Raw genomic sequence first — 61557 nt, forward strand, 5'->3', positions numbered from 1 at the left:
ACCCTTGCCTCCATGAGCTCTTTCCTCCATGAAAAATCATAAAAATTGTATTCTGACGGCATTGGTATAAAGATGAGTATTAGTCTGTTCATTATCCACTCCCCAATTGTGCCTCTGTCCATCTCTCTCACCTACCCACCTCTCTGCTGACCCGTCCGCCCACCCACCCATGAACGCCACCCCATCCGCCCAGCCAGCCAGCCAGCCAGCCCCCCAATCCACCTGCTCCCGACTGACCGCCAGTCTTCTGTCCATCCGCCCATATGCCGATCTGTTTTCTTTCTCATCACTTACTGCATCAGTCTCTGCGTTCATCTCGTCTCCAGAGACTTTTCTAGCATCTGACTCCAATTCCCAGCACAAACGACAGATCCAAACCAAACTTCAAACTCAGCGGGGCTTCAAGGCTCTGCCAACCTATTTTGTCTCTCCACTCATGGCTTCCTCCATTGATCCTGGAAGCTTGGGGACTCTAGGAATGTGCCTACCATGCCCAGTGGGTGCCTTGTGTCCAGCCGTCTCTCTCTCTGCCTTGGGTTGGGAGCTATTTCTAACGGTCTGTGACAGGGGTTCTGTAGCCTGGAGGAGAGAGGCAAGCCGTGATCAGGGGCTGATCATGGGGGCGTGAATGGGAACAGATTCGAGTTCTGAGCCTCAGTCTGCCCACCTGTGACGCCCTTCCCCCATATTCGCATCCAGTTTCTAGGCTCCCTAAGCTTCCCCAGTGCCAGGGTGGAGGAGGGGGGCTTGCTTTGACCTTTCCTCCCTGCCTCTTAGACACTTAACAGCCATGATGACCTTGGACCAGGAGGGGAGGTCTGCTGCGGGAGGGAGTCCCTCAGCCCCATTACCACTATGATAGCCCTTAGGGGACCAGGGGTCACCAGGTCCCAGCTGTAAGGCCCATTAGCAGCCCATTAGCTCCATCTCCCCCCACCCAAACCCCCTCCACCGCTGGCCTCAGTACCTTCCTGGTGCTTCCTGGCAGAGCTTCTGGGACCTCAGAGACCTTGAATGGGTCTCAGAGGTCCCATTCAAGGTGAAGGCCTGGTCAGCCTGTGCAAGGTTGTGGCTGACCCTTGCTGAGCTGTGGGGGTCAACGGCAAGGGAGACCCTGGCAGGGGTGAGCTGGCGGCTGGACACATGGAGCAGGTGGTGATGGCCAGCGGGAGGTGTGGGTCATGGGCCCGACCCTTGGCTGGAAATCCCCTCTGCCCCTTGCCCAATAGGAGCTGTGTGCCATGTTCTGCTTTCTCCCTCCCGGCGTATGTGAAGCGACTTTTACCGAGGAGATGTGTCCGGTCAGTCAGTCGATCAACAAACATCGACTGAGCTTACAAAACATCAGACCTTGGCCGGGAGGGCAAAGATTTAGCCTCTCCTAATTACAGAATTCATTCAGTCCCCAACATATATTGATTGAGCATTCACTGTACGCCAGGCCCTGAGACAGTAGCGAGAGAGACCAACATTCCAGTGGAAGAGATGGAAAAGGAACACGTGAAGGAACAAATGGGACAAGTTCCCAGAAGGAAAGGGCCTCGGGGGAGACAGAACATGATGTCACATGAAACAAGGTTGGAGTAGCTGCTGTAGCCGGAGGATTTGGGGGGCCTCCTTGAGGAAGGGGCTTTGGGGCTGGGGCCTGGTTGACGAGAAGTAGCCTGGGAAGCGGAGAGGAAGGGGAAGAATGTTCTGGGCAGCAGGAGCAGCACATGCAAAGTTCCTGTGGGGAGGAAGAAGAAGCCAGAGGTGCTGGAGGAAAGAGGTAGGATCCCAAGGGGAGGCCGTAAGGGGAGCCCAGCAGTTTGGATTCCTCTTGTTGTGCAAAGGACAGCTGTTGGAGGATCCAGGGCACGGAGGGACGTGATCCGGCCCCAGCTTCTGAGGGTCCCATGGCTGTGGTGAGCTGTGACGGCGCTCCAGCCGGCACAGGCATGGGGCGGGCGGGGACACTGAGCGGAGGGATGGACGCGGATCTGCTTGCAGTCTGAGTCACCAGGAATTAGAAGCCTCATGAATCTTAGAATTAGACTCTCCTAATTAGAACTAGAATTAGGAGCCTCAGAGAATCTTGGCATTCGAAGCTGGCAGGAAGCTCACGGGGACCTGATCCCTCTTGGGCAGCCTCAGCCCCCAGGGCCCCCCCCTGCAGCCCCCCACCCCACCCCTCACCCCAGTCTCCCTGTGCTCCAGCTTCAACAGTCTGAGCTGAGCTGTCCCCCAAGCGATCCTGCTCCTGCCACCCATCCCCTGCCCCAGATGTCTTGGTGGCCATACAAACAGCCAGCTGCTAAAAGACAGGATCACCCAGTGTCCCTCGAAGCAGGGGGGGACCCTGTGACGCAGAGTGTCCTGTGGGAAGGACTTCATGGTATTACTCTGCTTCTGACGAGGACCTGAGGAGATGCATGCCATTGTTCTTCCCATTTTGTGGATGAAGAAACTGAGGCTTAGGGAGGCAACCTGCATCCCCTCAGGGTCCAAGTCTGGGCCGGCAGGGCGGGAGAGGAGGGGTGGGAAGGCAGAGAGAGCAGCGCCTGGCGCAGTATTTTTAGCCGCTGCCTGCCTGGCCTGCGAGGGGAGGGGAGCCGAAGACGGTCTTCAAGGGAGGAAGAGCGTAAAGTGATGTCTTAATTGGGATCCTCGAGGAGAAAAACTGTTACAAGTGCTCAATTATTTTATAATGAGCCCGCCAGTGTGAGGAGAGAGCCACAAACATTTGCAAAGCTGCAAGATGTGTGGGGTGCTGCTGCGGGGGGCGGGAGGGACCGAGGTCCTCTCTCCTGGCTGTGAGGAGCTGGCTGCGTGCCAGGTCCCCCTGCCCCCCACTCACTCCTGTGATGGGCCACCGAAGAGGAATACAGGCCCCAGGGGACGTTTCGGTGAGCCTCCAGGAGCTGACAGGCCCTCCCACCATGGCCCTAATAGGGGGAAAAGGGGGTTGGACTCCAGGGATTTGGGGAGCTGAGGCCAGGGAAAGACAGACGCCCTGGGAAGCACAGGGCCACGTCTGTGTCTGTCTGGGCCTCCCTCCATGGCTCCCCATCACTATCTCCGAGAAAGTCCCAGCTCCGCGGGCCTCGGTGGTCCTCTGAGACTTGCCCTGCTGACCCTTCACGGGCCCTCCCGGTGCACCCATCAGCGCCTCTCACCTAACTGGGCCTGGGAGGTTTCTGCCTCGAGGCCTTGGCCTTTGTCATTTCTGCGGCCTGGATCCTCACCCTCCTTTTGTTTATAGCTGAAAAACTTCTGTCCTCTTTTGAGGTGTGCCTCAGCTGTTTTCTCCTAGGTGACCATCCTGTGTGTTTTGTCTGCCTGGCTGGCAGGCAGTGCCTAGTGAATCCTTGTGTAAATCAGCCCCAACCAGGGCCTCAGGTAACTCATGTGGCCAGTGGGGGGGGGGGGGGGGGGACTGAAGCGTGGGGATTCTAAAAGGCTTAAGCTCTGCGGGCCAGGGTCTGCCGTGCCCAGAGACGAGCCACAGGCCCAGAGAAGGTTTCCAAGCAGTTGGCCAGAGATTAGATAACCTGCCGGGGCTCCACCTCCAGCAAGGCCTGGCCGGGGCAGGTGGTCAGGGCGAGTGACAGAAAGCAGATACTGTTGCTTCCATTTTACAGTAAAACTTTAAAATTTCAAGTACTTTAAAAAACACAGTTTGCCTTCACAAGTATGTCTGGGGATAGAACAGGGGCTGGGAAATGGAAACCTGAGGCCAAATCATTGCTCAGAGCTCTCGAGAGCAGGCCCCAGGGGCCTCCACTTCCCCATCTCTGAAATGGACATGTTAATTGCCTCCATGGTCCTGGAGCCAAGGTGAGGCCCCCAGGGAGCTGAGTTCCCATTACTGAGAATGGCTGGACGGGCCAATGGAGATGTGTGTGTGTGTGTGTGTGTGTGTACAGCACAGTTTCTCAGAGGCAGGGGTGGGCTCCCTGGAGTTCTTCCCAGCATCCCCCCGTGGTCTAGGATCAGGATTCTGGAGGCAGCTGCTGCTGCAGCAGGAAAGGAGCAGGAACAGGACTCGGCAGAGGAAGGGTGTACTGTCCTCAGAGGCCCATGAAAGCCAAGGGCTACAGCTTGAGGCAGTGAAACACCCCATGACCTGCAGCCCCGGGTTGATGGCACCTCCAATTGTATGGGTGGGCAGTGGGTGCCTGAGAGGTCAGGGGCCCCCCTGGTCAAAACCTTCCCATGGTTCCCCCTCTCTAGGAGAAAAAGACAAAGTCTTCCAAAGGCCTCAAGTCTCCCCATGATCCCCTGACACAACCCTCCATGGCTCTTGCCTTTGCTCTCTCTGCTCAACTAAATGGGCTTCTCCTGGAACTCACTAGATATATCCTACCTCAGGGCCTTTGCACATGCTGTTGTTGCTGCTTGGACCACTTTTTCTCTAGATATCCTCATGGCTCCTTCTTTATCTGCCTCAGGTCTTTTCTTAGTAAAATTTTTGTGGCCCAACCAAAAGTTGCACCCCCACCAGTCCACCCCCCGACCCTGGTTTATTTTTCTCCATAATACCTAATATTCTAATCCCTCACTTAGCTTGTTTATTCTGTCTCCTGCATTAGGGTCCCAGCTGCCCAAGGGCAAAGATTCTGTCTGTTTTGTTGACTACTCTGTCCCGGCAGCTGGCGCAGTGACTGGCACACAGCGGGACCCAACGCATCCTACCTGAATGAATGAGTGATTGACTCGGTGCCCGTGGTGCTGCTCCAGTGTTGCCAGGCTAGGTTTGGCTGGAGAGGAGTGGGAAGGGGTGAGCGTGGGCAGCTGTCCTCCTCTTCCAGCACACGAGCCCCAAGGACTCTGCTGGGTCCAGTGTTGAGGGTAAAGACCCAGGTAAGTTTGAGGTGGGTGTCTGTGGATGAACGGACAGATGGGTCCCTTCAGTCAGCGGGGGGGCGGACGGCTAGCATGATGGAGCTGCTGCTGCTGCCGAGGAACAAGAAGCATGTCCTGTGTGTTTCTGGAGTGCTCCTCCCACACATCCCATAATCCATCTCATTTCATTCCCATCACCACCATATGAAGGGAGAATTTATGTCCCCATTTCACAGATGGAAAAACTGAGTTTAAGGGATGTGAAATGACTCGCTATGGCTTCTCTGCTGAGGAGAGGTTGAAACCAGATTTGTCCCCAGATCAGCTTGGCATTCAGGGCACCCTTACTGTTCAGGACAAGGTTCCTACCACATAAGTGGGTACCGTTGGGGAGCGGGCAACCCACCTGGGGCTCTCTGAGATCCCACCAGTTGGCCTCTGGAGAAGGAGGTCTGTGCAGACCTGTTGGGTCCCACCTGATGTTGAGAGATATATTGGTCCCCAGAGAAGTGAGGACAAGAGCAACTCACCCCCAGTCTTCCACACGCTGCTGGCACCCGGCAGCCCCGCTATGGGGCAGGGGGTGTGGGTGGGAGGAGGGCTGGCATGACTCATCGTAGACGAAGAGAGCCCATTCCAGCCAGCAGCACGAACCCCAGGCCTAAGGCCCAGCCAGCCCTGCGGACTCAGGCCCTGCTGCTCTGGGTCTTGGTGCCTGATAAGGGAAATTGGGTGTCCTCATCCCCAGTGAGATGATGAATGTGAAGACCTTGGCACATGGGACGGTAGGGAGCTTCTTTTGACAATGATTCCAACCAGCGCTGCCCTGTCCCTCCAGGGGACCATGGGCAGGTCACTGCTCTGAGCCTCAGTTCCCTTCTATTTAAGTAGGCTTCACGCCCCGTGCAGAGCCCAACCTGGGGTGTGAACTCACAATGCTGAGATCAAGATCTGAGCTGAGATTGAGAGTCAGACACCTAACGGGCTTAGCCACCCAGGCGCGCCAGTTCCCTTCTCTTTGAAACAGGGAAGCAGATACCTACCTCGCAGCTTTGCTAGAAAGATTCTGTTTTTCAAACAAAGATTTATTTTCCAGGCCAGCGTTCTGCGCGCTGTTTCAGCAGTGCATGAAACAGACAAACATTCCTGTCTTCAGGGAGAGACAATTAACATAACAAATAAATAAATTACAGACCCTATTGAGAGAGAATAAGTGTTAGAAAAGTAAATTGGGGGAAGGATAGACTGGAGAGGGGGTATAATTTAAAATAAGTGTACAGAAAAGTGTAACCCTGAGAAGAGCTCTTGGAACAAAGACCCGAGGTTAGTGAAAAAGTGAGACTTGCCGAGATCTGGGAAGAGCATTCCGGCAAAGGGAGAGGGAAGGAAGGGGAAGCAGCCTGGGGTGGACAGGCCCTGGTGTGTGTGTGGAACAACGAGGAGGCTGAGGAGAGGAATGGGAGGTAAAATGAAGGGTCATGGGGGGCCTTGAGGCTGTGGCTCAGCGGGAAGGCCCGGGAAGGTTTAGAGCAGAGGGTTTTAACTGCTTCCAAAACTGCTGTGTGAAGAAGGGCACATTTGTGTTTCTCCCCAGGGGAGCAGCCCCTCTCCTATGCCCTTTAGTGGCTGAGTCCTACTCCCCCCCTCCCCCCACCCCACTCCATATCAGCCCCGGTGGCCCCTGGGGAGACTGCAGGGATCCGGTGACTTCCCTGCACCAGGCCCCAGGCCAGAGCTGGCCTTAGGAGCCCAGGGGCACGTGGGGGGCAAGCTGGCAGACAGCTCCCCCGTCAGCACCCAGCTTGGGACCTGACACCCCAAACCTGGGCTTCCAGTTCCAAAGCCAGAGGGCCACTGAGGATGCGTACAAAGGCACGTGCCCGGAAACGGCTACACAGCCGCACCGAGCCCACTGCATGGCCAACGTCATGTATAGAAATTTCATCATTTCCACTCGGAAGCGGGGTGCGGTCCAAGTTGTTCCCAAGGCAGAAAGCCCTAAGGATGTGCACTGTATACCCTGGGATCAACTGGAATCGTTTCATAAGCAAAATGATAAAAATCCTTTCTCAACCTCCCACTGCCCTCCCCACTAATGCTGGGGGGTAGCAGTGTGTCTAACCTTCTGAGATGGGAGAGGCTGAGAGGGGCCAGCCCTGGGATGGGGGGCCTGAGCAGGAGGGGCGGCGACTGCCTCACCCAGCAAGAGCTATGTGCTGACACGAAGTCCTGAATTCCCCATCTTGCTTCCCTCACTGCACCCATTTTGCGCCTAAGCCCTGGCTAGGCCGAAGGCCCGGGAGGGATCCCGGGACAATGGTGCCCCAGCTCCGGGCTCTGACCTCGGGGCAATGGCTGGATGGGCCTGATCTCTGGCAACCCCCTGCCCCCCAGGCATCTCACACACGCAGGACAAACTGACCAGAGCCCCTGCCCTGTCATCCAGGCCTGTTACCCAGAGACAGAGGCCCTCTGGTACTTGGACACCTCTTGTGATGTGGTGCTCTCTACCTCTCAGGGCAGCTGTGATTGGCTTCCTCCCACGAGCCCTTTGTCCTCATGGCTCCCCCCTGCCCTACACACCCTCCATGTCCCCATGCTTATTGTACTATGGGCTGTCAGGCACCAGAGATCTAGGCAGAACTTGAAACCATAAACTACTGTCCCCCAGAAGGGAGCACAGCACGGCAGTTATGACCATTTAACCCGGAGTCAACCACTTCATGGCTGTTCATGGCTGCATGACATTGAGTTCTGTGACTCAGTTTCCTTCATCCATTAAATGCCAAAAATGCTCTACCTTGCAGCTTTACTAGAAAGATTCTGTTTTTCAAACAGAATCTAATGGGTATGGAGACATAGGTAGAGAAGATGCCTGGAGATGTCAGTGTATCGGTCCTGGGGATGAGCTGAAACACACTGATGTCTTTGGTCCTCCCCAAGATCCTGGGGATTCCTGCCACCATGTTCAGCTGAGCAACCAGCTTCGGAGATGTGAGGAATGGCCGCTTTCTCCACAAGACCTACGTTGCCAGTGTGAGAGCCTGTGCTGTGCACAACCTCGCCCTGCCCAGCCCTGCCCTTCCAGCCTCCTCCTGGCCAGCTTTTCTGGTCACCTCCTCCCTGTCTTCTTAGTGACAGTTTCAGAGATCAGAGGTGGCCGGCCTGCAAGGGCCTCCGGACCAGAGGCAGTGGAAGGCTGAGCCAGGATTCTGGGCAGGGACTGAGGCCTGCAGATGGCAAGGACAGGACCCTCCGGAGAGATGAGGAAATCAAGGCTCCAGGGGTGAATGTTCGCGGCCTCTCAGGGCACAGCGAGGTGAATCCCCCCTCAACTACAACACCCTTTTTCAGACCCCTGGCCCAGAGCTGACATGTCCCCTTCTTGGTCTGAACCCCCAAAGTGTTGTAAGACACCGGACCTTGTGCAGACGGATGTGGAAAGCCCAAATGAGGAGGGGCAAGGGTGCGGACCCACAGCAGGCTGAGAGGTCCAGGCCTGGGGTCCTGCAGTGTCTGTAGGAAGGGGCCTTGCACCACGATGGGGTCATTCCTCTGGGGGCCTCTGGCCCTTTTCTGTGTCTTGGACCCTTCCTCCGTATTCTGGTCTTCCATGCATCCAATATCACACGGGACCCCAAAGGAGTAAGTCGTCACAATAGTTAAAATGCACTTCTGCGCTTTGGTTAATATGTCCTTCTTCAGGAACGCACTGATGGTAAAGTTGAATGGCTCCTTTAATCCCAACCATACGTTCAGGCCAGAGATGAGCATTAGTGATGTTCAGAAAGCGAACATTAGTGATGTCCTACAAACCCAGGAGAGGGATTTGACCACATCTGTGACCTTCCTCGGGGGGGCAAAATTCTCGACCACCGCAGATACCAAGGTTTGCTGCCTCACTGTAGTTGAAGGAAACACCACATTTCACCTGGAGGTTGGTAAAAATAGTGATATTTCCCCCGTTCCCATACATGGACAGGGAGTTCCTCCTCATCTCATCTGCTCCTGCGCTCGGGGAGTGTCACAGTGGCCACCCAATAATGCCGCATTCAGTGAATGGGGGAACACGTGACCATCAGGGCTCTTCACGAGGCCCGGTGCTGTGCTCGATACTGGGTGAGAACTTGCCCCACAACTGATCCTTCCCACAGCCCCGTAAGGCAGCCACTCATGTGGTCCCCATGCGGCAGGGAATAAACTGAGGTACAGGGAAGTTAAGTCGTTTGCTCAAAGTCATACAGCGAGTGAGTGCTGGCATCAGGATTTGAACCCAAGTCAGTCTGACCCCAGAGCTTGGGCTACCCACCTCCTAACCCCGCAGGAGGCCTGGCATACTCTTGGGGGTTCATAGATGTTTGGCTCATTTGAAGGGTCATTGTTGAATCCTCTGATCAGGAGGGAAGTTCCCTGGGGCCAGGCTGGGCTCTCTGGATTTACAATTGGCTCTATATTTATCATCCCCGTGCCTGCTGGGCAGGTTAATGGATTTTAAATGGAGTCGATGCTAATTGCCCCGTGCTGTGGATATGCCTGCCCAGGGGGAGAGTTTCCTCCAGCTCTAGAACTAAATTCCTTGACACAGAACAGCACCAGACCCATGGTGAAGGTTTAAATGGGCCAGAATGGGAGGAAGGAGGGTGCTCAGGACCAAGGAAAAGGTGTGGGCAAAAGCGCGGTGGCAGGACCTGCTACGCCTCCTGGGGAGGAGTCAGGCAGGCCTCTCATTCCAGCAAGTCCTCCTGGTGCATGGGCACAAGGCGAGGCTGTCTCTGAGGAGTTGCTGTGAGATTCAGGTCATCACGGATTGCTCATTAATCACTACAGACAGGACGGGGTCGGGCAGCTCCACGGGGAGTCCGGAGCAAGAAGGAACTGGTCAGCATGGAAAAATGAAAGGGAGTCATTTGGGACAGCTTTCTGGACCAGCCTCCCAGGGCCATGGGGAGCCCCAGGAGAAGGAAGTCTCCCTTTACCCTCAGCTTTGGGCTATTTTAAAAATTAATGACTCTAGGGAGGCACATTGGAATCCTTGAACATGGTATAAAGATACAACAGACTTACAGAGAACAGTTTGCCTCCTTCCTGCTCCCCCAACCCTGAGGTCTCCTCCTAATAGCCAGTTTCTGATGTCCCTTTCCAAAACATTCTACCAAACACGTGTGTGTGTGTGTGTGTGTGTATCAACCAAAAAAAAAAAAAAAATCCTGGTGATAACCTCCATCCCCTCTTCCACATCATGCTTTCCCACTCCATCTTACAGAACTTCCCCCATTAGATTCATTCAACAAATATTTCGGGAGCTAATTGCTGCCTTGTGGTCAACCAGGCCAGACCTCTGTTCTCATAGGGTCTGGGTCCTTGCTCTCCCATAGACGTGCACTGCCCTGCTACACTCGTGCTGTGTTGGGTTTTCCTTCCCTGGTGATGCCATGCAGCCTGTCCCTACTGCAATTGGCGAACTGGATGTCCTTCTTGGTACCCTGTGTAAGCAGATCAGTGGGATAAATTCCATGATGTGGAATTCCTGGGATAAAGGGATGTATCTTCTTAACTAGGCCAGCTGTCACTGGATTGTGGATGAAACATCAGGGTCTTTCTTGCCGACAAGGCAGTGGTGCTGATGCAGATAGAGAGGGAGACTTGGGAGCCAGAAGTGGGACATGCATGGGGAGGGAGAGGAGAGAAGCCCCCTGTGCCCTCAAGGACCCCCAGATTGAGGGAGAGGCCAGATTGGTAAGGCACAAGGGTTCAGGAGAGGTGAGATGGGGAAGCCAGGGAGGCTGTGGGTGCCTAGAGGAGGCGTGGGACCCGGCTGCAGAGCATGGGGCACCTGGGGAGAGGTCTTTTCACTGAGCACCTGCTGTGTGTCTGTTGCTGTGTTGGGCTCTTTCCAGGAGACATACCCCCAGAGATCTACAATATCCATCACTCATCCAATGAATAACCGGGAGACCTCCTAGGTGCTGCAAGGAACTAGGGGAGTGTCATGCCCTTTCTACAGCTGAGGAAACTGAGGCTCGGGGTGGGGGGAGGAGGCAAGAGCTAAGGATCCAGGAATGCGGTCTCACCACCCTTCCCCCCTCGCCCATCCCTGAGAATGGCCCAGGCTGTGGGTGCTCTTTAAATAGGAGAATGCCAGCTCCCCTGATTCCGGGGAAAGGACCTCAAGACACCGGGAAGGTTGTCCACCCTGTGGCTGGGTTGTCAGACTTATTACATTGATGAGATAATTTAACTAAAAAAAAAAATTGTTGAAGCAATAAATGCTTTCTGCACAGTCTGAATGAAACAGACCCGATGCTGTCTAAGGGTCCCACGTGTCACACACGTGCCAGTGAGTCTCTCGCCTCAGAATGGAGGCTGAGGGCCTGCTGAGGAGCAGGGACCCCGCCAGGTGGGCCTGAGTCTGGAGTGCTCAGGAAGCAGGTATGGACATTTGCCTCTACACGGAAGTGAATGAGGAACAAGGCCCCCCTCCCCGGAGGGCACCCCACCAGCAGTTTCACCAGATTTTTGCTTTGCAAATCCAAAAGTATCTGTAGATTTTCTTGACATACCTAGGATCACGTAGCAAACCCTCTTCTGCCTCTCGATTCCTTCTGCAGCAGGGTGGCAAGGGGGACAGGGTGTCATGGCCAGTGAGCGCTCCCCTGCCAGGCCTACAGATATCTTTCAGTTTCCAAGGCAGGCCCAAATCGGAGAAGACGGAGAAGACGAAACTGAGTCCCAGGGCTCAAGCTCTGCTCCCTTGCTGGGGGCAAAGGGGCTGGTCATAGGGGCAGGGAGTGACGGCCCCACATGGGGACTGCAATGAGGGGGGCACAGGGAAGAGGCAGGCGGTGCCCATCAGGGTGGATGAGGCTGGGTAATTGGCCGGATTATCCCAGCAGGGAGGCCTCCTTGGGGGAAGCTATTTTTAACTCTGAGAGGCTAAAGTGACTTTCCTCCCTCCTTTTATTGCCCTTTATTCTTGTCATACTGGGGCCTGTAGGCCTTGCCCGGCTTCCTGTGCCTTTCGGGGAGGGGAGAAAGTGACCGGGAAGGGAGGGAGAAAATACTCTGCCTGCACCTGCGTGCTTGTCCCCGATGTGGTTCTGCCGGGTGGCTCTCAAGCACCCCACGTTAGAGAGAAGGAAAGAGGATCGGAAGGTTTGAGAGACACTTTGGAGACCTTGCTGGTCTTTCAAGCCACCACCTCCACCAGCAACCCCTTGAGGCCACGGAGCAGAGTATCAGATTCCATCTCACAAATCTCTCAAGTTGGAAAGGGATTATTTCAGGAACAACAGAGAACTCAGAAGTCCAGGGGTGGATCTAAAGGCCCCAAAGAAGCATGTCTGGAATCTTTTCTCTTGATGTCTTGGCTCTGCCTTCCTCCGGTGGGTCTCCTCTCCTGGGAACTAGAGCTCCTTCTCCAGCCGATCCAGCCAAAGTCCTAGGGCCAGTTCTCATTGGTTGACTTCGATCACATGTCTGTCCTCAACCAATCACAGTAAAGCTCCCAGCCAGGGCTGGGTCACTGGCTCACCTTGGGCTGTGGGGATGGTCTCAGCTTCCAAGAAGCACGTGGCAGAGAGTATGGGCCATGGGTGGGTGCATGGGTGGGTGCGTGGGTGGGTGCATGGGTGGGTGGGTGCATGGGTGGGTGGGTAGGTCCCCGAAGGGAACGGTTCCCAGAAGAGGGGCCCAAGCTGTGGGAGGACGTGGACCGCTGATGTCTCTAGAGTCTCGTCTCCAGAACGCAAAGTGCCCGATGCCCGGAAGTTGCGGGATGAGCGTGGCCCAGAGTCCCAGGCGCTCCCCCCTGGCCTTCATTAGCTCGTCCTCCTGACAGCCGCAGCTCCGTGGGAGGCCCGGAGGAGGGACCCGGTGGCCAGGGTGAGTGTCAGAGCCTGTGCAGGCAGGAGGGGAATAAGTCAGGCCGAGTGGATCGATGCCTGCTTCCTGATGGCCGGGAGGGACTCAGTGTCCTGTTTCCAGGGCCGCCATCCGTTCCTGAAGTTCTGCTTTCCTCCAATCAATGCTGCAGGGTCAGCCTGGGGCCTGCGGATGCCTGGGGACTGCGAGGGCGCAGGGGAGTCACTTCCTTGACCTCTCCGGCAGGCAGCATCACCCCTCCCCAGGCCCTGACAAAGGGCCACCAGCCTTGGCCAGCAGGCCTCCACCTAGCAGCTCACAACCACCCCACGCAGTCCCTTCCTGGGACCTGTCTGGGCGTCATCTCTACATCTATCAGCTGGGAGTGGGGGCATCTAACTGCCCACTGATGGGGTAATAACGACATGGTCCTTCATAGTAAGTCCATGCATGTGGGCATTTAACCCACAGCATGGCTCAGGCCAAGAGTATAAACGGGGGCAGCCACTGTCACCATTATTGTTATTATCACGGTGATGTCTTAGGGGGAAATGGCACTGCGGGAAGAGCCTAGGCTGAAGGCAGGACTCCCAGGTCCTGGCTCTGCTCTGCTGTTACTGCCTGAGTGGTGGTGGAGGGGGGATGAGTGGGGGAAGGAGAGGCGGGCTTGTGCATCCCACAGGAAATGCAAATCCTGGATGTGCTAGGCTCTATTCTCTCTCCCTTTTCAGGGGTTGCAGTGAGAGGTCCCAGGACCCTGGCCACCTGCCTGGAGGAGGAGGCAAGCCTTCTGCTGAAAGCCATCCTGTGTTCATCTGGGTCTCTCCATGCTGTGTCCATTCGTTCTTATTTTGCCGACATTTGCTGCACACCCACTCTGTGCCAGGCCCTGGGCTGTGAACAACCAGGCAGACATTGTCCCTGTCCTCATGAACCGATAAACCCCGGAGGAGACCAGCAGTAAATAAGATGTCTCAGAGAGCGGCCAGACAGGAAGAAGGTAAAATGAAGGGTGGTGGTAAAGAGGAGGTGAGGAACTCTGGTGGACCTCTCCAGGAGGTGCTGCCTGAGCTGCTCCCAAAGGAAGAGCAGTTTGGGGAGGGAGCCCAGCGCCAGAATCAAGCTGGTGGCATCCCAGAGCTTGGATGGCTGGCAGGTGTGTCGGGAACAGGGAGGCTGAGGGGTGTGGGTGAGGCGTGGTGCCAGGTCCTGGGCCGCTGGGACTTTGGTCCTCACATCTGCTCTGCTGGGGGAGGTTCAGTTGGGCATGTAGTGAGTTCTGTTATGTTTCAAGGGTCTCCTGATTTGGAGAGTGGGGCTGGGCCAAGGTCTAGGTGGGGCAGAAGGAAGCCAGCAGGCTTCTGGGGAGAGGCAACCCTCAGGAGGCAGAGATGCTAGGAGGATTCTGGGGAGCACTGGTGCAGCTGCACTGGTGAGGGACAGTCTGGTTTTCACATCTCAGTCAATGACCAATTTATGCCTGACACAAATGCATTGGCATTGTTAGATTGGGACGTGACTATTACAAGAGCTGGCAGCTCTGAGCCTGCTGCCCCCTCGGACCAGTAAACCCCAGCTGGTGGGCTGCTTCCTGTTCCCACCACCCCCTCCTGTGGCTTTGTGGCATTGGATTCAACCTTGCCTCTGTGGGCCTCGCTTTTCTCAAATGAGGGAGTGACTCCAGGTGGGCCAAGGGGCTCTTTTGGTCTCTCCCTTTTCAGGGACTGCAGTGAGAGGTCCCAGGACCCACTGGCCTGTGGCTCCTAGGATGCCCAGATGAGCAAATATTTCTGGAACGATTACTATGTGGCACGTCCAGGGCTGGGAGGGACTGCTCCACCCGCCAGGAAGAGAGAATTTCAGATCAGGGCAAAGCGGGGCGTGGTCAAAGGGTGTTACCCATGTTCCTGGAACTCCTACTGTGTGCAGGCTGCCCAGCTCCCATTCACCTCATTGGCTTCTCTCACGGTCACATGAAAGGGGGTTATTTTACAGAGACCTCAGCAAGGGAGGTGTCCATGGTGCCTGTGCACAGCCCTGCTGGGCCCCCTTTAATGCCAGAGGGAGGCACAGTGTGATCCGCACCGCCCCCCGCCCCAAACACACTGCCCTAGCTACGGGCAGTGCACTAGTGGGGCCAGGAACTGCTCTGCTCACAGCCAAGGAAGCTCTGGGGCAGGTGTGTGAGCTGGCCTGAGAGACACCCCCCATGTGCCCCTGTTCCTCTGTGGCTCAGTCCCTCCTTCTGGTCATGGTCGTGTGCACGGTAGGGAGGCTGGGGCCCCACGTGGCCCAGGAAAAGCCTGAGTGTTGGGGTGTGTACCAGCTGCTTCTAGAATATGATTTAGAACTGACTTGAATTCCGACAGGTAGGGGGGTTGGGATATGGACCCTAAAAGCAATGGCCTGGGGAGTCAGGCTTTCGCCTTTGCCGGACATTCTGTCCTAGATGAGCCTGGGCAAAAGACACTTGCTGTATCTGTGCAATGGGTCTAATAATGGCTCTGGGGGAGGCTTGGGGTCCAGGGGCAAGCCCCCGCTTGGTGACTCAGTGGTGACTCTGCCTAGGGGTGCTCTGGTGGTAACCCTTGTCTCAGGAACTGTCAGAATCCTATACACGGAGGAGCCCCAAGGTGTTTCTGTCCATTCCCTAGCCAAGACCTTTTGCTGGAACTTTCTCCCAGCTGAGGGGCATCCCGGCTCCTCTGTGGGCCCCACGGCAGAGTCTCATGGGAGCAGTGCCTTCGGGCCTGTTCTTCCTGGGGTGGAACTGTGGCCTCTCTCCTCTAAGAAACTCAACAGGGGACAGTGCGGGAGCTGAATCACTTCCCTCCTGGGTCATTTCAAGGGAGAAGGAGAAGTTTCCTGAGTGATTTTGGTCCTCTGGGAGGCTGGTCTCTGAGGAGGACGCGAGAACCAGGACACTGTGTCCAAGGGAAGGCCGAGTGGGGCGCTGGGCTGGGATCTCCTGGATGGCCCTTCTCTCCGCTGCAGCCCAGAGCAGCTGTCTAGGCGAGGGGACAACGGCTCTCGTTCTGGGGATAAGTGTGGCTCTGAGTCCTGGCTCCACCTTCAACAGCTCTGTGACAGACAAGGGACCTCTCTGTGCCTCAGCTCCTTCACCTGCAAAATAGGGCCATTGGGTGTCTGCACTCCCTCTTGTAGTGACAGTGAAATCATTCAAGCTGGATCCTCAGCATGGAGCCTCATGCAGCTCGACTTCGCAGGGTATGTCAGCTGTCGAACCCAGCCGGGAGCCGCACTGAGTGAGTGTAACCCTCACTGTAGCTCCGTAAGGTAAGGCATTGCCACTACCCGTAGTTGTCGACATGACCCAGGGAGGAAGGCCTGGTGTGGGGGGGGGGGGGCAGTGATCTGCTTCCACAGCTTCTCAGTACAAGCCTGGACAGCCTAAGGTCGGTGGGTTCTCTGGGTGGCTTAGGCCAGGTGGCACCTACAAGCTGCCAGGTACTGGGAGCTTGGGGCTGTACGCCTGGGGCTATGCGCCTGGGGCTGGTAGGGCCTGTGGACCGCCCTGTCTGAGCAGCCAGCAATCTGGGCGGTGGCCAGAGAGCCATCCTCCTCGGTTAGAACCCTGCAGCCAGTCTCCCTGCTGTGCAGACACATAATTATATTTCACATTAAAGGGGAAGCTGGAAGCCAAGGGGGCCAGGGAGCCCTTTGAGGCCTGTGCTCCGGGCACAGACCTGCCTCCTTGGCCCAATTCTGTGGCCCCAAGGCTGAGCAAAGGGTCAGACTGGTGATAAAATGGGGTCTTCCTGGGCCAAGGCCCAACCGGGCAGGTCTGTCTGCCAGGATGAAAGGCCCGGGCCTGGCGGGAGGTTGAGAGATCTGAGGCCCAGACAATAGGCCCCAGGAGGCTGGGAGGGTAGGGCGAGTGGGGACAGGCTAGGAAGAAAGCCTGAGCCTTGCAGGGGTGGCAAGAGAAGAGGGTCACACGGGGGTCAAGTCAGCAGAGAGAAAGAGAGAGAGAGGGAGAGAGAGGGAGAGAGAGTAGGGGGGAGGAGCACTGAGGAGAAAGCAGGAGATGGGAGAAGCCAAACAGAGCACAAGATGGGGAGGAGAGAGATGCTATTAAAGAGGGGGAAAGGATGTATGTATACGAGTGTGCATGCCTGGTGTACAGAGAGAAAGGATGCCATGGGAATGATGTACAAGCCAGGATCTGTGTGCACATAGGCACACGTGCAAATACCACCCTGTGCGCACACGTATGAGTTGTGTGCACCTGTGCACCTGCAGCCGTCATACCTGTCCGGGCGTGCATCTTGCCTGCTTGTATGCCGACGCCTGAGCGTGTGTACCCGGCTGTGTGCACGCGTGTGTGCAAGATTCCCTTGCCTGTGTGTGCGCTGGCCATGCACCTGTGTGTGCGCGTGTCCCTGGAGGACATGCCTCTGTGTGTGTGTCTGTGTGTGCGCGCGCGCGCCCCATTGCGCAAGTGGCTGGCGGTGTGTGTGCGGGGGGCGGCCCGGGGCTGGGGGCGCTCTGGGCCAGGCTCGGGCCGGGGTGGGCGGGGGCAGCGGCGGCGCGGCGCGGGGCGGGCGTGCTCTCGGCGGAGAGTTAGAGGAGTTGCCGAGCTGGGTTCTGGTGGCAGCGGGGCGCGGAGCTGGGTGCGCGCCGAGCCTCTGCCTCCAGCCGCCTCCTCGCCCTCCATTCCTCTCTCCCCGCCTTCCCCGGGCCTTGCCGCTGCCGCCGCCTCCCTGGGAACGGTAGCCGGGGGCGAGGGGCTGGCGCGGCCGGAGCGGGCGGGGAGGCGCGGGGCGCCGGGGCGTAGAGGGGAGCGCGCCCGGCCCTGCCCGGGATCAGATAACAGCCGGCGGGGGAGGGGGTGGGCCGGCGGCGCTCACAGCCGGACTGAGGGACCGACGCCAGCCGCGCCGGCCAGAGCGAGCGCCCCGCGGCCGGGGGCGCCGTCCAGGCGCGCGCCCCCGACCCGTGGCTGAACTGGGCAGATCGGCGCCCCAGACCCACGCGCCCCTCGGGATGGAGCGCCCCCGGGGGCTGCCCTGAGGCGGCGGCGGCGATGCAGCCAGCGCGGTGGCGGCCGGGGCCAGGAACGGCCGCCCGGAGCTCGGAGGACGCTGAGCGCGCCGCGCCCGGGGCACTGACCGAGGTAAGTGCGCGGCCGCCCTGCACCCGACCCCCGGGGGCCCGACTCCAGCTCCCCGAAGGCCTCTCCCAGGCCCCGGAGCGAGCACGAGGTGGTGCTGCAACAGGGAAGGTGGGGCGGGAGGGATTTTTTCTTCCTCTCGTTTTCTGTTTTTTTTTTTTTTTTTCCTCCTCCCTTGGTGAGCCATCGGAGGAAATGCTGACTGCGAGCTTTTCTTCCCCTGCCATGTCTCCGGCTACTGCCACCAGGGAACTTTGCTCCTTGCTAACCTTCGTCCTGGGGGCGCTCCGGGAAACTTTGAGGCACCCTCGGTACCCCTCTGGCTGTCTAGCACATGGGGGCTCGGGAGGGAGCGTGGGGAGGCACTTTCGCGCGCGGCATCAGTCCTATGCGTGACCTTCCCCGAGACCCCGGGATTGGAGGGGGGGGCATAGAGGGGGACTCAGTCTACCAGTGGCCCCGAAAATGCCCCCAGACCCCAGATCTCCGGGTCCTTGGAGTCATTTCTCTTTCCCACCTCCTGTGCTCTAATGGAGTAAAAATATTCTGGAAATGGTGTTTTCCGCTAGCCAGCGAGACGGCAACTCAAGCCGCACCTTTTTGCTTTTAGAAGTCAGCCTCCATTGCAGAGGGGATGACCCTTTAGCTGAGAAGCCCCCAGGGTTTCAGGGCAGGAGTCCCCCCTACATGCTCACCTCTGCTGTGGATGCCCAATGGGGAAGCGGGATAGGAAAAGTGGGGACTCAGTGGAGCGACCCCTGGGGCAGGGAGCTGCTGGGAAGGGGGTGGTGAAGCTTCACATGGGAGTTGAGGCCCCAGTGCATGTCTGTGCTGCCTGTTCTGAGCAAGTGTGCCCTGGTCATATGAATATTTTAAAACCTGTGTTTGGAATGGGAGGTCACAGAAAAAGTGTTTCTTTGGAGGTGGTTTTCTGTTCTGGGAGGTTCTTGCCTCCTCACAGTCTGGAGTTGCTGGGACTCGGGGCCACCATGTTACTCATTTCCTAGGGGTTGTGCCCATCTAGGAGTGCTGCACTGCCTGTGACCGTTTCTACTTTATCCTTTGCTCCCAGTGCTCAGACTGGAGCCCTGGGATAAAGTGCTGGGGACCTCCTGCCCCCCATATCCACCTCCCGGAACCCGGGTTCACAGGCTCTGTCTCCCAGGATCGTGGAGGCACCCACACGCCGCCGCTGAAATCAGCAGCCGCCTCCTCGAAGGTAGAACCCAGAAGGCGTTAGCCTCCAGTCTACCCCTTACTCCTCCCTTAGATGCCAAAGAAAAGTCCATCCTGCTACCTCCCCGGGAGCCCAGGCTCACTTTGTGCTAGGTTGCTCCTTTGTGGTCCCTCATGGGGCCTCCTCCCTGGGCAGCTGCCAGAGGGCCGGAGATGGCCAGGGAGGAGGTCCCAGCCCTAGGCCCACTGGAGGCTTATGGTCTTTCTTATGTGGAATGCACTGTCCTCTGTTCAGAGAAAATCACCTCCCTCCTTGCACTGGGACCCCAAGGAGAATCCTCAGGGAAGTCTGCCCTCAGCTGTCTGGTGGTCCCTTTCATCCAGCCGGGGGACTGGATGTTGGCAGCTCTGAGAAGGGGACCTTGGAAGGGCTCCCTTCAGTGGGGTCAAGACTCATTAGAGAGAGTGGGGTGCTAAGGGGAGGTACTTGCGTGAGCACTGCCGGAGGCCAGCACAGGTGCTCCGGTGGCCCAGACAAGAGGAAAGACCCCTGTTCTCTGTGGGTGCACTGCTAAAGAGGGGGTACTCTGTAAATTCTAGGGGTTGGCACTACTCTGACTTGATTGGCCTGTCCCTGGAGCCCCTTGCCATCAAGCCCACCTGCCACATCAGACTGCCCTAGGGCTTCCAGATTGCTCAGGAGGGAGATGTGGTGTGGGTCAGCACGTGGTGGAAGGTTGTTCCATGAGCTGTGCTGTGCTGGGAGAAAGATATGCCCAGAGAGGCACAGGGTCTTGCCCAAAGCCACACAGCTAGTCAGGAGTTTGAGCAGAACCCTCCATCTTACTCTTCCCAAGCCAGGCAGCTGCCCCTGTCAGGCCTATTGTCCCAGGGCCATGGTGTGTGCCCGAGGCCGAAAAGGGTAGGGTTGGTGGCCCTGCGGCAGGGAAATAGTGGGGACAGTAGTGATGAGAGGAGTAACAGTAGCAGCGGCAGCAGTGCCCTGCAGTTCTGCAGTGCTGGGCCGGACTCCGCCTGCGGGTGCTCTCCTCAGGCCCAGCCAGCCCTCTGGTGCCCTGGGCCACAGTTGGCAGCACCAGGCATGGCACCCGGAGGCCTTGGCGCACGTCTGGGGCAGAAGCAACTGCGTCGTCACTCCTGGCAGCCTCTGTGGCCCTTGCCCGGCCCCAGGCTGCAGGCTGCCGGGGCCCCCTCAGAGCCCACCTGATGCCCACTGTTCATCTCACTGCTCCCAGGCCTGGCTCGGGGCCGGAGCGGCCTGCTGACAGGTGCACCTGGTGTGTGTGGCTGGGTGCCCGCCAGGGCTTCGCTGGGAGTGACACACGGGCACACCTGCCCCTCCCCTAGGGCCTGCAGCCAGAAACCCACCATAGGCTGGATGAGGCCGGGAGGGAGGCAGCTCAGGGGTGGCGGGAGAGGTGGAGGCCGGGCCAGCCACTCGAAGGTGTGGTGGGTGTGGGCTCCGTCCCCGAGGCCAGCTGTGCCAGGGGAATTGGCTGCGTGAGAGGAAGACAGCAAAGGCCGAAGATGAAAGCAAGATAGCCGGCTGGAAACTGGGCCGCGGGCAGGGCAGGGAGGTTGGAGGCTTCAGAGGAGCCTTGGGGGTGGGGTGGGGGGGCTGGGCCGAGGCAGGCGGATTTTCCAGAGGAGCTGGGGCCGCAGGCAGGTCTGGAGCCCTCAATGGGCGCTGGCTCAGGGCCCAGCACTCTGCCACCTGATGTAATTTCCTAATGGCCTGCCAGTGCAGAGGTGTCCTTGGCTCCATTGTACAGACGGGAGATGTGAGGCCCAGGGAGGCACCGGGAGGGACTGGAACCTGCGTCCCTCAGATCCTGAGCCCCGGCGTTCCCCCTGCCCCAACCCCCAAGACAGAGCTATGCCTTCTCCCCTCCACAGACACCCGCCTGGTGCCCTGGGATGTCTCCCGCCACCTCCCTGGGGCCTAGTGAAGGCCTGGGCTTGCAGTAGGTGCTCAGGCAGTGCTCACGGGCCTGCGTCTGGGCTGCTTTCTCTGGATGTAGAGGCCTTCATGGGAACTGTCTCCTTGCTGTGGCTGTGGTGCCAGGGCCTGTGGTATGCTGTGGATTCTAGGGCTAGAGCCCCGGGCAGCCTCAGCTGGGACCCCACTGCAGAGTGTGGCATACAGAAGGTGCTTAATAAATTGGTGGAGATCATCTATACTCCAACCAAAGAGAGAGAGACCCGGCCCCTTCCCTCAAGAAACTCACTGTTGGGGAGGAGGCTTCAGGGCAGACAGCCAAGGTGAGTGAAGCCCGTGGTGTGACTGTGGCTGAGTCACTTCTCTTAGCGTGCGGTTGCTCATCTGTGAAGTGGGATCAAAGCCTCAGCTGGGGAGGCTCCTGAGAACACCTGGGAGGGGAGAGTAGAAACGGAGCTTCACGGTAGAGGGGGATCTGAGCGGAAATCGGGTGTGGAAAGGGAACTCCACGAAGGGGGAGAATGTGGACATGGTGGTGCCAGAGCCTTCAGCATCTGTCATTCCAGGGCAGCCTTTGCTTGGACATGTGGGGACACTGAGGCCCAGGGAGGGCTGCAGCAAGAGAGGGCCTCAGACACAGGACTCCTGCTCCTGCAGGGTACCCCTCCTCCCTCCCCCACTGATGGGCCACAGCTCAGATCTTCCTGCCCAGCTGCTGAAGTGGCAGCTGTGGAGGCAGTGTGAGGTCAAGGGGACCTGGGGGACCCCTAGGCCAGCCCCCCTCATTGGCCTTCAGCCCTGGAACACCAGACAGAGTACCATTTGCCCAGCCAAATAGGAGCAGGAGCCCCTTCCTCCGAGATCCCGGGGAGCCAGTCCACCCTGGCCCAGCATGGATGCTGCCCTAGAGTTCGTGGATGCAGCCCCCTGGCTCCTGCCAGGGACCCATCACCCTCAACCAGCTCCCTCTCCTTCCCTCACCCGTGGTCTGGAGCTCTTTCGAGGACTCAGGCTTCGAGAGGAGCTGGAGAATGACAAAATCAAGATTTCAGAGTGGCTATGGCTGCCTGAACACCTGTTGTGAACTTGACACCTTCTGGGGGCTTTGGTTTCCTCCTCAGGCTCAGGAGCCTCCTGTGGTCCTTTCCCACCCCACCCCAGCTCAGAATGAAAGCCACACTCCTCGCTGTGGCTCCAGGGCCCTGCACCGTCTGATTCTCTGTACTCCCCTCTCTTCCCACCACTGCCTTCCTCTCCTCAGGCTACCCTGCCTTTCTCCTTGCTGCATCTCCAACACACAAAGCCTGCTCCTGCCTCAGGGCCTTTGCACTTGCCACTCCCTCTGTTGGAAACACTCCTCCCCACATCTCCACACAGCCTCCCCCTTCACCACCTTCGGGCCTTGTCCAAATGCCACCTCCTCCATGAGGCCTCTCCTGGACAACACCATGGCCTCCTTTTACCCACCTTCCCTCTCCTGCTTTTGTCCTCTGTAGGATTTAATGCGACCTGCCACATTATGTTTCACTTGCTTGTCTTGCCTATTGCCTGTCTCCCCTACTGGGAGGCAAGCCCTTGAAGTGCAAAGTTTTGGGTTCAGTTTGTGACAACCGTGTCCCCAGTGCCTCCAGCAGCATTCAGTGAGCAAGAGAAGCTCAGCAAACATGTGTGGAGTGAATGCGTCCGTTCAGCCATGCCCAGTGCCTGATACACCGAGGGTGCTCACAGCAGCGGTAGCTGCAGTTATTGTCCCACTCTGCAGATAAGAAGACCGAGCCTCGGGGAGGTGACATCACTGGCCCAGAATTGTGGGGCTCGTGGCGAGCAGAGTCAGCTTTCAGACCTTCTCTCTGAGCCCTTGGCCTGCCATCTGTCTATGTGAGGGGGAGGCAGTTGGCATGTATTTCAGGCCCCGACTCTGCATTGAGCTCTTTATGTCTGACCTTACCTGCTTTGAGCTCTGACCCTTGCCGTGTCCCAGGCTGCTGGCTCACTTCCAGCTTAGGAGGGCTCCCACCCCAACTCCATGGGGGCCAGAAGCCATTCCCATTGCAGAGTTCAGCAAACTGAGGTGCAGAGAGTCAGGGCCACGGGGTCCAGCGCTTCTCTTCTCGTTTGTGCCTCTCTGTGCCTTCCTTCCATAGGATATGTGGCAGCCTCCTGCAGGGGCTGGGGGCAGCCGAGGGGACGGTGTCTCCATTTCTTGCCCAGTTAAGCATTTTCACATGCCCGTTGGCCATTCGTTTCTTGTGTCGGTGTGCCCTACCTCCTTTGCCCCGGCTCTGTTTTTGAGCACGACATCTAGGTTTAAAATGTGTGTGTGTGTGTGTTTCAAGATTTGCCACGATCAACTTTAGCAGCTTCCCAGTTGTAAGAAGAACCTACAAGCGTTCTAGTTGGCAAAGCACAACCCCTCCCGTTTCCCTGGATCGTCCCAGGCCTCTGCCAAGCTCGGGTTTACACCCCTTCTGTGGGTGAGCAGACAGATTCCGAGGGGCTGGGCCTCTGCCAGCGCTGTTTAGCTCCACCAGGCACCCACTGGGCTGTTGGGCCAGATGTGCCCAGGGCGGGGCACTGTCCCCGGACGCCCACCCTCTGGGGCAGAAAAGGGATCAGGTCCCAGTGAGCAGCAGAGTGACTGTCACCAGCCTCTGACCTGCCCCCGCCCTGCAAGTGAGTGACCTAGGGAAACGGTGAATAGGGATGTCCCTTGGGGGCAGGCAGGCTGAGGCCCAGAGAGGGACAGTCCCCAGCCAGAGGTGCTACAGCTCGTTAGGAGCGAGGTTGGGGGGGTGGTCCAGACCCTCTGTCCCCCAAAGCCTCCTTGCAGCTGTTTGGAGACTTACTTAGGAGAGCGTCTGAGATGGGGAGGTACTGAGCCGTGTGTGTGTGTGTGTGTGTGTGTGTGTGTGTGTGCACGCGTGTGCACGCGTGCTCGCATCTGATGGAGAAACAGGCTGAGAGGCTGAGGGCAAGAGGGGTCTGGGAGGGGCTGTGCAACCCCCACCTCCTGCCCACCTCCCTCTCCTTCCAGCTGCAGCCTGAGCCCCCTGAGCTGGCGGCTCCAGCCCTGCAATTCTCCAGCACTTAAAGCAAAAATAAATCACTGCCAGCAGCTGGCGTTCCGGGTGGTAGCAGCCGCCTCCCTCCTGCCCCCGACCCTGTGCCTCTGGGCTCCTGGTTCCAGGCCAAGGCCAGGCCAGGCTTCCACTCAGGCCTGTGGGGGCCTGGCGAGCGCTGGAGAGGGCCGAGGGCAGCCGGTCCCATCCCTGCATGGGCCTAGACTTTGGCAAGGCTCCAAGAGCTGTTGGGGTCCCCTGGAAGGCCGAGGTGGAAGTGCTCGTGGGGCTCCTGAGGGTGCAGGGCTCTGGGGGCAGGTGGGGAGCTCCAGAGTGGGACTTCCCAGAGGCCTTGGCGATGGCCTTGTGGAGGGGGGGTGTGGGCAGGGCCTGGGAATCCCCCACCCAGTCCACCCTCAGGACCCACCCCTGGCGTCGGTTCCCTCCCTTTCTCCGAGGGGTCCCTCTGGTCGGGGCTGAGTGCACAGGCTCCGGGCGGGGGTCTCGGGGGTCCTTCCTGCTCTGAGTCCCCTGCTGGGGCGTGAGTCTGGGGCTCTGGGCCCCGTGCCCCAGATGGCGGCTGAGGTGCGGGTGGGTGGAAGCGGATAAAAGAAACAAGGGGAGGAACACAGAAGGCAGCGTAGACTTTGTCCTCTTTTCTCCTGAATCATGACACTTTTTCATTACCCAAGTGTTCGATGCTCACGGTAAAGTATGAAGCCAGTGGAAGGGTGGCAGGCACATTTCTCCTTCTCGAACCCTGTCTCCACCTCACCCCACCCCAAAGCTTTATGTTCTTGAAGTGACCATTATTAGAGAACTTTCTGGACTGTCTGAGTGCTTACGCAAACATGTGAAGGTAGTTATATAAACATGCCGACATCTATAGTTCCCTTTCTCCTTTCTTCCTTTCTTGCTTTCTGGTTTTTTTCCCCATGGGATCACTCCATACCTGCTGTCCCTGCTGCTGCCCCAGCGCTCCAGACCCAGGGATTTCGTCCTCTCTCCTTTGATGGGCCTTGGGTTGAGGGCTGAGTCACAGAGTCTCCAGATCATAGAGTCTTAGCTGCGGAGTCTTTGAATGCGCAGAGCCCCCCAAGTGCACGGGTCACAGCTTCTTTGAGTTGTGAAGTTGTAGCCTCTTTGAGACACAGAGCCTAGAATTGCAGAATTGGTGCATCTTAGCCCTGGGAGAGGTGCCGAATCCTCAATGGGGTACCTCCTTCCTCAGAACTCTCTAGGAGCATTGGGGGAATCCAGATCTCCTCGGCTCCAGCCAGAATTTCTGATGTGGAGGGTCTGGGGTGGAGTCTGGGAATCTGAACTTTCCGACCTCCCCACCGGCACTTCCCCTGCCGGGAAGTCACTGGGCTGCAGGGAAGCTCCCGGATTCAGGCTAGGTCCCCCCCGCTGGGGGTCCTAGGGACCACTGTGCTGACCCAGCTGTCACTTGACACAGTCTGAACAGTGTGGGGAAGGAAGGTGCTGGCTGCAGTCTGCATAGTAGGGGGTGTGTGGGGGGTGAAGGGTCTCTGTTCGGGGAATTGGGATCCCCTGATTCATTCTTGCGCTGCTGTCTCAGGTGTCCACCACCTGCTTGGCCAGCCCCGTCATTCCCCTAACCTGGTTTGAACCGCATCTGAAAGACAGCGCCAGCCTTCTTCCACTGAGGGCCCCTGGTGGGGAGGACCTGCTAGCCTAAGTCTGAGAGAGGTGTGAGTCCCTCCTGCTGCTCTCCTACCCCAAGCCTCAGTTTCCCCATTTACAGAATGGGCATGAATACCGTGCCCACATCTGGGCATCCACTTTCTCATCCCCTCTTGACTTTGGCTCTGCGGTCAAGGCAGGCAGGGCAGCTCCCTCCCTCTCTCTGCTCCCCCACCTTCTGCCATTCGGGCCGGAGGCGCAGCCATGCCCATTTTCTTGGCCTGCTGAGCTTCAAGCTGTCGGCAGCACCTGCCTGGCTGGGGCGGCCAGGCCACCTACTGGGCCCCGGGAACCTTCAGGACACTGGAGGGGGTGCCCCCAGCAGTCTGCGGGGAAGCTGCAGTGTGGTCCTGCCTCTCCCTGGGGGCTGCGTAGTGAGGAGACCCTGGCCACCCTCTTCCTTCCCCTGCTGACCCTGCCAGCCCCCACCTCACGGGCACCCATGGGGCCTGGCCCTTATCCTGCAGCAGATGCTTTAGGCCTGAAGCTCCAGGGCCAGGTGACCAGGCTTTGGGCCCCATCCTGACCCAGCAACCTTCCTGGTGGTCGCAGGACAGGCTGTGGCTGGAGTCCTCTGGAACTGTGACCCAAGCCAATGGTCTTAGTTTCCTCATCTGTGAAATGGGAACACTAGGGGAACTGGGTTGAATTAATCCATGCACTTGAGGTAGTGTCTGGGTTGTGGAACGAGTGCAAAGGCAGCGGTCTGGTGGGGGACAATCGGCCAGGTCCAGAGAAGAAGACAGACACTGGGACAGCAGGAGCAAATTGCACCCTGTGTTGGTATCCTGTGGCTGCTGTAGCAAATTACTCCAAGCAGAGTGGCTTAAAATGACACAGATTTATTATATCCCAACTCTGGAGGCAGGAAGTCTGAAATCAGGATGTTGGCCGAGTTGCTTCCTACCCGAGGCTCTGAGGGAGAATTCTTCCAGGCCTCTCCTGGCTTCTGTAGCTGCCAGCAAGCCTCGGTGTTCTTTGCCTTATACATATACATCCCTCCAATCCATGTCTGGGTCTGGTCTTGTCATGTCTTCTCTTCTAAAGACACTTGTCATTGGATTTAGAACCCATCCTAATCTAGAATGGTCTCATTCCCAGATCCTTAATTTAATTTTATTTGCAAAAATTGTCTAAAGAAGGTCACGTTCACAGGTTCTGGGTGGACATATCTTTGTGGCGGGCTGTCATTCAACCTGCTACACATCGTCTACTTCGTCAACCAAGATACACCGTCCTGTATCTTGATTTTTTCCTTTTTCAGAAAAATACTCTATTTTAGTCGTGTATTTTGGAGTCCTAGAGCACTGGAGTTACATGCTTGGCCTCTGCCACTCACCAGCTATGTGTCCTTGGGCAGATTTTATTTGATTGTTCTGTATCTCAGTTTGCTCACCTGTAAAGTGGGGATATTAATGGTCCTTCCTCTCCTGAGGCCATCAGGAGCAGTGAGAGGAAACACGCAGCACTGGGACGGGGCGGGTGCATAGATGACACCTTTTGTTACTACATCGATCAGTGAAATGGTTATGAATCCAACTGGCATTTCCCACGTGAGGTGACTTTCCGTTTAGTTCTCCTGCCTCTTTCTGATGCCTATTGGTCTCTGCCCAACGCTGGCGCTGTCACTGCCAGAGCGAAACCCAGGTACTTGGATCCTCATGCCTGGGGTTGTCCAAAAGTTCCAGAAATGGCCCTGTGGGGTCTGAGGGCCTGTGCCTTTGTGACTTAGAGAGCTGTCACTGCTGGGCCCTCCAGCTGGTCATCCCAGGGCCCCCAGGTGTCAGCAGAGTTAAGCGTGCAGCCCCCCCCCCCCACAGCGCCCACGGCCACCAATGTCACCTGCCACTTAGACCCTGCCGGTCCTGGCCGTGAAGAGTGGTGCTTCTCCCTCAGTGACTTCATTTGTCTTTGGCTTGTTCTAGAGCCAGGTGAGCAGCTTTTCACGTCAACACACCTTCCTGTAGTTTTTCTGGGTGCCGTCGTCTCCTGCAAAGAGGTTACATTCGTGCCCTTCCTCATTCCCCCAGGTTGAGTCCCTGGGAGTCAGGTGGCGTGCCCCCGCTGCGCCAGGAGCCTGTTCTCGTCCCTGCGGCTCTTTGGGGCAAACCCCAGGGACAGGAGGCGGCTGCCTCATTTCACAGAGGCCAGAATTGAGGCTCAGAGAGGCCTGGCTCTGACAACCCAGTCTGCGTCCCCACCCCCTGAGAGCTGGAGATGGCCGGAGGGAGGGGGCTGCATTTCCTTTGTACCGCCCTGGCCCCCCCATCTCCACCCCAGGCCACCAAGTGGCATCCCTGTGGAGATAGCCCGGGCCCTGAAGAACCGCTGCAGTGCCTGGCCCGATGCCACATGGCCTCCAGAGCCTGGGTGTCCTCTGCCCCCTCCCTTGGCTTCTCGTGGCCGTCAGGAATTTGAGGGGCTTCAGGTAAGCGCCAGGCCTGCTGGTGAAAGCAGCAGCCCGTGGAGTCACCCAGAGCCTTTATTTCTCTGGAAGTGGCGTAACCTTTCGGTGAGACCTGGCACCCAAAAATCATAATGGAAATGACTGTTTACCCAGTGTCTTCTGGTGCCAGGCGCTGTGCTCAGTGCTTTCCCGAACATTATCTCATTTAATTCTCAAAATGTTCTGGCCAGGCCGGGGGAGCAGGGCTTGAGAGATGAGCCACTGAGGGACATAAATGGTCAAACAGCATTTGAACCCAGACTAAGTAGTCCTATGAGTGGGCCTCAGTTTCTCTTCAAGGCTATGAAGTCTTCTAGGGATCCCGCAGGCCCTCCTGGGTTCTCCCCTGAGGGGCAGAGATGCCCTGGGCCAAGAATCTGGGAAATGCTCTGTTGGCCATGAGCCAGGTTGGCCTGGATTCAAATGGGGCTGGCCCCCTCTGCTAGCTGTGTGTCTCGTGGCAAGCAAGCTTCACCTCTCTGAGCCTCAGTCCCTTATTCTGAGAAATGGGGCTAAGTCTACCCCGTTTGAACTGTGATTGTGTGTGCCAAGTATTAGAACTACTATAGAGTTCTAGATGATGGAGGGTTCCCAGAGTTCTGCCCATTTTGCAAGTGGAGAAATCGAGGCCCCCGGAGGAAGAGGGACTGGCAGAACTCACACCCACACTGAATGACCTGCTGTTCTCCATCCCCTGTGACCTTAGCCACAGGACATGGGGCCGGTCCCTTGTTGTTTGCCCCCACAAGAGTAGAATAGAAAGACCATTGCTTGAGCACCTACTGTGTGTTGGGAGGTTAATGCAGAGGAAAGATTTAGGTCAAGGTTTTGCCTAAAGCTCTCAGGATGGGGCTTCTTCCCCTTTATCTGTTTCCTAGGTAGAGAAGGGACTTACATCTGTTTACCAGCCCCATAGCCCTGGAACCCCTGCCCCCCGCCCATTGCTGCATTTTGTGCATCCGTACATGTGGACAGTGGATGCATCAGGCTGTCTGCAGACCTCCATGAACGTTGTCTGCTGCCCCAGGCTGTGAAGGCAGTGGCTCTGCCCCTGGTGCGGGTGAAGGCGGTTGTGGGTCGCTCATTCGCTCATTTAACTGTGAATTTAAAGTGAAATTCATCCATGTGGCCTGAGTAGATGTTTCCGCAGAGGGTGGGCATGCTGAGGGTGGCAGCGTGGAGCAGGCACCCTCCGGGAAGGGTCTCTAGCCCCCGGCCCCACAGGGAACTGCGGTGGCACCAGCGTCGTCCACGGAGTGTTTCCAGCCAGTGGAGACTTTAGAGAGGCCTTCGGAGCCATCCCTGGGGCCCTAGGCAGGGGCGAGTGCAGAGAGGTCTTGTGCCACCTGCCTCCTGGGTACACGCGAATCCACCTAGACACACAGGGAGAAAGACTGCAAGGACAGGAAGCCCTGAGTCCAACGCAGCCCACTGTTGCTTGGGCGGCCGATGAGCCTCACGGGCCCCTCTCCCTCCAGATCCTGCTTCTGAGCTTGGGCTGCTGGGCCCAGACCCATCCCCGCCCTCTTTGTTCCAGAACCCTTCTCCTCAGTTCTGGGTCCCTGCCTTCCAGTCCGAGGTCTCAGAGCCTTAGCTGACAGCGTGGCCTCCTCTTTCACTGAGAAAATCAAAAAAGAGAACTTCTACCCGCTCCCCGGTCCCCAGCCATGGCTACTCATGTCCTGGCCCCTGTGACTCTCAGCGAGCCCTCTTCTCTCTCCTGTGGATGGAACATGAGCCTGCCTCATCCACTGGGCCCCCACCCCTCTCATCTACAAAGGATCATTACCGTCGTGAGTCTCCCTCTCTCCGCTAGACACTTTCCTACAATGTCTCCCTCTCTCCGTTAGACACTTTCCTACAATCTGCACCTGCTTCTTCCAAAGGCTGTCATTAATCGCCCACCATAGGCTGGCACTTTCTCCAAGGACCTGGACACTCCAGGGGATGAAACAAAGCCCTGACAACACCCATTCATGGGAAAAACCCTCAGCAAACTAGGAACAGTGGGGAACTTTCTTGACTTGATAAAGACTAGCTACTACTCTAGCTAACATCATACTTAACAATGAGAAACTGTGTTTTCCCACTAAGATTGGGTACAAAGCAAGGATGTCCCCTGTTACCACTCCTTGTTACCATCATACTGGAAGTCCTTGCAAATGCAATTCAGTGAGAAAAGGAAATAAAAGATATACAAATTGGAAAGAAAGATAAAACTGTGTTTGTTCATAGATGACATGATTGTCTATTGGAAAATCTGAAAGAATAGAAAAAAAAACTAGAAGAAATAAGCAGTTTTAACAATGTTGTAGGATACAAGGTAAATATACAAAAGTCAATTGCTTTCTTCTATACCAGCAATAACCAAGTGAAATTTGAGATTAAAAACAACACCATTGGGGTGCCTGGGTGGCTCAAAACTCAGTCACTTAACTGAGTTGATCTCAGTTCAGGTCTTGATCTCAGGGCTGTGAGTTCAAGCCCCACACTGGACTCCATGCTGGGTGTGGAGCCTACCTAAGAAGAAAAAAATAAAAAGCTACAACAACTGCACCCCATACCATTTATTTTAGTCCTCCCCAGAATGGAGTGCATAGGTGTAAGCCTACCAAGAGATATACAGGATTTTAAGAGGGACACTACCACACTCTGGTGAAGGAAACCAAAGAAGAACAAAATAAATGGGGAGATAGTCCATGTCTCAATATTGTCAGGATCCTGGTTATCCCCCATCTGATCTATAGAATCAGTGACATCCCGATCAGAATACTCAGTTAATTTACAGATATCAACAAATGCACTAAAGTTATCGGGAGAGGTGAAAGACCCGGATGGGGCAACATAATATGGAAGAACAGTTGGAGGGCTGACACTGCGTGGCTTTAGGACTTGCTGTAAAGCTACAGTATCGAGACTGTGGTATTGACTCAGGAGTAGACAAATGGGTCAGTGGAACAGAATAGGGAACCCAGACACAGACCCCCACCCCACACCATCAGTATTGTCAGCCTATCTCTGACTAAGGAGCAAAAGCAATACAATGGAGCAAAGATGATCTTTTTAGTAAGTGGTGGTGAGACAACTGGGCATCCAGAAACAACAAAAAAATATGAATCTAGACACAGACCTTACAGCCTTCACAAAAATTCACTCAAATTGGACCAAAGATCTAAATGCAAATGCAAAACTATTAAAATCCTGGCAGGTAACAAAAGAGAAAACATACATAACCCTGGATCTGGTGATACCTTTTAGGATGTACTGTCCATGACGCGATCCATGAAAGAAATGATTGACAAGCTGGAGTTGATTCCAAGTAAAACTTGTGCTCTGGGAAAGATAGTCAAGAGAATTAGAAGACAAGCCATTGATTGGGAAAATATATTTGCAAAAGACACATTTGATAAAGGGCTCTTATCCAAAATAGACAAAGAAGTTTTAGAACTCAACAATAGTAAACAAATAACCTAACTAAAAAATGGGCCAAACACCTGAACGGACACTTCAGTCAAGAAGCCATATGGAGGGTAAATGAACATAGGAGAAGACACTGCACGTCTTATGTCATCAGGGAAATGCAAACTACAGCGATGAGATGCCACCACATGCCGGTGAGACTGGCCCCTGCTCCAGGGCACTGACCGCAGCAGAGGCAGGTGAGGAAGAGGAGAAACAGGATTGTTCATTTCTGGGGCAAATACAAAACTGCACAGCCTCTTTGGAAGAGATTGCTGGTTTCTTAAAAACAAGACATGCTATTACCATACTTCTTGGTCTTTACCCACCAAAGTGGAAGGCTTACATCCACACAGAAACCTACATGTGGATATCCGTGGCGGCGGTATTCGTGATTGCCAAAACTTGGAAGCAACTGAGATTGTGCTTCAGTAGGTGAATAGATAATTAAACTCTGGCCCATCCGGACAATGGGATATTATTCAGCAATAAAAAGAAACAAGCTCTTAAGCCATGGAAAGACATAGAGAATCTTTAAGTGCCAGTGACTGAGTGGAAGAAGCCAGTTGGAAAAAGCCACATGCTGTATGGTCCCAATCATAGAACATTCTGGAAGAGGCAAGTGGTTGCCTTCTCCGGGGTAGGGAAGGGGAGAGGAATAGGCAGGGCAGAGGGGATTTCTAGGCCAGCGAAGCTGTTCTGTGTGCTACCACAATGCTGGACACAGTCATGATACATCTGTTCTAACCCGTAGACAGCACAGCAGCAAGAGTCAGCCCAAAGGGAGGCCATGTGCTTTGGAGGATTGTGCTGTCAGTTTAAGTCTGTCTGTTGTAACAAATGTCCCAGCCTGGAGAGCGATGTTGATAACAGGGAAGCCATGCATGGGTGGGTACAGGGGGTAGACGGGAAATCTCTGTTCCTTCCCCTCAATTCTGTCCCAAACCTAAACCTCTAAAAAATAGTCTTGGAAAACAGTCTGGGATGCCGAATCCCTGCCCTCCAATGTCAATGGGCAGCTGAGCATGGACCGTGGAACATACGAGAGGGAAGGGGACCTATGATCAGAGAGCTTCCTGGAGGCAGGAGGAGCCAGGAGGAGATCTGAGGGAAGGGGGCGCCGAGAGAGGCCAAAGGCAGCAGGTGCTTACTGGGTTCAAGGACCTGGATGGAGAGTGAGGAGGGGCCTGGGGGCCGTGCAGGGTTGTGGTGTGTTTCTTTCCATCCCGCTCCCTGTCTGTGGCCGTGGCCCCGTGGAGTGCATGCAAGCACCTGGATGTATATCTGTCGGGCTAGAGTTGGGTTCAAATCTCTTTCATGTGACTTCTCAAAAAACATTTTTTTTTTGAGGGAAAATTCACACAACGGAAAATGAACTTTTTTTTTTTTTTTAAGATTTTATTTATTTATTTAACAGACACGGATCACAAGCAGGCAGAGAGGCAGGCAGAGAGAGAGGAGGAAGCAGGCCCCCTGCTGAGCAGAGAGCCCGATGTGGGGCTTGATCCCAGGACCCTGGGATCATGACCTGAGCTGAAGGCAGAGGCTTTAACCCAATGAGCCACCCAGGTGCCCCAGAAAATGAACTGTTTAAAGCAAACCGTTCAGTGGCATCTAGAACATTCTCAGTGTTGTGCAACTAGTCCCTCATCTTGTTCCAAAACTTTTCCATCGCGAGAGGAATCCCCATGCCCGTTGAGGAGTCATTCTGCACTCTGCGAGCCCCACTCTCCACCCCACGGGCCTGGAGGCCTTGCATCTACTTTCTGCCTTTCTGTTTATTGACTCTGGATGTTTGTAAACATGGGATTTCACAAGTCTTCATGTCAGGCTTCTTCCACTTAGCGAAGTGTTTCTGAGGTTCAGCCGCGTCGTTGTGGGGTCGGTACCTGATTCATTTAATGGCTGAGTGATGTGCTACTGATGAACGTCCACAGTCCCTGTGTCCTTTAGCCGCTGATGAGCTTTCGGGCTGTTTTTGCCGTGGCTGTCGTGAGTCGCGCTGCTGTGAACAGGTGTTTTGTGCGAGCACTGATTTCAGTCCCCTTGTGTGTACACCTAGGGGAAGAAGGGCTGGGTCAGATGACGACCCTGTGTTTAAGCTTCTGAGGTTATATTATCTTCCCACATTGGAAACAATGTCCCTGCCCCCTCCCCAAGCTCCTTTCCCTGCTCTCTGCAAGCACAGAACTCCTCATGGGATATGTCCCCCCAGTTGCTTTCCCCAATTTCGCCTCTTGGGCTTCATCCCTGATTTATATGATGGCAGTGAAAACAGCTCAGGTCCAGGTCACCTGTGTCCCCCACAGTCACCTCCATTGTTTGTCCTGCTCACCATTAGCACCGTCTGGATCCACGGCCCTTGCTCCCCACAGGAAGGCCTGTGTGGCTCCACAGCCGCCCCAGTGCCTCGAAGTGTGCTTGCTGGGGTGCCCTCTCCTCCCACACATGGCCTCAGCCACCCCCTCAGCCAGCTCCCGGTTTTGTCTCTAGTCCAGGCCTGCTTTCCCCTTCCCGTCTCAGCCTCCTGCCTGCCCGGGCACATTTCCCCTGCCTGTCCATGGGCCCCTTCAACCTTCCATGGCCAGAACTGCACTCCTGCCTTCTGCTGACCCTCTGCCCCCTCCCTGGCCTCTCCCCAGGCTGCGGATGCCCCCCATGCCTCCTAGCGGGATTGGTGGTGGCTGGCAGGTGGGAGAGCCAGCCACGACTCTGCCTTCTGGCAGACTGCTTCAGGGCTCAGTCTGCACTCTCTGGGCTCCTCACTGAGCAGCAGGTGCCTGCATCCCAGTCTCCACCTCCTCGGACTGTCCTTAAGGTGAACCAGGGCAGTCTGTGGGGAGTGCCAGGCGTGTGGCGGGTGCTGGGGCATCTCGAAGCCGCTTCCCATCCCCTTTTCCTGAGCTGCAGCAACTTCTGCAGGAAGCACTTCAGGCATGCTGCAGAGCTTTTCTGAACCTCAGTTTCCCTGTGTGTAAAATGGGGATAAAAAGCTACCCACTAGAGGTCCTAGCAGGGTCTAGTGTCCAAGAGTTCCCATGGGCCTGGCACCCGCCTGAGACTCCGCTTGTGTCCACGTGGGGGTCATGGACATGTGTGCTTAGCACGGCCCCGTCCGGCCGACAGGGCTCCCCAGGGAAGGGGAGTGGGAATGGGAAGGCTGGCGGGAGAGAGAGGCCACCTCCCAACACGAGCCCCCTCCGTCAGCCTCCCCCCCCCCCCCGCGCCCCGCCGGGCGGCCGGGGGGGGGGGGCCCCCCCCCACCCCGCCCCCCCCCCCCCCGCCCCCCCCCCCCCCCGGGCTGCAGCTGCTGAGGCAGGAGGCAGAGGCCCAGCTGATCGCCCACCCCCTAATCAGCCTGTCAGCACTGAGGATCCGGCAGGGACCCCCTACTAGGGCTGTGCCTGGAGGCTGGATTTGGAGGGGGTCCCAGCCACCTGGCTCCCCTTGGCCTGGGATGCTGGTACTGCTGGGAGTGGGGGTTTTGTGGACCCCTCCCCTCCTCTCTGCTTTCCCTCCCTACAACCCAAGGACTTCAGGAGGCGGAGCCCAGGCCAGTGAGTTCGGACTCTGGGGCCTGGGACCAGGCGTGGAGACAGGGTCAGACTGTCCAAATGGCAGACGGTATCGATGGGTTGTGGCCCATGGTGATGGGGCCAGTTTGGGGGCAGAATAGACAGACAAGGACTGCAGAGATGGTTGGAAAGCCTGAAGGTGCGTGTGGGCATTGGAGAGGGGGGGTGCACGGCCAAGTTTTGTATGCAGGTAGAAGAGATGTGCACTGTGACCAGTGAGGAGGGCATAACCTGACAGCATCGGGGGCAGTGTGGGCAGGTGTGGGTAGCATATCTGGGCTGGGCTTCCACTTGCCCAGGCTCTGACCCTCAGTAACTGCTGCCCCTCTGGCCCAGCCCCCTACTCTCTGGTGAGGGGCTGAGACCACTCCCAGGCCAAGGATGGGGTTTTAAGTCACCTGTCTTTTATTACCTCCATCATCCCTCTGCCACTGCTCCCCGTACCGTGGTGCCTGCATCGCCCCAACACCCAGGTTCTCTGGGCTCACCTGTCACCCCAGGTGGAGGGAAAGTGCAGGCTCCTGGGTCTCCGGAAAGGGGGTTTACTGGAAGCTTCTGCTGCCTCAGAGCTTTGTGGGTACTGACACATCGCTCTCACACAATAATCCTGGAAGATGCCTTCCCTTGGTCATCCCTATTTACAGATGAGGACATGAGGCTCAGGGAGGTTGAAGGGAATTTCTGGGCCCCTAGGTGCTCTGGTGAGCCCCAGTCCCGGAGTCGGGCTCTGGCTGACAGAGCAGCCCTCAGAAGGCCACAGAAGTCTGGATCTGGGCTGTGGCTCACAGAGTCTCCAGGGTTCTCAGGCCATCGCCCCAAGCCTCAGTTTCTCCTCTGTAAAATAATAGTACCTGTGTCATAAGATACTCAGGTGGCTTAAATGAAAGAATGTTGTCCTTGGGGCCAAAGTCTGGTGTATAGTATATGCTCAATAAACACAAACTCGCATTATAGATCCTTGTTGTTCTGGACTCAGACCCTGAGCCATTCCTCTGTTCCTGGCCCCATGCTGGGTGGTTCCGGAGATGGATCAGGGACTAGAAGGTCAGCTTGAGGCTGAGGATGGTCAGAGTTGTCTCAGAGAGAAACCCAGGGGAGACCCCAAACCCAGCCTGGGAGCCTGAAGGGGAAGCCAGAGGTCAGCCAGGTGGTAGGCAACCTGGGGGTTAGGGGTATAGCCGGGACAAAGGTATATGGAGATGGGACCAGCTGGGAGTTCAGTGTGGCCAGAGATAAACTGTCAGGAAATGTCCCATCATTTTCTTTGCAGAAACTCTTTCTTGGCCCTGTTGGGGCTACAGAAAAAGGGTACCTTAAAGTGCTTGAGGACCCCTGGAGCTAGCAGGTCTGGAGAGAACCCATGAACACACAGTGTGGTCGGTGCTGGACTCTGGGTCTCTTCCCTCTGTACCCCAGTGCCCAGCACAGAAATGCTGCTGCTGTGAATCATAGTGGTAGTGATGAGAATATTTCTTTATGCCAGGCATGGTTCTGAGTGTTCACAAACTCATTTATCATCATGGCAATCACCTCTTAGTACCCTTGATGGAGAAACTGAGGTCCTGAGTGCTAAAGTTAGCTGCCCAAGTCTCAAAATGTCTGCGGGCTGGAGCTACAGTTTGAACGTGGCTGATGCTCAGTCAGGGACTGTGGACAGATCCAGGGAGAGGGGGGCAGGGCAGCCTGGCTTCAGGTGAGGCAGGGTGTGTGGGCCGGGCTCTTGGGGCTGGTCCAGCACCCCATACTGTCCTGTGTGTGGCTCCCTCGAAGCCTGCCTTCTCCGGGTCCTGGACCTCTGCGGCCAGCCTGGGACTGCTGCTCCCCAGTTGGGCCACAGTCTTGCTGTCCTTAGGTCCCTGGCAGGTCTGGTGTGGTGGCCTCTCAGGGTCCCCAGCAGGGAGATACTGGCTGGGGTTGCTCAGAGGTACCCTGATATTGGAGTTGAAATGGAAGTGAGGGGCTGGTTGGCTCTCAAGTGCTTGCTGAGGTCAGAGATGAGTCGTGGAACACCTGGACAGCCCTCGTTCCCCCAGTCCCATGGGGCAGGAGTGACATCCTCAGCAGACAGGGAAACCAGGGCTCAGAGACAGGCAGCCAGGTGCCCAAGACACACAGCTAGGGAGTCACAGAGCTGGAATCTGAACTCAGAGCAGTTCCACTTCAAAGCTCGTGCAGTCTGGATTCAAGCAGGTTCTCTACCTCGGGCTTTGCAAGTAACACCAATGCACAGAGGCGCCTCACAGGCCTCGTGCTATCAACCGAGTCTTCACATGCTCACCCCAGGCCCTGGAGGTACTGTCAGGGTCCATCTTACAAATGAGGACACCGAGGCCCAAAGAGGTGGCCAGTCTGTTTGTCAGGATTTAGGGTTCTAGACAGTTCTGTTCCCAGGGGTCTCAGGGAAAGCCGGAGGTTATGGGATGCCGTGGGAGTGGGCACGGGTTTTCCAAAATTCCCCAGCCTGATTTTGTTGAGGCCTGGCCTGTCTGGCTGTACAGGGGCATGACAAGAGGGTAGCACTGTGATCTGAGGGCCCTTCCCATTGGTGCAGTCAACCAGGGCATGGACTTGAGCACATTATTGGTCAAGGTCACCTGCCTGGCTTCCATCCCCAGCTATGTGGCCCTGAGCAAGTCACTTTATTTCTCTGAGCCCTGGTGTCCGTATCTGTATAGCAGGGATCACGAGAGTGCCTACTTCACAGGGCTGCACTGGGACTCTGGGAGGCGAGATTCGGGGGCTCTGGGGCTGACCAGCATGGGTAGGTCCCACCCTGTCTCTGACAGGCCGTGTGGCCTTAGGTAAGTGCCTTCATCTCTCAGTTTCCTCCTCTGTCAAATGAGGCTAATAGTAGACTCTGTCCCGTAGGGCCCAGTCAGGACACAGTAAGGCAGTCAGGGTAAAGCCCTGTGATGTGAGCAGAGGTCCTGCCGCAGGCTCTCAGTCCTGGGCCACCCTGGAAGAGGGAAGGGAACGTCAGATGTCGCCAGCCACGGGGCCGGAGGTCACTTCCTGGAGGCCACCCCCGTGGGGGGTCCAGCTCCCGGCGGCCTGCGGGGAGCAGATCACCAGCGGTTTCATCCCTTGTGCTCGGTCTGATGAAATATTTATAGCAGGCCATGTTTTTGAGCAAGGCTAGGGAAGCGTCAGTGGGTCCTCCCTCCCAGCATAGGCCGTGTGGCTGATGAGCAGGCCGTGGGGATGAGAAGGAGATAGGAGCTCGTGAATAAATCATCGCAGGATCCGGGCTAATGGCCTGGCCGTGGGGCAGCGTGTGCATTTAGTGCGCTAATTGTCCGGAGAGGGTGACTTCTGCGTGGGCAGGGCCCAGGGTCCCCTGGTTTGCAGAGTGCCTGGTGTCTGGGTCGCCCTCTGCTGGAGCTCAGTGGTTGTGACTGTGGGCTCTCCCCATATTGGGCGGTCAGGGCCCCGGGCGCCTACCTCATCCCTACTTGCTGTCCTCTGAGGGGGGTCCCAGGCTTCTGAAGGGGCCTTACACTGGGGATACTCAGCAAGCTGGGCCACATATGGGACCTTGGACCAGCGTCTCGGCTCCTGGCAGCGCTTAGCTACCTCAGGGGCTGGGTAGGGTAGCTGTGAGCAGAACCTGGGGGCTCGAGGGGTTGCGCTTTGCCCCCTCCCCGCCCCCAGCTCCTTTTCTTTTCCCACCCTTTGTGTTCAGTGGTTTGGGGTTTTTTTTTCTCCCTTTGAACGAAGGCTGTCCCAGCTTAGCCAGCTCCTGCCCTGTTGCCAAGGTGACCAGACCATCGCTGCCATCCCATGGCCACTGCCAACCAGTGCTGGGCGAGGGACTGTAGTACATGGACGTGCACCTGCCCCGAGCACACATGCACGTGTGTGCCACGCCTTGTAAAGCTTGAACATGTATATGACACATGTGCAAGAGCAGACACGCAGAGACCTACGGCCATGGTGTCCAACCCCTGCACAAACATCGGCACTCATCGTCTTTGGAAAGGCACAGGCCCATGTCTGTGCGCACACTGCACATGCAGTAGACCTCACACGCACCCCTGTCTTCCCGCGAAGGAGCAGGGGTGCCCAACCCTGCAGGAGACCCCAGCAGGCAGGGCTGTCCACTTCATCCCTCGCACTTTTGCCCACAGCCTAACTTTCTTCCGGTCCCCAGAGCTGTCTGCAGGGGCACTCCTGGGGACGAACACCTCCTAAACTGCACCTCCCTGGCCCTGTACCCCTTGGCGGGGTGGAGAGCCTTGGGCCACTGCAGCCCCTGCCTCCAGGGAGCACCACAGACCACTTTGGGGACTTGCTTGCCCTTTGGGGGGATAACCAAGATTTGAGCTCTAGGCACTAACAGGCTGGAGCCTAAGTGTCCCAGGAGGGCCTCGCTCAGCAGTACCCCTGTGACTTGCTGCCATCCTTCTCCTGCTTTTCCCGAGCGCCCAGGATCATCTCCTAAATAAACTTCCTGTTCCTAAATCCTTCCCTCAAGATCAGTTTCTGGGGGTCAGGTGCCTACAGATCACTGACATTTCTAGAAAAGTATGCACCCAAACCCCGGACCTGATATCCACGCAAGGCTGTGCCCACACACAAGCACCTTCTGACTCTGGTCGGAGCACTCGGCACACACTACCTTGGTTAAGTCCCCAGCAGCTGTGCCAGGCAGGCTGTAGAATTAGACCTGTCTGATTGGTGTGGAAATGGAGGCAAGGATTAATCCCACAACCATATGTCTTCCAGACGGAGGCAGGGCAAGCTGGAGCAGACAGGGCCGTGACCAGTGTGGGGGGATCTCTAGCCCCCCCACCCCCCCAGCATCTCCCTCTGGCTGGCAGATGCTGATCTGAGAACGGGAGTAGGAAGCAGCCTTGTTCCTCCTCCCAGCTATGGGCCACGCAGCCTGGCCCCTGGGCTCACGTGACCTCTCCAGAATACATCACCCAAGGAGGAGGCGGCCCTCTGGCGCTGACTGGCCAGTGGCTTTGCTGTGCTGGGGTCTCTCTCGGACCCTGGTTCTTCTTCTAAGGTAGGACATGTGGGCAGTGGTTCCTGGCAGTGTAGACAGGCACACACATGGGGTATTACCTAAAAGCTTCAGGCATGGGAAAGCTTTTCCTGGGGTTCTCTCTCAGGCCAGAGACCAGCTGGGCATGCCCTCTGTTCCAGGATAGATGCCCCCAAACCTACCTTATTCTCTTGGATGCAGGCTCGGAGAGGGCCAGTGGCTCAGGGTCACACAGCAGGAGGCAAACAGGGTTCAGACACCAGTCGGCTCTGAGGGAGGGGCAGATAGAGGCTCACAGCCAGGGAAGGCTCACTGTAGGAGGTGGTCCCCAGGCACCTGGAGAGACTGAGGTTTGTCCTAGAGACGTTAGGGCCAGGCTCGTGTGGTCAAGTCCAGGGTCTGTGTTCCTGTAGCCCTGAAAGGCCTGGGTTCTCCTGCCCTCTGCTGTGGACCCCAGCCATGTGACCCTGGGCACGGTGCTTACCTTCTCTGAGTTCATCTCCAGCCTCTATCAAGAGGCATGATACCATGAACTGAAGCAGCCTAGGTCACAGTGTTGGGCTTGCCTGATGCACGGTGGGGGTGCCTTTCCTATGTGCTGGGGCTGGAAAAGCGTGTGTGAGGATGAAGCTGGGGTAAGGCAGCTGTGGGGGTGGCTCTGGGTCCCTTCCTAGCCCTAGCTTCAGTCTCATTGTGACACTGGCCCAAGAAGAGCCTGCACCTCACCCAGGACTAGACGAGGGAATGCATGGAAGAAGATGCTGTCAGTACTCTTTTCTGTGTTTCAGAGAATTCCTCAGGTGCGTGTTCCTGGGCTTGGCCCCAGAAGGAGTCCCCGGTAACTCTGGGTTTGACCGGGGACATCATAGTTGGGTCATAGGCTGAGGCCCCGCCCAGGCCGTCTCAGGTCTCACCTTGGCTCCCCCCTGCTGACCCTTCTCCCTCGGACTGTAGCTCCTTCTTGCCTCAGGCCTGTGCGTTTGCTGTTCCCCGTGGAGGCCTGGCTTTCTCCCCACAGCCAGACCGCACATTCCCCAGCGGCTGGACAGCCTTGGTGCAGCCTGAATCGTCATTTGTTCCTTTTTTTCTGAAAGGTCTGTTATGAACCCCGGGAGGGGGCAGGGGCTTTTCACCCCGTTCACAGGACACCCTGTATAGGGCATCTCTGGAGGTGGTGCTCGCTGTAGACAGGCCTGGGGAACAGACGCATGTTTGAGGGAGCGTGATGGCCTAGGTGATGTCACTATGTCACACAGGAGGCCCTAGGCCCGAGCCGACTGGCTGGGGACGGCTTTGAGGTCCGCTTGCTTGGGATAATATTCCTGAACTCATGAGGGAACCCACAGAGGACCACAAAGGGAAGCAGACGTGGGACTTGTTTATCAGCACGTGTGTCCCGGTCATCCCCATGCCGTGGCTTCGGGACGCCTTCGTCAGCGAGAGCTGGCAGGGGCCTCAGGACTGACCCCACTGGGCGCCATGCTGCCGGCCTTCACTGCCTCCGCTTGTCACCGAGGGAGCCGTACATTTTGCAGAGAGAAAAGGGGAAGTTTATGGGTTTTCCCCATCAAGTTCAGAGAACCCTGGATTTCATTTTTGGTTCCCAGGGTAGGACCTGCCGGAACGTGCTACGGTGTGGCAGGAGCCACACAACCCTGCACCCCCCTTCCCACACCGCAGTGTCCACCAGACTCCTCGGCTCCCCGCTACCCCCTGCCAGGCTCCTTTTTTTGGCTTCAGGTGTCCCTGAGCAGCCCTCCTGAGGGCTTAGGAACCAGCCCGGTGTCCTGCGCAGTGGTCTCTGCTTCTGTTTCGTGGCCACGGTGTGGGGGAGCAGGCTTTGCTGCACCCTCAGTGCCACCTGCCTGGCTGCTCTGGGGAGGCGGGGTGGGGATGTGTCCCAGCAGGTGGGAGGATCCCCCGACACCCTGAGGCTTGTCCCGGGGCCTCCCTGCTGCCAGGGCAGAAAGCTGATGTTTCCGGGTCCACGGGCTTGCCATAGTTCAGAGTGGGCTGTGATGATGGCAGCCTGGTCCCTGCTCCCTGCGGGCCCCCTTCTCCCTGTGGGGCTGCGTGCTGTGAGCAGTCAGTAGGGGAAGGAGGTGGGAGACTCCCATTCAGGCCACAGCCTTCTCCCTGAGACAGGATGAACAAGACCCAGAAGAACTTCTCATTGGGCCGATGGGGAAACTGAGGCCCAGACAGGGCAAGGTCCCATGATGAACTGAGACTGAAGGGGTCTTGGGGTGGACCGCCGTCATGCCTGCAGTCTTGTGGTGTGGGCCTTAAGGGTCCTCCTCGGTCACAGTGGCCTATTTGGGAGGGGCCTTTTGAGTCTTTGTCCCTATTGCCCTCCTTAGTCTCTTCCAGAACCCGGCCCCCATGTTCAGGGCACTCAGACCCAGGCTCTGGCCTCAGGGGGCCCCTGGCCTGGTGGGGAAGACTGGGAGGGACAGGTAGCTGCCACTCAGGATGGTCTGATCAAGGACAGAGGGAAGCACAAGGGTGGGGGCTTGGAAGTGGGTGTTGAAGGATGCATAGGAGTTTGTGGGAGAATGAGGAAGAGAGGGCACTGGGCAGGGGGTCTGGCATGTGGCAAGGCAAGGATGTGGGAAGCATTTCCTTTGAGCACCACTACTGGGACATGGGCTATTACTGCCACTGGCTGATGAGCAAGAAGAGGCCTGGGTGTCCCCATCTGTGTGTCCCCAGCCAAGTCCTCTCTCTTTTTGAGCTGGTCCTGTCCCCTCTCGCTTCCTCTCTTCTCTCTGACACACTCAGCTCCAGCCCTCCCAACCTCCCTCCAGTTCCTTGAACACATGGAGCAACAGTCCAGCCTCAGGGCCTTCTTTCTTGCTGTTCCCACTTCCAGGAACACTGTTCCCACAATCTCTCCTCGTGCCGCTCACAAGTCAAATGTCACAATTTCCTGGAAGACCTGTAGAATAGTGCCCACTTTGGCTCTGGAATCACTTGCTCCCCGCAACATGTTTTTTGCCTGTCTTGCTCCACATGAGTTTCAGCCCCATGGACCCTGTCCACACACGGTGGAGGCTCGGTAGATGCCTGCTGAGTGAGTAAGTGTTAGGTGTGATTCTTGTGAGGAGGTGAAGTCCCAGGGCCTTGGCAGTGCTCCCAGGCCTGAGCTAGGGTGAAGGGATGGTCCTTCTAGAAAGCCCCCTCTGCTTTCCTGGACTCCTGATCATAGAGCTCAGCCTCCCATCTATGCCAGGCCCCTCAGAGGTCTGTGAGGCCGTCCCAGGGCATTTTCTGTTCCCCAAATAAGACGAATTTACCAAGAGGGGAGGCAATAAAGGGGAAGAGGAACAGCTGTCTCTGTGTCCCCCAGCAGAGCGTCGGAGTCACGGGGGGACTGGGACCAGTGCTCAGGCTCTGATCCTGCCCAGCCTTATCTAGACAGGCCCTGCGTAGTGCCCAGCCTGTTATGAAGAAATGCAGCTCCCAAGGTGGGGCCTTTTCCCTCATGGGGGAAGGCAGGTCTGCAGGGTCCATTGGGGAAGTGGTGGCTGGAGCAGACAGACACCTGGCTCTGAGACTCAGCTCACAGATGGGTAACCCTGGACATGACCATGCTCCTCTCTGTGCCCTATTTACTCCCCTGTCAGAAATGCCTGTGGAACATTCTCTGATGCAATGGCAGGTACTCAGCCAAAGCTGGGCACTGTGTTCCAGGGCCCAAGACATGGGAGGTCTTGGCAAAGAGCAACAGGGGACCCGGAGAAATCTTGGAAGGCTTTATAGAGGAGGTATCCTTCATGCTTAAAGGCTACACTGAGTTCTGGAAGGCAGCTCAAGGCATTCCACTGGGGGGGACCCCCTCATGCTGAGGCTCTGAGGCATGGACATTCTTGAGTCATCAGTTGCTGGGGGTCATACGATATTCAGTGGAGAGCCTACCTCTTGCACTGTGTTCATTCCTATCATGTCCTTTTCTTTGTATATTCAGTGCACCAGTCTTCTTTATAGTAAATGTTTTCATTTGCCTTTTTTGCTTATGATGGGTGATGATGGTAAACAACATAGTCAATATTTTTATGTTGGTAAGTTTTCCTGCCTTATCTTTCATGGTCTTCCTTGTGCCAGGCTGTTCTTGTCACTTTATCTCAGGTCTTTGCTCTCCTGTGAACATGCTGGGTGCTTGGGAAATGCCTGAGACTCCAATTAAGTTGAAGCTTGAAAAATTACAGCTTTAAGAAAAATAGAGGCCACGGTGCCTTTGCTCACTGTGTACCTCCCCCTGAGGTTCCTTCCCATTCTTTCTATCTGTTCCTTCCTTCCTTCCTGCCTGGAGTGAGGTCCAGCCCAGGCCCTCAAGCGGCCCATGCCCCCTCTCTAGAGTGAGTTGGGGTTCAGGTATGTGGTGATGGGAGGCAGTGGGGAACCAGGAAATTTCCAGTTGGGCAACCTCCGTGCATTAACTTGATGAAACCCCATGAGATGATATCACTATTAATCCCATTTTACAAGTCAGAAGATGGGCTCAGAGAGGGTATATAACTTGCCCAAGGTCACACAGGAAGGGACAGAGATAGGATTTGAACCTAGGCTATTGCACCAACTCATACTTTTGTTTCCTTCTGACACTTCATTGCCCTTGGGATCAAGTCCAAGGTCATTAGTATGGTATCTGGCGCCTCTCAGGTCCTCAGTTTCTTCATCTGTCAGTGTCACTCCTTGGCCCCAGCGCCTACCCACACAGGACTTCTCTGTTAGTAGGATGATGACGCCCCTGTCTGTCTCTCTACACCTTCTTCAGCCCCAAATCCTTTAGGATGCTGGAATGTTGGGCTTGGAAGGGCCAGCCCCTGGGGTTGTAGATAGGAACAGGGAGGCTCAGAGGTGGGGAGAGCCTTGCCCAAGGCCCAGTGTGTGAGGAGCAGAGCCCCATGTGCACCATGGCCCATGGGATTCTAGGTGCTACTGACAGCACTGCGGTCCGTCTCGGGCTGGGCTTTCTCTTGTTGCTCCCTCCAGGAAGCCCCCTGCACCCCGACTGGGATAGCCTTCTGTCCTGGGCGCCGAGGGCTCTGACTGTGGCTCTGAGCCAGCCTTGTTGTGACTGCCGGTTTACTCACTATCTCCCTTGCTTGGCAGGACACCCCATGAGGACAGGCATTTGCTAGTCCATCCAAGTCACTGGTGCCCAGCTGAGCCCAGCCTGAGCAGGCCCTCAGGAAGGGCTGACTGTAAGAGGGAGGCCCAGAGAGGGACAGACACCGGCCCCGAGACCCTTTAGGTCCCACATGCTCCTGGGATGGGAGATTCTGGACAGGTCTCTAATGGCCACTTTAGCAGAGAGCTCCCAGGGGCCTCTGTCCTCGGCTACACCCAGAGGCCTGGGGCCAAGGACACCCTGTCTCCCTCCCGTCCCCACCTGCTGTAGAAGGATGTTCTCAAGATAAAAATACCCTCCAAAACATTCCCCAGTGTCTGGCATGACCTGTCGTCCATCCTGGGGGCCAGAAGCTCCTGCCCTGGCTTCACCTTGGGGCTCAGAAGGCAGATGTCCACTTCTGCTGGCCATTTGGCCCAGCTTGTCCCTGGATCAGAGTGTGTAGCCCTGTCACCAGGCCGTGGAGCAGGAGTGGCCTGAGGGTTGCCTGCAGTGGTGGCAGCAGCGTTTGCTGGGCACAGAGGAGGGAGGTGGCCAGGCTCCAGGCTCTGCCAGCTCCTGGTTCTCCTGCTTCCCGGACTCTTGGGGTGCATCTCGAGAGGGTCACATGGGACTGCATGGGAGGGCGAGGGATACATATGCCACCTTTCCATCCTCTCGGGAATCTCCATGTCTGCTCTCAGAGCCTGCAAGAGAACCTTCCAGAGAACCCTGGAGGGGCTGGCCCTTACCCCAGGTCTGCACCGGGACAGGGCCTCCCTTTGCTCCCCTGACTGTCCAGAGGTAGGTGGGCTGTACCTCTTTTGCAAACGGAGGAGGCTGAGGTTCAAGAAGGGCCCTTCTTGAGCTGGGGTCATCCAGGCCTTGGCTTAGGGAATCAGGGCTCACTGACACCCTCCGCCTCCCCCCCCCTCCCAGGGAGGACTGAGATCAGGGGTGGTGACAGCTGCCTCCTGCAGGGCCCTGCTGTTCCAGGCCCTGTGCCCAGAGCTCACCTCCCTCACCATACTGAATTGCATGGGCACATCCGCTGGGCCGGTGTCATCAGCCCATTTTGTGGAGGAGGAAGCTGGGCTTTAGGGAGGGGAAATGCTTTGACCTGTCCCCAGGCAGTTTCAGCCCTGGTCTTGGCTGACAGACTGGCACTGGCAGGGGGAAGTGGGGAAGCTTCAGGGTCCATCCAGGCCCTGCCCTCGCTGCCTGGCAGTTTGAGGGCCAGTCTGGCCAGTCTGGGCTTGGGCTGCTCCCATGTTATGTGCAAGCACCCCACCCCCCAACCGATCCAATCTGGGACCGTGCCAGATTGGATGAACTTTGGAGATTTGAATTCACATCATGGGCTGCTGTGGTCCTCTCAGGGCAGCAGGTGGAGCACTGGAGAGGGTGTCCAGAGACCTGAGCTCCTATCTCCAAACTGCCACTCACTCAGTGGCTTTGTGATCTTGGGCCAGTCACTTCTCTGCTCGGAGCCTCTGTTTCCCTGGAGGATGGGACTAATTTGCCCTCCTCACAGATGAGAACATGTGATTGGGTTTGTGGGTCTGGGGAAAGCCCTTTTGGGAACTAGGGCATCAGAAACAAGACTGAGAGAGCCTGGGGCTGGCCAGAGGACCAAACAGGCCCACAGAAAGTGGGGCAGGATGGACCGTCTCGCATCTTTCCCCCTAAAAGATTGCCCTGTGACAGTTCCTCTTTCAGAGTTCCAGCTCCAGGGGACTCAGGGCAAGTGATTTAACCTCTGTGAGCCCCAATTTCCCTGTCTGTGCAGCCGGGACAAGAAGCCCTCCCTCAAGGTGACACGGAATGTTGGAGTAACTGAAGACAGGAGTGGGCCCTCAGGCCAGGCACAGTGTCGGCCCATTCTAGGGGAAGGGCAAAGATCAGGGATTTGGGCACAAGTCTTTGCCATGGAGATTCCCAGTGTGATGTGGGTCTATGATAGAGCCTTCCTGGGCCTCAGTTTCCCCATCACTTCCAGGGTGTCGGGGCTAAGAGAGGAACCCTGCAGACCCACAGCTGCTGCTCAGGGAATGGTGAGGGATGGGGCAGCAGGGGCTGAGGACAGGGGGTCTTGAGATAAGAGCCTGGAAGGTGAAAAGGAACCAGAAGGACATTCCCTTATGGAGTGAGCAGAGGCCCAGAAGGGAGAAGTAAGCCACCCAAGGTCACACAGCTTGTGACCGGCAGAGGACTTGAACCCAGGTCTGTGCGCCTCTAAACCCATCGCTGTCACCTGCCCCAGGAGGCTTATGATGTGGGGGTGACTCACCACAGTGCCCTTGATCCCAGCCAGAAAAGCCAGTGTGACAGTGGACGGCAGCCAGCTCAGCTGTGAAGGGGTGGGGCTCTGTGGCCTCGGTGGCTGGGAGGTGGGGGAAGGTGAGTGGGCCTGCCTCTGGAAGCTCACGGAGGGCCCTCTCACCACACTGCCCTCCCATCCACACAGCACGGTGGGGAGAAAAGCAGGGGCCTCTTTGACAGTGGGAAAAGTGAGGCTTCTGGGTTGCTGGGACGACATAGGGTGTGTGTATGCCCAAGGCAAGTGTCTGACAGGTTACCAACATGCACCGATCCGTAGAGACATTTATGCACCCATGCACTCATCTGTAAATTCATCTGTCCCGCTCACCACGCCACTGCATCCATCCACCCATGCATGCATTCACCTGCTCCTCTCCCCACCTACTCATCCGTCTGTCTAGCATCCGCCATCCACACGCCCGCCCACCCATCTGTCCATCTGTAATCCACCACACACCCACACACGCACCCATAATCCACCCACCCACCCATCTGTCCATAATCCAGCCATAGACACACCCACCTACCTACCCATCATCCATTCATCTATCCATGATCCATCCATCCATCTGTCCTTCTGTCCATCCGTGCTTGAACCCTGTGGTTGGCACTGGGAAGGCTCTGCAGGTGGTGCCCAGGAGCATAGGTTAGGGACCGAAGTTCCTCGGTGACCTTGGGGAAATTACTGCACGGCCCACCTCTCTGGAATGAGAACAGGGATGGTTCCAGCCCTGTGGCGTTGTTGTGAGGATAACATGAGCTAAAGTCCCTGCGACACCTACCACAGTGTCTGGCAATCAGTGGGCACTCCGTAATTAGCAGCTGTAATTTTCCCCGGGGACCCATCCAGTTCTGCCCTCCACTGGTTCGGAACGGTTTCATAGACAGACTCGCAAGCTGCGAAGGTTTGGGTGTCAGAGGTGTGGGTCCCACCTCCCACGGGACCCCGAGGGAAGCAGCAGAAATGTGGGTTTAGGTGGAAATCTCAGACTTTGGAGCCATTGTGAGGAGAGCAGCACCATCTATAGTAATTCGGCTTTGCTCTGTTAACTTTAGGGTCCTGCAGCGACTGATTCCTCTCCAGCTGGGGCCTGGGAAATGGCAGCTGCTGCTGACACAGCCTTGAAGACAGCCGCTTGCCTGCTCAGCACCGTGACTTAGAAGATAGGAATCAAGAGGTAAATGGAGGTCACCGATGGGCATCGATCCATCTAGCCATCCGGCAAGCAGACACTCATCTGTCTACTTACCTGTCCCTCTCCCCTCCAGCCGCTCCGTAACCCGCTGTCGGCCTAGCTCCGCACACCCCCCACCCATCTGCCGTCCGCCCACCTGCGCACTCACCTACCCAGCGCATCCAGCCGTCTTTCCTTCCACGTATTCACCCATTTCCCGGCCAGTCACCCACCATCCCAGCCACTCATCCGTGCACCCAAATACCACTGTGTCCTTCCATCCACCACCCATCCATCTGGCCGTCCATCTGTCTGCTCATCTGCCTGCCCGCCCACCCGTCCATCTCTTCATCCAGCCACTAAGCCATCCACCCAAGTCACTGAATTATTTTCTGTCCGCCGAACCCGTCCATCTTCCTGGCTACCACCCATCCGCCCGTCCACCCATCAGTCCCGTGTCTTCATCATCTCCCTGACCGCCCACCTGTGCACCTGTCTTTCACCTCATACAACGGTCCATCGCGTTCCTCATCCATCTGCTTCTCCGCCGCGCGTTCCCTCCTCCCTTCGTCTGGTCGGAGAGTGTTTCCTCTGAGCCAGGCCTGCTCCAGCCTCTCCAGGCCCCCGAGGTTGGCCAGCGACGCGGCCTGGGCCAGGGCAACTCTCACACCAGGTAGAAGGTGGCTTCCGGCCGTGACAGCAAGAGCCTGGGGCCGGAGGATCTGGAAAGGTTCTGCAGTTCCTCTGACCCCTGACAGAAGGGAGGAGTCTGAAGATTCCCTTTAGCGATGATCTGGGGGTCGGAGAACGTGGGGCAGAGGGGCACCACAGCATAACCCATTAGAGGCCTGCTGGTGTGTCCAGACAGCCGTGGCCTGGACTGGAGGGGGGATGTAGGTGATTAGATGGCGGACAGCTTTGAGCAATCAGGACCTGCTGAGGGAGTGGGGACGGAGGCTGGAGGAGAGGGGTGACCAGGCTTTCGGCTCAGACGACCGGGGAAGTGGTCAGGTTGCCAAATGACCCTAGGAGGAGGGACAGGAGAAGGGGGAGAAGGAGGTGGGAGGACCCGGAGAAAGGGGGAGCGTAAGGATGAGAAGGGGCAGGAGGAGGGGGAGGGGAGAGGACAGGGAGGGGCAGGACGGGGACAATGAGGGGGAGGAGGAGGGAACAGGAGGAGGGCAGAGGTTTGGGAGAGGAGGAGGAGCCCCACTGGCCAGTGGTGCTGGGGGACTTCTGGGAGAGGAGGCTTGGGTCTGGGGAGGCGGTGTAGACCAGGCACCCAGAGTACGCTTGTCGGGGGCAGGGAGCTGCCCCCTCCAGGAAGCCTGCTCTGGGAGCGCTCGTTCCCTAGCCCTTCTGATGTGGGAGCCGAGAGCAGGCCAGCGGCCGGAGAGAGCTTTCGGGCTAAAAGCCTAGTGTCAGTGGTTGGAAATGGAGCAGGCAGGCCCTGAGGTGGTGAGGGCCCGGCGTGCAGGGGGACCAGTGACCATCTCCACTGTCCTACTAGTCTGGCTATTTCTCTCCTTGCACCCAGCGTGGGGCTTGGCCCAGAAAACCTGCACTGAGTAGACTCTGAATGTGTGTAGGCCGTGGTGTGCACTGCAGGCAAAGGCGGTCTGTGCTCTGGAGAGGGGAAGGGAAATTGGCCTGGAAGGGGCCAAGGAGATGGTCGTCTTCTTCCCCAGTGTGAGAATGAAACGGTGCTCCCAGCCCTCCGGCTCCGCTCCACACCAACCTCCGCCTCCTCAAGGGCCCCTGGGTAGCCCCCTCGTTCCCTGGTGCCGCCCCCCCGCCCCAACCAGCAGGCACTAGGCCCTGGCTGTGCATTACCTGCGCCCGCCTGGCCCCAGCTCTCACTTCCTGTGTGACAGAGTCCCAGAGCCCTGGTCGAGCCCCAGTCTCTTTGTAGGCTTTGATCACAAGGTAGTGAGTGCCCCATCCCATGATGTTCCAAGCATGCGCCCTGGGTCAGGGGCACCTGTCAGGGGCTCACCTCTGCTTTCAGTGCCGAGATTCGGGACTGTCTGTCTGTCTTACCGGCACACGGTTCGGGGCCTGAAGGACTGAGACGGGAACTCAGTGTCAGGCTTACGGTCTGACCCTGGGGCCTGGGGGCGACGGGGGTCGGTTTCTCTTCCACCTTCTAGACTGGGAACTTGCTTCTTAGGGGCCATGTGACCCCGGGCAAGTGACTCAGTCTGAGCTTCAGTTTCTTCATCTGGAAAATGGGGATAATAGTCATAAGGTTGTTGCAGGGATTAAGTGAGGTCACTGGGGCTCCTCGAACCAGGCCAGGCACGCAGAGAGCCTGGAAGGGGCCAAGGAGATGGTCAGTGCGCACTGGTCAGTGCACTCCTGCCTCTGAAGCACTCCGGCCAGATGAAAGGCTTGGGCGGGGGGGCTTCAGCTCCTCCCGCTCTTGTAGCTAGTGCTTTCTTGACATCTGAGACTGGGGCCCCCGCCTTGCCCTCTTTCTCTGCCGGATGTTGCCGAAACCTGAGGTGCCCAGAGCCTCAGGGGACAGGCATGGGGTGTCCTACTCCATCCGGAGGCACCTCCCAGTGACTTCGGGGCCCCACCTTTGGGTCATGTGCCTCTCTAAAAGCTCCCAGCCCTGGCCCTGTTGTGCTCCAAACGCCCCGGTGGCTGGGAGTCTGTCTGTGTCCACAGATCTGTGGCCGGCAGAGAAGTGGGCTCAAGAGACAACAGGGCTGGGGACAGCTTCTCCGTCTCCCAGAGGTGTCTGGGTCTGCGCACTGCACCGTCCCCTTCTCTGCCTGCTGGACTTGCCTCGCTACCCACCTTCAGTGTCGAAGTCATCTCGTCTAGCTAAGGTAGCTCACCCCGGGGCCTCTCTCCCGCTTCCCTCCAGAGAACACCTCGGGTCCCCACTGGGTGACCTGGGCATCTACCAACAGTGATCCTAACCCTTGCTTTTACTGTCTCATCCAAGCCCACAAACTGCTCTGTGACTGGGACAGGTCTCAGCCTCAGTTCTCAATCTATGAAATGGGAAGCCAGTCTCCTTACTTGCTGAGGCCTCTGGTAGCAAAACAAATCTAATAACATTTCTTTTCTGATCTAACTGTATGCATCACTGAGCAAGAGTGTAGGCAACCAGCCTACATATTCCTGGTTGGGGATGTTGTCCCACATTTCTTAAATAGAGTCTTTAAAGATGTCAAGGCTGCATGACCTTCTTGCCACACCTGTGTTTGTCTATGTGGAGTGTCCTTGGGACGATTGTCAAGTTTGTGGTGCTGGGGTTTTTACTCATGGGTCCTCTTCCGGATCTTTCTTTGTGGAGCTGCATTCACCAAGAGCCTGGGAGGGACTCCCCACACCCCTAGCGTCACATGCACACACACACGCACACGTACACGCACACACATACATATACACACATGGCAGGATGGGGCCATGGGAAGCTGAGGACTGGACCAATACCTGGAGCTCCAACTCTGTCTCTAAACCTTAGTTTCTGGTGACTTTGGACAGTGACTCTGCTCATAGTCTCAGTTGTTAGCTGAGAAACAAAGGAGCGAGTGTGAACGTGAACCTGTTGATTTTCTGTGTGGTTTGAGAAGGAACATCAACAGAAGAGGGGTTTCCCAAGCCTGCGTGACACAGTCTGGGTGGGTCCCAGGTGCCCAGCCCAGGGAGAAACACCAGGAGTCACCGCAGTTCGCATCCCGGCCTGGGAGCTGGCCAGGTGTGGGGCTCCCCAGCTGATGGTAGCAGAGCGTCAGGCTGGGCTCTCTGGCCTTTGATTCTTCTGATTCTGTCCCTTGCAGGACTCGAGCTGCTCAGAGCCCCTGTTGGAGCAGCCATGACCCGCTGGACGTCCCTCCCGGCATCCAGGCCACATAAACCTGCCCCCTGCGGTCCAGTGGCCTGCCGCCAGCATCTAAGTGCCCGGGCCCTGGCCTCCTCAGCCTGGAGGGCCCAGGAATCTGGGGTCAAGCCATCTTCTCGGCGCAGTACCCGGGGTCCCCACCACCCCCGGCTCCCTGCCTCCTGGCCCAGGCAGAAGCAGCATCCACCATCACAGTCCCAGGCCTCAGCTCCTCAGACCTATGGTGAGGTGGTCAGCGGAGTAGCCGCGGGGGGCGGTGGCAGTGTGAGAAGAGGCCCCCGCAGAGCCTGACGTGCCGGCAGGAGACCTCACATAAGCTAGATTGGTTCGAATTTCGGCTCTCTTGCTTATTGGCTGTGTGGCTTTGGGGAAGTCAGTTAACCTCTCTGAATCTCCATTCATGGCAGAAGCAATGATGGCAGCCACCTTCTTGGGGTTTTGCAAGGATAATCTAAGACCATTTGCTAATGTGTCTGGCCTGCTTTCTCCGCAGTTTGAGGAGTGGGCCGTAAGGACCGTGAGTGTTACATACGAGCCCACTCTGGGGATTCAGAAGCATCTGGCAACGGAGACAGACCCTAGGAGGGATGTGCAGCCTGGCTGCTCATGTGCACTTCTCCCTCACCTGTCTCCCAGGTGTTTGAAGCAGAGGTCAGATGTTGCGCTCCCTCCGAGGCCCTGGCTGCACCTGGCCACACAGACAGGGGCTAAATCCCAGTGTTGCCTCCCCCTGGCTGAGTCGCTTCCAGTTTCTGGGTTTCTGGTGGGTGCTCAGCCACCTGCCTTTGCTTCTGGAATGGCTTCCCTGGGACCTTCTTATCTGGGGCCTCATTGTCTTCTGGGCACTTGAGGGCTCCCAGCCTTGTCTAACAGTGGCCTCCTGGTGTGATCAGGTGGGGATTTGGGGTGGATGGGGTCCCCAGTGGTGGAGGGGAGTATGCCCGATTCAGCATCCTGGCCAGGCCAGTCGGCCAGAGTTCTCCCCCTCCTTCCAGCTCAGCCCTGCTGAGCCAGGCTGAGGGCCTGAGCACCTGCAGCCCTGACACTAAGGGCTAGATGGCCTCAGTGCCCACAGGGCCAGGCAGCACCATGGTCTCTGGCCTGCAGGTGCCTCGGCCTGGCACCAATAGGCTAGCCCGGAGCCGGCGAGGCCCTGGGGGAGGGGCCACTGCCGGCCCATCTGGGAGCTGAACACGGGCTATGGGCCTGAGAGCAGTGTGTCCGGCTGCAGGGGTCATGCCGTGGGACATGCCTGAGACAGCTTGGTGTGCGTATGTGTGCGACAAGCCCACCAAGTGCTCCCCTGAATGGGCCAAGGACAGTGGCACTCTGAGTGTTCCCTACATGCTGTCATTTAGAGCTAAGAAAGGCAGTGATGGGAAAGGCCACTGGGATGGGGTCAGTCAGTGACCCCTCTGGGCACTGACCCGTGGACCCCCTCCTAGTTATGGATGGAGGCTGTGGTATATGGGCGCTGAGAGTGGGTGCCGTGGGGCACAGGGCTCGAGCATCAGGAGGGTATCCTTGAGGCCAGGCTCTGCTCGAGGCCCGGGGGTGAGACAGCAGTGAACCACAGCAAACTCACGATGCTCAGGAGGCCAGTGGTCTCACGGTGGGATCGGTGGGTGAGACCCCAGGCCTGTCCTTCCGGTTACTGTTACTACTGTTACGGTGTCAGAGGTCAGTGCTTTGGGGTTACCGTGAGGACCTGGGTGAGGGGTTACAGTCTCCCATGGGTTCAGGAAGCTGCTCCTGGGCACGGAGGCCAGGGACTGAGGGAGCTAAGGCAGCGGGAGGGTGTCCGGGCCGAGAGTGTGAGGGCCCATCCTGAGGAGCAGCGCACAGGCTGGGCGCTGCAGCCGGTGAGCGAGGAGCCTGGGCCTGAGAGCTGAGGGGCCCCGAGCTCCATTCACGCGGGCCTCGCAGGTGCCAGCAGAGACCGGCTTTGAGCAGAGGACAGCCAGGCTCCCCCGCTGCCTCTGAACTGGGGTGGGGGCCGGAGCACAAAGGCTGGTGAGGCGGCTGCCCTGCTGGTCCGGGTGGGTGATGACGGGGACTCAGGCCACGGCGGTGGGAGAAGAGGTAGGATCATAAATACACTTTGGAAGTGGAGCCTTTGGTAGGGGGGCGCTCACATGGGCTGAGGATGAAGCCAAGGCTTTTGCCCAGAGCTCCTGGGAGGCTCCAGGTCTGTTTTCCAAGCCGAGAAGGAGGGTGAGGGGCTGGCTGAGGAGGGAAGATGGAGAGCTCGGTGGGGGGTGAGTTAGGGCGCAGACAGCCGCCCACCAAGGCCAAGGGCCCCGGGTAGGGGCATAAGCCTGCGCCAGGCTGGCCTGTTCCGCCAGCCCCTCTGTCTTCTCTGTTGCAGGAGCCGCCCCCCGTGGAGCCAGCCCGGGGGCGAGCCAGGGCCCCCCCATCCCCGGGATGACCTCGGCTGGCAGGGCCAACCCCTACAGTATCGTGTCATCAGAGGAGGACGGGCTGCACCTGGTCACCATGTCAGGGGCCAACGGCTTCGGCAACGGCAAGGTGCACACGCGGCGCCGGTGCCGGAACCGCTTCGTCAAGAAGAACGGCCAGTGCAACATCGAGTTCGCCAACATGGATGAGAAGTCGCAGCGCTACCTCGCTGACATGTTCACCACCTGCGTGGACATCCGCTGGCGCTACATGCTGCTCATCTTCTCGCTGGCCTTCCTCGCCTCCTGGCTCCTGTTCGGCGTCATCTTTTGGGTCATCGCCGTGGCGCACGGCGACCTGGAGCCAGCCGAGGGCCGTGGCCGCACGCCCTGCGTGATGCAGGTGCACGGCTTCATGGCAGCCTTCCTCTTCTCCATCGAGACGCAGACCACCATCGGCTACGGGCTGCGCTGTGTGACGGAGGAGTGCCCAGTGGCCGTGTTCATGGTGGTGGCGCAGTCCATCGTGGGCTGCATCATCGACTCCTTCATGATCGGCGCCATCATGGCCAAGATGGCTCGGCCCAAGAAGCGGGCGCAGACGCTGCTGTTCAGCCACAATGCGGTGGTGGCCCTGCGCGACGGCAAGCTCTGCCTCATGTGGCGCGTGGGCAACCTGCGCAAGAGCCACATCGTGGAGGCGCATGTGCGGGCCCAGCTCATCAAGCCGCGGGTCACCGAGGAGGGCGAGTACATCCCGCTGGACCAGATCGACATCGACGTTGGCTTCGACAAGGGCCTCGATCGCATCTTCCTCGTGTCTCCCATCACCATCCTGCATGAGATTGACGAGGCCAGCCCGCTGTTTGGCATCAGCCGGCAGGACTTGGAGACGGATGACTTCGAAATCGTGGTCATCCTGGAGGGCATGGTGGAGGCCACGGCCATGACCACGCAGGCCCGCAGCTCCTACCTGGCCAATGAGATCCTGTGGGGCCACCGTTTCGAGCCTGTCCTCTTCGAGGAGAAGAACCAGTACAAGATCGACTACTCCCACTTCCATAAGACCTACGAGGTGCCCTCCACACCCCGCTGCAGCGCCAAGGACCTGGTGGAGAACAAATTCCTGCTGCCCAGTGCCAACTCCTTCTGTTACGAGAACGAGCTGGCTTTCCTGAGCCGCGATGAGGAAGACGAAGCAGATGGAGACCAGGATGGCCACAGCCCCCAGGTCCGGCATGACTTTGACAGACCTCAGGCCGGTGGTGGCGGCCTCGAGCAGCGGCCTTACAGACGGGAGTCAGAGATCTGAGCCACCATGGGCCAAGGTGCAGCATCCGCCCCGCCAGGGAAAGGCCCGGTGTCCCTCCAGGGCCCTGGGTTTGAGCAGAACGGGCCAGGTGCCCCGGTTGCAGACTCAGTAGCGTTTTAGATGTTTTATGTTTCTTCGCAGTGGCCTGGGAAGGTTGGCGGGAGAATGGGCGACCGAAGTGGGCCGCCGCAGGCCTCAGAGGCCGGAGCAGGTGCAGGGAGGTAGCCTCTTGGGGTCCAGGCCAGGATCCAGGGGCTTCTGTCTGAGGCTAGAACTGCGGCCTGCCTGGTGGTGGCTCAGTGGCCATCCAGCCTCTGTGGGTGAAGGCTGGCAGGCTGCAGGGCACCTCGCTGGTTTTTAACTTGGGGAGAAACACTGGTTTTGGCTTTCTCAACCGTAGCTTGAGTAAGACTGTTTACAAAAAAAAAAAAAAATTAACACGTGATTGACAAAAAAAAATTAATTTCTGGGGATTATAAAAATGGACAGTGAGAATTCCATTGGTCTGCCGAGATGCAGGCATTCGATGGGGGCTCCACGAGGTTCCCCAAGGCTGGACAGGCCTCTCTTCCATGAAGGCCGAGTGTGCCGGGCGGCGACGTCCGCACGTGCAAGCGCGGGGCTCATCTGTAGTTCCTTCTGCTCATGGGCGGATTAGATGATATTTGTGATGGAAAAATCAAGACCATGTTAATGATCATAATAAAAGCTTTCCAGAGTCACAGAGATGGGGGTAGGGGCTGGGAAAAAAACTAGTTTGAGCTTTTTGAGTTTGACTTTTGTACCTTAGAGGTGCGTCTCAGGGCTGGGTATGGGACCTGCCTGCCATGGAGGGTCCGCTCTCCCCACCCCCACCGGATTTTCCTGTTTTACTTCTCTCCTTTTCTGCCCGATAGCCTCCACCCTTTCCGCAGTGAGGGACGCTTGGAAAATGTTGGAGTAGATGCTCCGTGGGAAGGGAGGGCGTGTTCCCAGACGCCCAGGAAGCAGATTGGCCTTATTCCCACGGGACCCCAGTGTGAGTCGTGCCTTAGAGACCCCAGGTGGGCCAGCCCCAGTTGTTTCTGTTTTTCTCAGACTTGCGGGTCCTCCCAGCGGCCCCCGATTCCACCACGAAGTCCGCACCAGCCTGTGTGTCTACAGAGGCGGGCTGTCTTGGCCCGCTCTCTGCACCTGGGGCAGCCTAGGTGAGTGCGGGGGCGTCCCAGCCAGGCTGTCCGCTGAAGGGCGGAGGAATGATCTTAGAAGAGGTGTGCAGTTGTCAGCCAAGATGACCGGGAGTGGCGCTTGCATCCTGGCAGCCTCATCAGGAAGAAGTTTGCAGCTATTGGCTCTGCTGGCCCGGAAGCAGGCCCCTGGGCCACGGGCTGCCCAGCGTGGGCTTGCTCTTGGTAGAGGACACAGCTGGCGGGGATGAAGCGGGCCAGGCCCTTCCCAGGACAGCTAAGAATTTTGTCCTCTCGAATGACCAGGCCTGTAAGGAAGTCCTTAATTAGAAAGCCCGTTTGTGTCTCCCCGGCCTGCCAGCCTCGGCCACCCCAAGCCGTGCCCTCCAAGACAGCTAGGCACCCAGGACCCTGGCCCAAGTGGGGAAACTGAGGCAGACCGCAAGGTCACGAAGTCGGTGGGTGGGTCTTGGGAGTCCGGGGGAGGCCAGGGGCCTGGGGTGAGGGCTCTTGCCTCTCCCCTCCTCTTCTACCCATCCCCAGGGCAGCTGGAGACCTGGCCTGAGGTCGGAGGCCTTGGAGGGTCTGGGCATGAGCTATTGGTTCCCACCCATAGACACCCCGGGTCCGTGCCCTGAGGGATGCCTGACTCCCAGCGTCCTGCCCTAGCCTTAGGCCCCAGCCTCATTTCCCGCTGGGGTGCTTCAGGCCGCGGAGGTAGCTCTTTCCTCTCAGGATCTGCTGGAGGGGTCTCAGCTCCTTCCCAGCCCAGGGCCTGGCTTCCAGCCCTGAGCCTGGCTGGCTTTCTCCATTTCAGCTCTGGGGGGCAAGGGTAGAGTTGATATGGGAGGGCTCACCTGCCCGCCCCCTCCCAGACTGTCAGGCTGAACTGGGGAGGGATGAGGTGGCCCCAGTCACTTGGGGCCGGCACAGGGGCCTGTGTTCTGCTCTGCCTGGCCGCAGGAGAGCCTTACAGGGCAGGGTGGGGCAGGCTTCCACTGCTACCATCTGGAGCAGAGCCCAGAGCCTCTGGGTCCCCCGAGGCCCCTGCCACCTCAGTGGCTTTTGGTGCACCTCCTCTCAGGCCTGTCCCCCTCCCAGGCCCACGCTGGATGGTTCAGCCCCAGACCCTGCGGGAGAGCAGCCCTGAGCTGCCTTTCATCTCTCGCCAAAGGCAGATGCTGCGTTTTCAAACTCTTCTGCCCTCTTTTTTTTTTCCCCTTCCCTGTATTTATTTATTTATTTATTGCTTGTGCTAAAGACCAAAATAGTCTCCCTCTTTAGTGCACTTGAAACGGGAGGGTGGATGGGAGGAGCCGTGTGTGTGCAGAGCAAGGATTCCGTTGTTTCTGAGGAGTGTGTGCTGGAGGGGGTGTGTGTGTCTTTGTATGTGTGAGTGTGTGTGTGCATGCATGTGTGTGTGTGTAGAGCACCAACCCTCTGAGTATTCCACATGCTATGTGTGGTGCGTGTGCTGAGCACAGGTGAGTGGGGAGCATTTGTGCACCTGGGTGTGTGTGTTGGGTGTGCGTGTGAGTGTACATGATGTCTGGTCTGTGTGCTGTGCAGGCGTGTCTAGCCATATACTCCCTCCCTCGCCCACCCAGGCACTGGGATTTCCAAGAAGTTTCTCGACAGCCAGCTCCAGGAGGTGTGGAGGTTGGAGTGGGCCAAGAACATGGCCGCTGGTGCCCTCCTCCCTGACACCCTGAGCTGCTTACGTGGGAAAGGGGCTGTGCTGGCGGTGTGTGTGTGTGTGTGTGTGTGTGTGTGTGTATGTGTGTGTATGTGAGCACCAAGCGTGTGGCATCACATGTGCCATCATCTCATCTCTGTACAAGTGTATGTGTGCAATTATAGCTTTTCCTGAGTGCACGAGCGTGTGGACCCACAGTTTGTGGGAGTGCTGTGCAGGTGTGTGCCCATGAGGATCTCCCTGTGTGTGTGTGAGTCTGGGCTGATGACATATATGCTGTATGTATGTATGTATAGGTACACACATGCATAGCTCTCTGTGTATTTGTCCAAAGGCGCGTGTGTGTGATTGTGTGTTTTATATGCGGGTTTGGTGTACTGTTCTCCAGGCTATGGGGCCAGGCACACAGGGTGCAGGACGGACACCGGCTGTGACCATGGGCACGGCTGAACCCAGCAGTCCCGCTGGCCCTGTGCCCTTATTATGTCCACACGGGAATGTGTGGAATGTGTGTGCCGCCATGAGGCTTTTGTGCACGTGGACACAAGGTCCTATCTGCGTGTGTGGTTGAGTTCTGCGTACAGACGGCGTCTGCATGTGTGTGTGTCCCCGTGAACACGCAGGTGCACATGGTGCATTTGGTGCATAGGGCTGGTGCCTGCCTACTGGGGGCTGTATGCATGGGCGCGTGGGAGCACATGCGGGTCCCAGGAGTGTGTGCACACGAACGTCTGTGGAAGTGGTGTGTCCGCGTGCACGCCTGCGCTTGCTGCTTGGGACATGGTGGCCGCCCCCCGTGACCTGCTGGTGCTGTGCCCCCTGGTCCCTGCCTGCCTGAGGGTCCTGGTGGGGTCTGGGGGCCGGGAGCGGGGGCCTGATGGGAAGGAGGCCCCTGCACAGGGGTGTCTGCCCTGCGTGAGGTCATAGAATGTCAAATCTATTTTAAATGGTGAAACTGGAGAATTTTCATGTTATTTTCAATACATAGCAGTATCTAAAGACATAGGCCATGAGACTAGACCACATTAAATGCATTTTGATCTCTTTGAGTGCCACCGTGTGGAGATGTGTGTTTGAAAATCCCTGCCTGGCGTTCTTGGGCTCGGTCAGCCCACTGTGACCCAGAGCCTGGGGGGCCATGGTGGGGGTGGGTCCGGTGGGAGCCCTGGGACAGAGGACAGAGCCCCACCCGCTTGCAGACCCCAGCAAGTTCTTCCAGCTGGGACACGCCCCCGCGGGCCCCTGTGACCGCACACCCTCTCCCGCACAGGCCCTGAAGTGCGCCCTCCCACCTCCTCATGCTGGATGTGATACTTTCCCAGCTGTGTGACCTTGGCCACTTCCGTGTCCTCCCTGGGCCCACACGTCCCCCTTTTACTTCCTTCTGCTGAGATTCAGGGCACGCGTCCGCATGCGGCTGTGTGCTGTGTGTGGGAGGGCGGCCGCTCTTTCCGAGGACGCCATTGCGGGAGACCCCCGCCAGCAGCCCTGGTTCTCACCACGGTGACAGGACAGAAAGCCGCGGCGGGCAGGCAGAGGGCCTGCGGACCCCTACTCCAGCCTTGCACAGTGACAGGGAGGAATCGGAGTGGTGCTCTCCCTGGCGAGGCCGGGGTGAGGAAGCCACAGGGCAGACAGGGGCCGCCGATAGGGACAAGAGGACACGCAGGGAGGAAGACATGCGAGGCCCATCTAGGGGAAAGGAGAATTTTATCTGTACCAAGCGCTCAGTCTCTGGGGTGTCAGTGGCCTTCTGGCCGAGGCCCACAGGGAGAAAATTTCTTTCCTTTGCCCCAGCTCATTCCTTCACTGGAGAACTTCTCTGCATCAGAGAAGGACCCCAGGGATGCTTCATTCTGTAGGATTCAGGGGATGATTCAGGATAAGGAGCTCAGGCAGAGGTGCCACGCAGGAATGAAGGACAGGAAGTCGGGAGGGGCCGGGGGGCAGGTCACAAAGGCTTCTTGGAGGTTGTTCGTCTGGGCTGAACCTGGAGACAGGAAGGCCCTGAAGGTAGTTGGCTTGATCTAGGGGTGGGGGTGGGGATCCCTGCTCCTAGTCCCAGAGCCCTTCTAGATACCCCAATACTGGAGTCTAAGCCAGCTGGGGTCAATGAGCTATGGCCTCCCCAGTCCCCAGAGCACTAGTTCCTGTAGACAGGTGTGGGGCCCCAGTCAGCACAGGATAAATGTCTATGACTCCAATCAGGCGGCACTGGAGTTCAGCAGTCTTGAGGTACCTGTTGTCCTGCTTGTGACCCTCAGTCAGACCCCAGGTCACTCTCTTGCTTGGTGACCTGTACTGGGTTCCTTTTCCCCTGTGCTC

The 61557-nt window shown here is 57.4% G+C and overlaps 1 protein-coding gene across 1 annotated transcript; it reads left to right on the forward strand.

Moving 5' to 3' along the window:
* Positions 1 to 17213: 17213 nt before the first annotated feature.
* On the forward strand, positions 17214 to 60281 carry KCNJ12 (potassium inwardly rectifying channel subfamily J member 12). The gene is made up of 3 exons (XM_059380614.1): positions 17214 to 17821; positions 48682 to 48803; positions 55028 to 60281. The coding sequence occupies exon 3, from the start codon at positions 55084 to 55086 to the stop codon at positions 56368 to 56370; it is 1287 nt and encodes a 428-aa protein (XP_059236597.1). The 5' UTR covers positions 17214 to 17821; positions 48682 to 48803; positions 55028 to 55083; the 3' UTR covers positions 56371 to 60281.
* The last annotated feature ends 1276 nt before the right edge of the window (positions 60282 to 61557 follow it).

This window comes from Mustela nigripes, chromosome 16 (genome assembly GCF_022355385.1).
Source record: "Mustela nigripes isolate SB6536 chromosome 16, MUSNIG.SB6536, whole genome shotgun sequence".
Classification (NCBI taxonomy): domain Eukaryota; kingdom Metazoa; phylum Chordata; class Mammalia; order Carnivora; family Mustelidae; genus Mustela; species Mustela nigripes.

What these genes read in the sequence shown, in the direction of transcription:
- KCNJ12 (XM_059380614.1), top strand. Translation starts at nt 55,084, where the DNA reads ATGACCTCGGCTGGCAGGGCCAACCCCTACAGTATCGTGTCATCAGAG.